The following is a 51,659-nucleotide window of genomic DNA, read 5'->3' on the forward strand; positions in this document are numbered from 1 at the left end:
TAGGACACAGCTAGGATAGTAAGAAATCCAGGGTTATACTGCCACCTACAGGAGAAATGGCCACCCCGCCTGACCCTATAAACCTTAGTTCCAACTGTTGAGAGTTATTTAGTGTCCGTTAGTGGCTCCCCTCTTTCTCCTCTTCCTCTTTCTCCTCCTCCTTTTCCTCTTCTTCTTCCTCCCTTTCTTCTTCATTGTTTCTTTCCTCCTCCTTCCTTCTTTCTTTCTTTCTTTCTTTCTTTCTTTCTTTCTTTCTTTCTTTCTTTCTTTCTTTCTTTCTTACTTTCTTTTTCTTTCTTTCTTTCTCCTTTTTCTTTCTTTCTTTCTTTCTTTCTTTCTTTCTTTCTTTCTTTCTTTCTTTCTTTCTTTCTTTCTTTTTCTTTCTTTTTCTTTCTTTTTCTTTCTTTCTTTTTCTTTCTTTCTCTCTCTCTCTCTTTCTTTCTTTTTCTTTCTCTCTCTTTCTTTCTTTTTCTTTTTCTCTTTCCTTTTTTTCTCTTTCCTTTTTTACTCTCTCTCTTTTTTTCGTTCTTTCTTTTTTTCTCTCGTTCTTTCTCTCTCTCTCTCTTTCTTTCTTTTTCTTTCTTTCTTTTTCTTTCTTTCTTTCTTTCTTTCTTTTTCTTTCTTTTTCTTACTTTCTTTCTTTTTCTTACTTTCTTTCTTTTTCTTTCTTTTTCTTTCTTTTTCTTTCTTTTTCTTTCTTTCTCTTTCTTTCTTTTTCTTTCTTTTTCTTTCTTTTTCTTTCTTTTTCTTTCTTTCTCTTTCTTTCTCTTTCTTTCTTTTTCTTTCTTTTTCTTTCTTTTTCTTTCTTTTTCTTTCTTTCTCTTTCTTTCTTTTTCTTTCTTTTTCTTTCTTTTTCTTTCTTTTTCTTTCTTTTTCTTACTTTCTCTTTCTTACTCTCTTTCTTACTCTCTTTCTTACTCTCTTTCTTACTCTCTTTCTTACTCTCTTTCTTACTCTCTTTCTTTCTTTCTTTCTTTTTTTCTCTTTCTTGTCAGGCAAGTACACCTGGGGATTCCTAGCGGGTTATCAGTGGGGGGTCAGAGCTGTGGCAGTTGGTCTGTCCTCATCTTTGAAGACTTATTTGTGAAGATTTCTCTATTGTCCTTTTAAAGGACACAGCATGATATGTATGAAACCTATGGTTATACTGCCACCTAAAGGAGAAATGTAGAGAAATTGGATCTGAAGTCCCCAAACCAAAGAGCCAAAGGAAAGGGGGCGGGGCCATGGTTGGACTATCGCGGTACTGGTAACATAGATATAAAATGTACAAATATAAGAAACATTTTTATTAAATACAGCATCAATAGGACACAACAGGGGGTACAGAATTAAAAAAAATAACGACCAACACAACACCAGTATAATAATCCCCAAAAGGGGGAGAAGAACAGTGGGTTGAGAGTCATGACAATCATCTTGACTAGTTTCGCGGCTTCAGCCGCTTCTTCAGAAGCATGTCTAGAAAACCCCACAGGCGAGTGAGGCGGGTGCCACCTCACAGGGTCCCGTACGGCGACCAGGGGGCACGCATATGTATGGATGGACCTTGAATACAAAGAAATGTGTTACGTGTAGGGGGCCCCGGGAACGGGAGCCCAAACTGGGACATGTATGCAAAGCCACATGTAACCTCCACAGGGAGTGTCCATGATGATGAACCAAGGAGGGAGGGGGACCGCATTGGATCCTAAGGTGGCGTCAGGATAGTGAAGCCTACCAGTGGCACTGTGGGCTGGGTGAGACCACAGGGATCCCAAGATCACCAACTACAAGAAACGTCTGACCTCTGTGCTTCCCAACAAGGGACCTCCCCCAACTACTAAGGAACCTCCCCCAACTACTAAGGAACCTCCCCCAACTACAAGAAACGTCTGACCTCTGTGCTTCCCAACAAGGGACCTCCACCAACTACTAAGGGGGTCAAATACTTATTTTACTCACTGAACTGCAACTCCATTTATAACATTTGTATTGTGTGATTTTTCTGGATTTTTGGTTGATCTTCTGTCTCCATCATATAAAATACACCTATGATAAAAATTATAGACCCTTCATTTCTATGTAAGTGGGAGAACTTACACAATCTGCAGGGGAGCGAATTATTATTTCCCCCCCTCTGTAATTTCTTACCCGACCTTTTTATAATATATACATTTCCACCTGACAGATTGAATATCGGACAGTCTGATTTGTTCTTACATTTTTGTATTTACATTTTTAGTTTTGTATTTTTATTGCTGTTTTATATATTTCTTTCGGCTGCAGGAGCTGTGGGCGGAAGTGTCGCCGATGAAGTTCGCCCGGGCCGGCGTATCGGTGGTCAGCGTGAACGGACTGCTCTACGCGGCCGGCGGCAGGGCCATCCTCCACAATTTCTCCGCCCCGGTGACTTCGGACTCCGTTGAAGTTTACAACCCGCACACGGACACCTGGACTGAGATCGGCGGCATGATCACCAGCCGCTGCGAGGGCAGCCTGGCCGTTTTGTGACGCGCAACCCGCGCAGGTTTACCGATCGGGGGACGTGGCTGCGATCGGGGCCGGAGGACGCCAACTGCGGATGTATAACAAGATGGAGGTAGCTGCTGATTGGGGAAAGTTCTGGTCATGTGATCCCCCAACGGATACAGAGGTAGCTGCTGATTGGGGCAAGCTCTGGTCATGTGACCCCAGGGGGTACCAAGGACTGAAGTGAAAGGACTTTTTTTTTTATAAGAACTTCTTAATGGATTGCTGGAAGGCCAATGTCTACGGATAGAACAATAAGCTGAGTGTACAGTGGAACCTTGGTTAACGAGCAACTTTTATTTTTTTTATTTTTTATTCTGACTCGGTTTGCGAGTGTTGTCTCGCAAAACCAGCAGAATTCAAACTAATGGGGCGTGCAGTACCGCATTTGGCCAGAGGTGGGGGGGTGCTGGAGCTGTTCCGAAAAACAGGGAAATACTCCGTTCCCCAGCCTTTCCAAGTTTTTCCGAGTTCAGCTGAGCTGTCCCCCAAGCCTTTCCGAGGCTCTCCGGCACCCCTCCCCCCGACCCCTCTGGCCACATGTGGTATTGCACGCCATAGAAGTCAATGCAGAACAAATTATCTTAGTTTTCATTGACTTCTATGGGGAAACTCGCTTTGATATATGAGGGCTTTGGATTACAAGCATTTTCTTGGAACGGATTATGCTCGTAATCCAAGGTTCCACTGTATTTCCGAGGCTCTCCGGCGCCCCCCCCCACGCCTCTGGCCACATGTGGTATTGCATGCCATAGAAGTCAATGCGGAACAAATTATCTTCGTTTCCATTTACTTCTATGGGGAAACTTGCTTTGATATACGAGTGCTTTGGATTACAAGCATTCTTCTGGAACGAATTATGCTCGTAATCCGAGGTTCCACTGTATTTCCGAGGCTCTCCGGCGCCCCCCCCACCTCTAGCCACATGCGGTATTGCATGACCTAGAAGTCGATGCAGAACCAATTATCTTTATTTCCATTGACTTCTATGGGGAAACTCACTTTGATATACGAGTGCTTTGGATTGGGAGCATTCTCCTGGAACGAATTATGCCCGTAATCCGAGGTTCCACTGTATTTCCGAGGCTCTCCGGCGCCCCCCCCCCCCACCTCTGGCCACATGCGGTATTGCATGCCATAAAAGTCAATGCGGAACAAATTATCTTCGTTTCCATTGACTTCTATGGGGAAACTCGCTTTGATATGCGAGTGCTTTGGATTACAAGCATTCTCCTGGAACGGATTATCCTCGTAATCCGAGGTTCCGCTGTATATGGGTTGCCCTGTTGAGTAGCTCAGCCATTGGCTGCCCAGCAAAGTCCCAAACATGTAGACCACCATACAGAACATTTGACATCTCTACTAATTGCATCAGTCGCTACTTCACACAATGTAGCTTTTTACACTTTAATAGTCCTTTTAATGTAAACCTTTTTTTTAGGAAAGTATAAAGGCTGCCATTGCTGATTTTTTGGAAAATACTACTTGCCTGGCTGTCGGGCTTGTCCAACCGCTTTAGTAATTAGAGTCGCGATTAGGAACAAGCCTGCAGATCAGGAGATCTGACCTCCGTTTGCATTTTCTCATCGGCGCGCTTCTTCTACATTAGTGACCGAGAAAGCTTTGCAACCTGAAAACAGCCAGGGAACCAGCATTTTCAAGTGGAGGTCAGCAATGGTGTCCCCCCTCCTATAGATCTCAAAGGATAGGTTTTCATGAGCTGCCATAAGCTTCAAGTGTGCCTAGAATTCTGGGTTACCCGTATATATACGCTAGTATAAGCCGACCCGAATATAAGCCGAGGCGCTAATTTTACCACAAAAAAAAAAAGGGAAAACGTATTGACTTGAGTATAAGCCGAGGGTGTCCATGTGCATGCCTCACTGTGCCCATGCCTCACTGTGCCCATGCCTCACTGTGCCCATGACTAGACTGACGTTTAACATGGGAGTCTATGGAAGGGGTGCCCGGGTTTGAAAAATCGGTGCTCCCCAACTGTGGGTCCCCCAGACAGCAAACATTGTACACTTGTAGAAGAGAAATGGGGCTACATGTGTGCCAAGTTTGGGGTCCAGGGGATTTACGGCCGGCCGGTACTGGGTCCCCAAAATCACTGGAGAAATTACCGTTTAACATTGGAGTCTATGGAAGAAGTGCCCGGGTTTGAAAAATCGGTGCTCCCCGGCCGTAGGTCTGGTGGACAACAAGCTTTGCACACTTGTAGGGGAAAAGTGGGGCTACATGTGCGCCAAGTTTGGGGTCCAGGGGACCTACGGCCGGCCGGTTCCGGGTCCCCAAAATCACTGGAGAAATTACCATTTAACATTGGAGTCTATGGAAGGGGTGCCCGGGTTTGAAAAATCGGTGCTCCCTGGCTGTAGGTGCCCTGGACAACAGGCTTTGCACACTTGTAGAAGATAAATGGGGCTACATGTGTGCCAAGTTTTGGGTCCAGGGGACCTACGGCCGGCCAGTACCGGGTCCCCAAAGTCACTGGAGAAATTACCATTTAACATAGGAGTCTATGGAAGGGGTGCCCGGGTTTGAAAAATCGGTGCTCCCCGGCCGTAGGTCCCCCGGACAACAAACTTTGCACACTTGTAGAGGAAACGTGGGGCTATATGTGTGCCAAGTTTGGGGTCCAGGGGACCTATGACCAGCCGGTACCGGGTCCCCAAGATCCGGGAGATCAGGCGCAAAAAGGTGACTCGAGTATAAGCCGAGGGGGGCATTTGGTGCCCCACCAAAAGAAAGCTCCCATAACGCCCCACCCATTATGGCTTCCCCCCCGTGTTGGGCACCGCAGTGATTCTGTCTTCCCCCCGTGTTGGGCCCCGCAGTAATTCTGGCTTCCCCCCGTGTTGGGCCCCGCAGTGATTCTGTCTTCCCCCCGTGTTGGGCCCCGCAGTGATTCTGGCTTCCCCCCTGTGTTGGGCCCCGCAGTGATTCTGGCTTCCCCCCCTGTGTTGGGCCCCGCAGTGATTCTGGCTTCCCCCCGTGTTGGGCCCCGCAGTGATTCTGGCTTCCCCCCGTGTTGGGCCCCGCAGTGATTCTGGCTTCCCCCCGTGTTGGGCCCCGCAGTGATTCTGGCTTCCCCCCGTGTTGGGCCCCGCAGTGATTCTGGCTTCCCTCCGTGTTGGGCCCCGCAGTGATTCTGGCTTCTCCTCCGTGTTGGGCCCCGCAGTGATTCTGGCTTCCCCCCGTGTTGGGCCCCGCAGTGATTCTGGCTTCTCTCCGTGTTGGGCCCCGCAGTGATTCTGACTCCCCCCCCCCCCGTGTTGGGCCCGCAGTGATTCTGGCTTCCCCCCGTGTTGGGCCCCGCAGTGATTCTGGCTTCCCCCCCGTGTTGGGCTCCGCAGTGATTCTGGCTTCTCTCCGTGTTGGGCCCCGCAGTGATTCTGGCTTCCCCCCGTGTTGGGCTCCGCAGTGATTCTGGCTTCTCTCCGTGTTGGGCCCCGCAGTGATTCTGACTCCCCCCCCCCCCCCCCCCCCGTGTTGGGCCCCGCAGTGATTCTGGCTTCCCCCCGTGTTGGGCTCCGCAGTGATTCTGGCTTCCCCCCGTGTTGGGCCCCGCAGTGATTCTGGCTTCACCCCGTGTTGGGCCCCGCCGTGATCATGTCTTCCCCCCCTGTTGGGCCCCGCAGTGATTCTGGCTTCCCCCCGTGTTGGGCCTCGCAGTGATTCTGGCTTCCCCCCGTGTTGGGCCCCGCAGTGATTCTGGCTACCCCCCGTGTTGGGCCCCGCAGTGATTCTGGCTTCCCCCCGTGTTGGGCCCCGCAGTGATTCTGGCTTCCCCCTGTGTTGGGCCCCGCAGTGATTCTGGCTTCCCCCCGTGTTGGGCCCCGCAGTGATTCTGGCTTCCGCCAGTGTTGGGTCCCGCAGTGATCATGGCTTCCCCCCCTGTGTTGGGCCCCGCAGTGATTCTGGCTTCCCCCCCGTGTTGGGCCCCGCAGTGATTCTGGCTTCCCCCAGTGTTGGGCCCCGCAGTGATTCTGGCTTCCCCCCGTGTTGGGCCCCGCAGTGATTCTGGCTTCCCCCCGTGTTGGGCCCCGCAGTGATTCTGGCTTCCCCCCGTGTTGGGCCCCGCAGTGATTCTGGCTTCCCCCCGTGTTGGGCCCCGCAGTGATTCTGGCTTCCCCCCGTGTTGGGCTCCGCAGTGATTCTGGCTTCCCTCCCTATGTTGGGCCCTGCAGTGATTCTGGCTTCCCTCCGTGTTGGGCCCCGCAGTGATTCTGGCTTCCCCCCGTGTTGGGCCCCGCAGTGATTCTGGCTTCCCCCCCGTGTTGGGCCCCGCAGTGATTCTGGCTTCCCCCCATGTTGGCCCCCGCAGTGATTCTGACTTCCCCCCTGTGTTGGGCCCCGCAGTGATCATGGCTTCCCCCCCTGTGTTGGGCCCCGCAGTGATTCTGCCTTCCCCCCCCTGTGTTGGGCCCCGCAGTGATCATGGCTTCCCCCCCTGTGTTGGGCCCCGCAGTGATTCTGGCTTCCCTCCTCTCCCCTGGCTGCTGCGGGGATGTTTCAGGATGGAGAGCAGGGGAAGGAGATAGTAAATATAACATTTACCGGCCTCTTCATTTTTTAAATGCATACTTGCTCACTGTGTCCATTCATAACTGAAGCATAGTATACATAGTTTACTATGCTTCAGTTGGTGAATGAACGGGAAGCCACTCGGCACAGAGCACTTCCCATTCATTCACTACCCCGTGCAGCTGAGGCTGTAGAGAAAGGAATACGCGTTGGAGCTTTTGGGGGCCACACCCTAATGCAATGGGCTGCGCACACCTTATGGCGGCGCCTAAATGATGTGGAATATTTCTGCATGGATTTTATTGGTAGAAGTGGGCCTCCTGCAGGATAATGGGGGCTTGCTCCTCCCTCCGGCTCTTTGGGGGCGGGGTCTGACACTTCCTATATCATCTGCTGGAAGATTGACGGTCATTTAACTCACAGCGTGACCCCAAAAAACAGATAAGGATCACTTCCTGTCTCCGGAGACCGGCTCGGCTGTCGCGGGACTTCCAGGGAAATGTTACACGACAACGATCGACGATCCAATTATCAGATTTCCTTTTATTTATTGGAATTGGAGATGTAAAAATATCTCTTTTTAGAAAAGCCGGACACTTTATATTGTGATGAGATTTTGTAATAAAGATTTATATGGAAGAGATATGATAAGGACTCCGGACTGGTGTATGTGGGGGGGGCGGGGCATCGATCGATGACAAACTCCTCCCCCATCATGGAAAGGTGTGAATGGGCCCTGAATGTTTTAATGAATGGATCTCATACTGTACAGTATATCTGTCTGTAGTTCTGTTTTAACACTGACATTTGTGAGCTCAGGCACTGATGTTGGATGAGAAGGCCTGGCTCTCAGTCTCCGCTCTAATTCATCCCAAAGGTGTTCTATCGGGTTTGAGGTCAGGACTCTGTGCAGGCCAGTCAAGTTCCTCCACCCCAAACTCGCTCCTCCGTGTCTTTATGGACCTTGCTTTGTCCACTGGTGGGCAGTCATGTTGGAACAGGAAGGGGCCGTCCCCAAACTCCTCCCACAAAGTTGGGACCATCAAATTGTCTAAAATGTCTTGGTATGCCGACGCCTTAAGAGATCCCTTCACTGGAAAACATCCCCCGCCCCTCCACCCCCCACATCATAATCCCCCCCCCTCCACCAAATGGTTTGGACCAGAGCACAAAGCAAGCTCCATAAAGACATGGAGGAGCGAGTTTGGGGTGGAGGAACTTGACTGGCCTGCGCAGAGTCCTGACCTCAACCCGATAGAACACCTTTGGGATGAATTAGAGGGGAGACTGCGAGCCAGGCCTTTCTTTGGCTAATGGGCACTTCTGGATCCGGGGGGGGGGGGGGGGCTCTGATGGGTGCTTCTGGATCCGGGGGGGGGGGGGGGCCTCTGATGGGCGCTTCTGGATCCGGGGGGGGGGGCTCTGTTGGGCGCTTCTGGATCCAGGGGGGGCTCTGATGGGCGCTTCTGGATTCATGGGGGGCTCTGATGGGTGCTTCTGGATCGGGGGGGGGGCTCTTATGGATCCAGGGGGGGCTCTGATGGGCGCTTCTGGATCCGGGGGGGCTCTGATGGGTGCTTCTGGATCCGGGGGGGCTCTGATGGGCGCTTCTGGATCCGGGGGGGCTCGGATGGGCGCTTCTGGATTCAGGGGGGGCTCTGATGGGCGCTTCTGGATTCAGGGGGGGCTCTGATGGGCACTTCTGGATCTGGGGGGGGTTCTGATGGGTGCTTCTGGATCCGGGGGGGGGGGGGGCTCTGATGGGTGCTTCTGGATCCGGGGGGGGGGGGGCTCTGATGGGTGCTTCTGGATCCAAGGGGGGGGGAAACTCTGGGCGCTTCTTGATCCAGGGGGGGCTCTGTTGGGCGCTTCTGGATAGGGGGGGGGCTCTGATGGGCACTTCTGGATCCAGGGGGGGGCTCTGATGGGCACTTATCCTCAACCTGATAGAACACCTTTGGGATGAATTGGAGACTGTGAGTCAGGCCTTCTCATCCAACATCAGTGCCTGACCTCACAAATGCTCTTCTGGAAGAATGGTCACACATTCCCATAGACACTCCTAAACCTTGTGGACAGCCTTCCCAGAAGAGGTGAAGCTCTTATAACTCAATATCGAACCCTACGGACTAAAGCCTCGTACACACGATGGGACTAAGATCCGATGTACAAACACGCATGCTCGGAACCAATGTTAAACACCAGACAACAATAGCAGAAGTTGCCCAAAGGGTGGCGGTAAAGAGCTGACAAAACCACGTGGTTTGGTGAATGTTGGCTGAAAATGTTGTGCCGTCTGTATGCGGAACAAGTTCACGGCCAACGCGCTTCGGACCCAAATCCCCGGAAATCTTGGTTGGAAGTCCGATCGTGTGTGGGAGGCTTTAGACTGGGATGCCGTTAACCACTTAAGGACCCCTTCACGTCGATATACGCCGGCAGAATGGCAGGGCTGGGCACAATCGCGTACCTGTATGTGTCTCTTTAAGCCCAGCCTTGGGGCCGTGAGCGCGGCGGCAGGGTCCTAAGCTCCGGGACCCGATCGTCACCAGAAGTCCCGCGATCGCTCACCGGAGCTGAAGAACGGGGAGAGGTGTGTGTAAACACAGCTTCCCTGTTCTTCACTGTGGCGCTGTCATCGATCGTATGTTCCCTGATATAGGGAAAGACGATCCCTGAAGTCACACGTCCAGCCCCGCCCCCCTACAGTTAGAAACACATATGAGGTCACACTTAACCCCTACAGCGCCCCCTTGTGGTTAACTCCCAAACTGCCATTGTCATTTTCACAGTAATCAGTGCATTTTTATAGCACTTTTTGCTGTGAAAATGACAATGGCCTAGATTCAAGAAGCAATTGCGTCTGCGTAACCATAGTTACGCAGCGCAATTGCTTACTTGCGCCGGCGTTACGAATGCTCCTGATTCAGGAACATCGTTACACCGACGGCAGCCTAAGATATGACTAGCATAAGGCTCTTATGCCCGCATATCTTAGGCTGCATTCTTGCGATGGCCGCTAGGTGGCGTTCCCGTTGTGCTCAGCGTATAGTATGCAAATTGCATACTAAAGCCGATTCACAACCCTACGCGAGCCCTGCGTACGCAGTTTACGTCGTTTGCGTATGTCGGGTTTCGCGTAAGGCTGCTCCTGCTAATAGCAGGGGCAGCCAATGCTACGAATACCCGTCGTTCCCGCGTCGCAAAATTTTAAATTTACGTTGTTTGCGTAAGTGAATCGTGAATGGCGCTGGACGCCATTCACGTTGACTTTGAAGCAAATGACGTCCTTGCGACGTCATTTGCCGCAATGCACGTCGGGAAAGTTTCCCGACGGAGCATGCGTGCTACGCTCGGCGTGGGAACGCGCCTAATTTAAATGATTCCCGCCCCCTACGGGATCATTTACATTAGGCCCGGGCATTTTTGAGGAGCGCCCACGCAAATTACGTGGCTACTGCTTCGTGAATGAAGCGTAGCGCAGTTAATTTGCGGGGGCGCAGGGCAAAAACGGGACGCTGCGCCTCCATAAGGAGTGCGCAGCGGTACCTGAATCTACCCCAAAGGTCCCAAAAATGTGTCAACATTGTCTGAAGTGTCCGCCATAATGTCGCAGTCACGATAAAAATCGCTGATCGCCGCCATTAGTAGTAAAAAAAAAAGGAAATATTAATAAAAATGCAATAAAACTATCCCCCTATTTTGTAAACACTATAACTTTTGCGCAAACCAATCGATAAACGCTTATTGCGCTTTTTACCAAAAATAGGTAGAAGAATACGTATCGGCCTAAACTGAGGAAAAAAAATTATATGTTTTTGGGGGATATTTATTATAGCAAAAAGTAAAGAAATATTGCATTTTTTTTCAAAATGGTCGCTCTATTTTTGTTTATAGCGCAAAAAATAAAAACCGCAGAGGTGATCAAATACCAGCAAAAGAAAGCTCTATTTGTGGGGATAAAAGGACGCCAATTTTGTTTGGGAGCCACGTCGCACGACCGCGCAATTGTCAGTTAAATCGACGCAGTGCCGAATCGCAAAAAAGGGGCACGGTCCTTAACCTGCAAAATGGTCCGGGTCTTAAAGAGGGGGTTCTCCCATAAATGTTTTTTTACCCTTAGATTGAGGCTCATTTTGTGAAGGGGAATCGGCTAGTTGTTTTAAAATCGAAGCAGTACTTACCGTTTTAGAGAGCGATCTTCTCCGCCGCTTCCGGGTATGGGCTGCGGGACTGGGCGTTCCTATTTGATTGACAGGCTTCCGACGGTCGCATCTATCGCGTCACGAGTAGCCGAAAGAAATCGTGACGCGATGGATGCGATCGTCGGAAGACTGTCAATCAAGAAGGAACGCCCAGTCCCGCAGCCCATACCCGGAAGCGGCGGAGAAGATCGCTCTCTAAAACGGTAAGTACAGCTTCGATTGTAAAAGAAAAACACCCGATTCCCCTTCACAAAATGAGCCTCAATCTAAGGGTAAAAATAGCAATTTCCGGGTGAACCTCCGCTTTAAGTGGTTAAAGTTCATGGGCTAGATTCACATAGATTAGCGGAGCTTTAGATCCGCGTAATCTATCTGATTTACGATCCGCCGGCGCAATTTTGCGAGGCTAGTGCATGATTCACAAAGCACTTACCTTCGAAAATTGCACCGTCGGATCGTAACTCCCCTGGGGGAATTCAAATTCCGCGGCTAGGGGGAGTGTACAATTTAAATCAGGCGCGTTCCCGCGCCGATTTAACTGCGCATGCGCCGCCGGCGAAATTACCCAGTGCGCATGCTCCAAATGACGTCGCTAGGACGTCATTGTTTTCGGCGGCTACGTCAATTCCGGGCCATCCGTATTCCCGATCGACTTACGCAAACGACGTAAAAATGTGAATCTCGGCGCGGGAACGACGGCCATACTTAACATTAGCTACCCCTCATATAGCAGGGGTAACTATCCGCCGGGAAAAGCCGAACGCGAACGACGTAAAAAAAAAAAAGCGACGGGCGGGCGTTCGGACTTGAATCGGCGGTTCTCCTCATTTGCATATCCGACGCGTAAAAAAAAACACGACGACACCTAGCGGCCGGCGGGAGATTGCAGCCTAAGATACGACTGATGTAAGTCACTTACACCAGTCGGATCTAAGGGAGATCTATGCGGAACCTGATTCTTATGAATCAGTCGCATAGATCCGACCGTCGGATCTCAGAGATACGACGGCGGATCAGGAAATCCGCCGTCGTATCTCTTCATGAATCTGGCCCACGTGTGTGTAAAGGCAGGTGTCCCAATACTTTTGGTAATGGAGGGTATATAATATAATAGTTAAATTGCCCCAGCAGGCAGCAAGTGGTTAAAATGTTACAAGCAGGATTGAATGAGGTCCCCTTTGTTGGCTTTGGATCTGAGCTAGAAGCTCCACACCACAGGAGAACGGTTCTATCCTTTTATTAGGTCAAAGGAGGAAACCAACGTGTTTTTTCAGGGCCCCAACATAGCCGGCTGCATCAGAGTTTCCAGAGAGATGACACTACTGGCCCGGATTCAAAGAGATTTGCACTTTTTTTGCGGAGGCGCAGGGCAACGATTTTGCCCTGCGCCCCCGCAAATTTTCTCTGCTGCCCTTGATTCACGGAGCAGAAGCTCCGTGAATTGCGCCGACAAAATTGCCCGGCGCTAGAGCACGCAATTTAAATGATCCCGTAGGGGGCGGGGAATCATTTAAATAAGGCGCGCTCCCGCGCCGAGCGTAGAGCGCATGCTCCGTCGGGAAACTTTCCCGACGTGCATTGCGGCAAATGACGTCGCAAGGACGTCATTTGCTTCCAAGTGAACGGCGTCCAGCGCCATTCACGAATCACTTTTACGCAAACGACGTGAAATTCAAATTTCGCGACGCGGGAACGACGGGTATACTTTAGCATTGGCTGCCCCTACTATTAGAAGGGGCAGCCTTACGCTAAACACGCCGTACGGAAACGACGTAAATTGCGTATGCAGGGCCCGCGCAACATTGTGAATCGGTGTTAGTATGCAATTTGCATACTATACACTGAGCACAATGGGAGCGCCCCCTAGCGGTCATCGCAAGAATGCAGCCTAAAATATGCGTGGCATAAGAGCCTTATGCCACGCAGATTTTAGGCTGCAGTCGGCGTTACGATGTTCCTGAATCGGGAGCATTCGCTACGCCGGAGCAAGTCAGCAATTGCGCTGTGTAACCTATGGTTACGCAGGCGCAATTGCTTCTTGAATCTGGGCCACTGTCTATGGACAAAGTTGGACAGTTGGTGGTATTTTTTTTTAACAGAAAAGTTTTTATTTGTCTCCAGAAGGAGAATCATAAAGACATACAACAAACAACCTGGTATAGATCCATGGCGGGGGCCTCAGGAGGGGCATCAAAGAGGAGGACAGCTGGGGGTATTTAGACCAGTCCAGTCGCGGGCACGGGGCCCCTCCGTTGGTTCGGTGGTCTTTGCCGTCTGGTTTCTGAGGACTAAACCCGAATTTTTTATCTTTTCCTTCGACGTCTTCTTGGTGCGTTGGCATACCAACCGGCGCATCCCAACGTGGCGACCAAGGAAGCCAAAACGATGAACGTCAGCAGACCTCTTAACCATTTATACCAGAGGGGGCCGACGGGGGCCAGGTTTAGGTTTTTAATCCCGAAAGCATCAACCACCCAGGAAAGGCCGAATCCTATTCCCAACGCTACCGTGGCCAGACTGGTGAACGCCGTGTACGGGAAGACCGCGCCCGTCGCCAGGTTGCTCCAGTTGGGTCCGGCGGGGCTGTTGTCTGGAAAGGTGTAACCCCAGCGGACCCCACCGAGGAAGGACAGGATGCAGGCCCCGTACAGCACCTGTGACGAGGCCAGCCCCCAGTGGTAAACCTGCATAGAGCACATCATGAGCGGCACCGCCATAAAGGGCGTGGCTCCGAGGACCCCTAGAATGAACGCCGGCCTCGGGGTCTTCTTTATTTCCTGCCAGCGGTGCTGCACTGCGGTGATCGGGGTTCTTTCCTTGGCCGCCTCCTGCCGCTGGCTGGAAGTGTGGAGGCCCAGCCTCGTTCTGAGGTTAAACGCGGAAAGAGGCTCCATGGGGAGGGGCCTGGAGTTCGGAGGCCTTTGGTAAAGCCCGACGGCGGCGGCTGGAGAAAACAACCATCGTCTGCATCCCGGGGAAGTGTCCTTCAATAACTGGAAGAGAAACAGAAGGTCAGGTATTCAGAAAGAGATTTCTGCAGTCTCTGACCATCTCCTGTACTATGTCTGCAGTCTCTGACCATCTCCTGTACTATGTCTGCAGTCTCTGATCGTCTCCTGTACTGTGTCTGCAGTCTCTGATCATCTCCTGTAGTATGTCTGCAGTCTCTGACCATCTCCTGTACTGTGTCTGCAGTCTCTGACCATCTCCTGTAGTATGTCTGCAGTCTCTGACCATCTCCTGTACTGTGTCTGCAGTCTCTGATCATCTCCTGTAGTATGTCTGCAGTCTCTGACCATCTCCTGTACTATGCAGTCTCTGACCATCTCCTGTACTATGCAGTCTCTGACCATCTCCTGTACTATGTCTGCAGTCTCTGACCATCTCCTGTACTGTTTCTGCAGTCTCTGATCATCTCCTGTAGTATGTCTGCAGTCTCTGACCATCTCCTGTACTGTTTCTGCAGTCTCTGACCATCTCCTGTACTGTGTCTGCAGTCTCTGATCATCTCCTGTAGTATGTCTGCAGTCTCTGACCATCTCCTGTACTATGCAGTCTCTGACCATCTCCTGTACTATGCAGTCTCTGACCATCTCCTGTACTGTGTCTGCAGTCTCTGATCGTCTCCTGTACTATGTCTGCAGTCTCTGACCATCTCCTGTACTGTGTCTGCAGTCTCTGATCATCTCCTGTAGTATGTCTGCAGTCTCTGACCATCTCCTGTACTGTGTCTGCAGTCTCTGACCATCTCCTGTAGTATGTCTGCAGTCTCTGACCATCTCCTGTACTGTGTCTGCAGTCTCTGATCATCTCCTGTAGTATGTCTGCAGTCTCTGACCATCTCCTGTACTATGCAGTCTCTGACCATCTCCTGTACTATGCAGTCTCTGACCATCTCCTGTACTATGTCTGCAGTCTCTGACCATCTCCTGTACTGTTTCTGCAGTCTCTGATCATCTCCTGTAGTATGTCTGCAGTCTCTGACCATCTCCTGTACTGTGTCTGCAGTCTCTGATCATCTCCTGTAGTATGTCTGCAGTCTCTGACCATCTCCTGTACTATGCAGTCTCTGACCATCTCCTGTACTATGCAGTCTCTGACCATCTCCTGTACTATGTCTGCAGTCTCTGACCATCTCCTGTACTATGTCTGCAGTCTCTGACCATCTCCTGTACTGTGTCTGCAGTCTCTGATCATCTCCTGTAGTATGTCTGCAGTCTCTGACCATCTCCTGTACTATGCAGTCTCTGACCATCTCCTGTACTATGTCTGCAGTCTCTGACCATCTCCTGTACTATGTCTGCAGTCTCTGACCATCTCCTGTACTGTGTCTGCAGTCTCTGACCATCTCCTGTACTATGTCTGCAGTCTCTGACCATCTCCTGTACTGTGTCTGCAGTCTCTGACCATCTCCTGTACTGTGTCTGCAGTCTCTGATCATCTCCTGTACTGTGTCTGCAGTCTCTGACCATCTCCTGTACTGTGTCTGCAGTCTCTGACCGTCTCCTGTAGTATGTCTGCAGTCTCTGACCGTCTCCTGTAGTATGTCTGCAGTCTCTGACCGTCTCCTGTATTATGTCTGCAGTCTCTGACCGTCTCCTGTAGTATGTCTGCAGTCTCTGACCGTCTCCTGTAGTATGTCTGCAGTCTCTGACCGTCTCCTGTATTATGTCTGCAGTCTCTGACCGTCTCCTGTAGTATGTCTGCAGTCTCTGACCGTCTCCTGTAGTATGTCTGCAGTCTCTGACCATCTCCTGTATTATGTCTGCAGTCTCTGACCGTCTCCTGTACTATGTCTGCAGTCTCTGACCATCTCCTGTATTATGTCTGCAGTCTCTGACCGTCTCCTGTAGTATGTCTGCAGTCTCTGACCATCTCTTGTACTATGTCTGCAGTCTCTGACTGTCTCCTGTACTATGTCTGCAGTCTCTGACCATCTCTTGTACTATGTCTGCAGTCTCTGACCATCTCTTGTAGTATGTCTGCAGTCTCTGACCGTCTCTTGTACTATGTCTGCAGTCTCTGACCACAAAGACTAGAAGGATCTTCCACTTACCCGTCCGGCCAGGGGCAGAGACCTCCCTCGTAGATACAGCAGCATCTCGGCAAAACCTGAAAAACAAAACTTTATTAAACACACAAATGAACAAACACAGCTTCCATGTGACCATATGGAACAGGCTCCGCCCAGAACTGTCAGCTGCTGTGGAAAATGCTATGTGACCGGCATCTCTTTAACACTTTCAGGGGCGCTAACCCCCCAAATAAGTGTGCGGCCAGCAAAGGTCGGACGTTTCCGGTGCACTTGCTCGTTTGGCTTTAGTATTTCAGGTCTCTGAGGATCAGCATGACAGCCAGGTAATGAGCATTTCCAGAGTGGTGAGAAATGGCAGCATACACCCCCAGGGGAACTACAAGTCCCAGCACACCCAGCTGACATTGTGACTGCCCCCCCCCCCCCCACCATAGATGAAGAATTCCCCCCTGGCTCTCGCAGAGACCTCAGCACAGGCGCAGCGTCTGCGGGACAGGAAGTGACATCCCTTCCTGTGGGCAATGAAGCCAGAACAAGTGTGGGCAAGACTTCCTGAGCATGCTCAGACTGAACTCTGCCGGGAATCCATTGCACCGTTACTTTGATGGGCAAGACACGGCTGAAGCTGACCATTCACTATACAATCTGATTGTACAATCTCCTTTATATATGTCACTTATACAATGTATCACTCTGGTTTCCTGAAATGATACAATCTATTGGCCCCATACACTATACAATCTACACAACTAGACAGGCTCTTCCACTAAATACTTGTACAATCAGATTGTATCGTGTATGGCCAAATTAGAAACAGCCTAATAACAATTGTGTTCTTACACATTTGCACAGAACTGATGGGCACTTCTGGACCTGGGGGGGTCTGATGGGTACTTCTGGATCTGGGGGCTCTGATGGGCACTTCTGGATCGGGGGGGTCTGATGGGCACTTCTGGATCGGGGGGCTCTGATGGGCACTTCTGGATCGGGGGGCTCTGATGGGCACTTCTGGACCTGGGGGGGGGGCTCTGATGGGCACTTCTGGATCGGGGGGGGGGGGGCTCTGATAGGCACTTATGGACCTGGGGGGGCTCTGATAGGCACTTATGGATCTGGGGGGGGGGGCTGATGGGCACTTCTGGATCGGGGGGGGGCTCTGATGGGCACTTCTGGATCGGGTGGCTCTGATGGGCACTTCTGGATCGGGTGGCTCTGATGGGCACTTCTGGATCGGGGGGGGGGCTCTGATAGGCACTACTGGATCGGGGGGGGGGGGAATCTGATGGGCACTTCTGGATCGGGGGGGGCTCTGATAGGCACTACTGGATCGGGGGGGGGGGGAATCTGATGGGCACTACTGGATCGGGGGGGGGGGGAATCTGATGGGCACTTCTGGATTGAGGGGGGCTGATGGGCACTTCCGGATCCGGGGGGGGGGGGGGGGTTCTGATGGGCACTTTAGGATCCAGGGAGGGGGCTCTGATGGGCACTTCTGGATTAGGGGAAGCTGATGGGCACTTCTGTATCCAGGGGGGCTCTGATGGGCACTTCTAGATGGGGGGGGGGGCTGTGGTGGGCACTTCTAGATCGGGGGGGCTGTGATGGGCACTTCTGGATCCAGGGGGGGGGGGACTCTGATGGGCACTTCTGAATCCGAGGGGGGCTCTGATGGGCGCTTATCCTCAACCCGATAGAACAGCTTTGGGATGAATTAGAGCGGAGACTGTGAGCCAGGCCTTCTCCTCCAACATCCATGCCTGACCTCACAGATGCTCTTCTGGAAGAATGGTCAAACATTCCCATATTCACCCTCCTAAACCTTGTGGACGGCCTTCCCAGAAGAGGTGAAGCTGTTATAGCCGCAAAGGGCGGAGCCAACTCAATATTGAACCCTCCGGACTAAGACTGGGATGCCAATAAAGTTCATGTGCGTGTAAAGGCCGGCGTCCCAATACTTTTGGTAGTATAGTGTACTTTTTATAATATCATTTTTTTTTGTGTGTTAGGTTTAGGGTGTTTAGTTATTTATTATTATTAGTAGTATTTTCTTTTATTCTTTTAAGGGTTGGGGGGGTTAATTATTTATTTATTATTACTTTGTATCCATTTATTGACTTTATTGATTTTTATGTATTTGTGTATTTATTTATTTATTATTAGTAGTAAAAGTAGTAGTAGAAGTATTAACATCCTAACAATTAATAAATAAATAATATATATAAATAAATATAATTTTTTTTCCTTTTTTTTTTCATTAGGGTAAGGGGTTAGAGTTAGGTTTAGGGGTTAGGGATATTTATTTATTGTTATTAGTAAAAGTAGTAGTAGAAGTATTAACATCCTAACAATAAATAAATAAATATCCCTAACCCCTAAACCTAACTCTAACCCCTTACCCTAATGAAAAAAAAAATGAAAAAAAAATAATAAATAATAAAAATAATAATAAATGAAAAAAAAATGAAAAAAAATAATACATGAAAAAAAAATGTAAAACATAAAATAAATAAAAAAAATGTATTTACATGTATTTATTTATTTATTATTAGTAAAAGTAGTAGTAGAAGTATTAACATCCTAAAAAAAAAAAAAAAATAATATCCCTAACCCCTAAACCTAACTCTAACCCCTTACTCTAATGAAAAAAAAAAAAAATGAAAAAAAAATTATAAATGAAAAAAAAAAGAAAAGGAAAAAAATAAATGAAAAAACATAATAAATGAAAAAACATAATAAATGAAAAAAAAAAGAAAAAAAAATAATAAATGGGAAAAAAATGAAAAAAATAATAAATGAATAATAAAAAATAAAAATAAAAAAAGCTAATGGAAAAGCTGAAATACCGAGCAACAAATGATACAACCGATGATCGTTTTCTCTATTGGCTGATTAATAAAAAACACCAAAGTTTAAAAACGCTGCATAAAAACGCACCGGTCACACATAAAAACATTCAAAATCACCCATAAAAACGAGGAAATAAACAACGGGAAAAAACGCTCAAAGACGCTGCGCTCAGATGTGAGGGTCGGTTCACGCCACAAAAACACGCTCCAGATCCGTTCCGTATGCGTTCCTGCATGCGCGTTTTTGGCGCATTCCACTGCATTTTTTTATGTTTTTTTTTTATGCATTCCAGATGCTTTTTTTTTTTTTTTTTTTTTCTTCTTCTTCTTTTTTCAATTTTTTTTTAATCTAAGGGCCAGTTCACACCACATGCACTCTAGTGCATGGAAAGTGGGTTATATGGTCTCCAATGACATCGTTCAGAACGGTGCTTGCAGTTCCAGGAAAATAAAATAGAAAGTGCTGCATTTTTTCCTGCACTGGATCTGGACTTTTTTTTTTTTTTGTGTTAGGTTTAGGGTGTTTAGTTATTTATTATTATTATTATTAGTATTTTATTTTATTCTTTTAAGGGTTGGGGGTTAATTAATTATTTATTTATTATTACTTCGTATCCATTTATTGACTTTATTTATTATTTGTTTATGATGTATTTATTTTTTACATGTATGTATTTTATTTATTATTAGTAGTAAAAGTAGAAGTATTAACATCCTAACAATAAAATAAATAAATATCCCTAACCCCTAAACCTGGATCCCCTTACCCTAATGAAATTTTTTTTTATAATAAATGAAATAAAAAATAATAAATGAAAAAAAAAATAATAATAAATGAAAAAAAATTATAAATGGAAAAAAAAAATAATAATAAATGAAAAAAAAAATGAAAAAAAAATAAATAAATGGAAAAAAAATAATAATAAATGTAAAATGCATCAAAAATGCGCTGGAAATCACCTAAACGCACCAAAGACGCACAGGAACACCACGTGTCCTTATTTAGGGCCGGTTCACACCATAGAAACGCAGTCCGGATGCGTTCCAGGTGCTTTTCTGCATGCGGGTTTTTGATGTTTTCCAGTGCGGTTTTGATGCAGAAAAACAAAAACGCACTGGACTGCATGTGGTGTGAACTGACCCTTAGGGTTAAGAAAAAAGAGGGGGGAAAAATGCACCGGACTGCATCAAAAACGCATCAAAATTGCACTAGAACGGATCAAAAACACACGTACAGAAAAGCATGTGGACTGCGTTTCTATGGTGTTACCTGGCACTCGCTGTACTAGGATCCAGTGCATTTTCCATGCGTTTTACCGCGTTCCAGTACAGTCCCACGCAGGAAAAATGCAGCATGTTCTGGAAAGCCCTGGGAACTGACTGCACCGGTGTGAACGATGCCGTTGAAAACCATATAACCTGCTTTCCATGCGTTTTTGATGCAGAAAAAAAAAACTGCACTGGACTGCATGTGTTGTGAACTGGTCCCAATGCAGCCTCAGGGTCACTTCACACCACAGCAATGCAGTCTGTATGCGTCCCGGATGCTTTTCTGCATGCGCATTTTTACGTGTCTTTGATGCATTCCAGTGCGTTTTTGGTGCATTTTTCATGCATTCCAGTGCATTTTTGATGCAGTCTAGTGCATTCCCCCCCCCCTCTTTTTTTCTTAACCTTAAATAAGGACATGTGTTGTTCCAGGACATTATTGGTGCGTTCCAGTGTGTTTTTAATGTATTTTACAGCGTTCCAGGAAAGTCCAGTGCAGGAAAAATGCAGCATGTTCTATTTTTCTTTCTGGAACTGGGACACACTGGAACAACACGCGCTGGTGTGATCAATGCTATTGAAAACCATAAAACCTACTTTCCATGCATTTTTGATGCATGCAAAAAAAACGCACTGGACCGCATGTGGTGTGAATCGGCCCTCGGACTTCAGCAATGTATAAATAATAATAACACATTTGCGATTCAAAATAGCGGCAAATCGCGGTACGCCTGTGCATTTTCCGGCCTCATCTGTGCAATACATATCACCTGCCAATGCCCACAAGTGCCACCTATCAATGCCTACCAATGGTGCCAATCAGTGCCACCTATCAATGCCTACCAATGGTGCCAATCAGTGCCACCTATCAATGCCTACCAATGGTGCCAATCAGTGCCACCTAGCAATGATGCCTAACCCATCAGTGCCCATCACTGCCACCTAACTTTGCTGCGTGTCCTGTGGGGTGTCGGTGTAACTTTGCTGCGTGTCCTGTGGGGTGTCGGTGTAACATTGCTGCGTGTCCTGTGGGGTGTCGGTGTAACATTGCTGCGTGTCCTGTGGGGTGTCGGTGTAACTTTGCTGCGTGTCCTGTGGGGTGTCGGTGTAACATTGCTGCGTGTCCTGTGGGGTGTCGGTGTAACTTTGCTGCGTGTCCTGTGGGGTGTCGGTGTAACATTGCTGCGTGTCCTGTGGGGTGTCGGTGTAACATTGCTGCGTGTCCTGTGGGGTGTCGGTGTAACTTTGCTGCGTGTCCTGTGGGGTGTCGGTGTGACTTTGCTGCGTGTCCTGTGGGGTGTCGGTGTAACATTGCTGCGTGTCCTGTGGGGTGTCGGTGTAACTTTGCTGCGTGTCCTGTGGGGTGTCGGTGTGACTTTGCTGCGTGTCCTGTGGGGTGTCGGTGTAACATTGCTGCGTGTCCTGTGGGGTGTCGGTGTGACTTTGCTGCGTGTCCTGTGGGGTGTCGGTGTAACTTTGCTGCGTGTCCTGTGGGGTGTCGGTGTGACTTTGCTGCGTGTCGGTGTGACTTTGCTGCGTGTCCTGTGGGGTGTCGGTGTAACTTTGCTGCGTGTCCTGTGGGGTGTCGGTGTGACTTTGCTGCGTGTCGGTGTAACATTGCTGCGTGTCCTGTGGGGTGTCGGTGTAACTTTGCTGCGTGTCCTGTGGGGTGTCGGTGTGACTTTGCTGCGTGTCGGTGTGACTTTGCTGCGTGTCCTGTGGGGTGTCGGTGTAACTTTGCTGCGTGTCGGTGTAACATTGCTGCGTGTCCTGTGGGGTGTCGGTGTAACTTTGCTGCGTGTCCTGTGGGGTGTCGGTGTAACATTGCTGCGTGTCCTGTGGGGTGTCGGTGTGACTTTGCTGCGTGTCCTGTGGGGTGTCGGTGTAACATTGCTGCGTGTCCTGTGGGGTGTCGGTGTGACTTTGCTGCGTGTCCTGTGGGGTGTCGGTGTAACTTTGCTGCGTGTCCTGTGGGGTGTCGGTGTGACTTTGCTGCGTGTCGGTGTGACTTTGCTGCGTGTCCTGTGGGGTGTCGGTGTAACTTTGCTGCGTGTCCTGTGGGGTGTCGGTGTGACTTTGCTGCGTGTCGGTGTAACATTGCTGCGTGTCCTGTGTGGTGTCGGTGTTACATTGCTGCGTGTCCTGTGGGGTGTCGGTGTGACTTTGCTGCGTGTCCTGTGGGGTGTCGGTGTGACTTTGCTGCGTGTCGGTGTAACATTGCTGCGTGTCCTGTGGGGTGTCGGTGTAACATTGCTGCGTGTCCTGTGGGGTGTCGGTGTAACTTTGCTGCGTGTCCTGTGGGGTGTCGGTGTGACTTTGCTGCATGTCGGTGTTACATTGCTGTGTGTCCTGTGTGGTGTCGGTGTTACATTGCTGCGTGTCCTGTGGGGTGTCGGTGTTACATTGCTGCGTGTCCTGTGGGGTGTCGGTGTTACATTGCTGCGTGTCCTGTGGGGTGTCGGTGTGACTTTGCTGCATGTCGGTGTTACATTGCTGCGTGTCCTGTGGGGTGTCGGTGTGACTTTGCTGCGTGTCCTGTGGGGTGTTGGTGTAGCATTGCTGCGTGTCGGTGTAACTTTGCTGCGTGTCGGTGTAACATTGCTGCGTGTCCTGTGGGGTGTCGGTGTAACTTTGCTGCGTGTCCTGTGGGGTGTCGGTGTGACTTTGCTGCATGTCGGTGTTACATTGCTGCGTGTCCTGTGGGGTGTCGGTGTGACTTTGCTGCGTGTCCTGTGGGGTGGTTTCCGAGGTAACACAACGTCATGATGAAATCTTACAAGGATTTCACCAGAGATCCGGATGGCGTGCCGCAGAGCCGACTCCTCCCCCCATCTGGCACCTCGCCAGGTAAGCCCCTCCAAGCCCCTCCCTCCCAGCACGTCGTATTTATCTCTGTAAACAGCCAGAGACTGAGGACGTTCCCGAGCCAGGTCCTCTGAGGAAGCCGCAGTCACAGCGCAGGTACCGGCGTTCCTGTTTATTCCTCATGGTGGAGGGGGGGCTGTGTGCGCCGATCGTAGGACTGCGCCGGGCGTTGCCGCTTCCTCAGCGTCTTCCTAGCCCCTGCAGCTGCTTCTCTCGGCCCGTTACACTAAAACTAAAGGCAAAGCTTTTTTCTTAGTGTTGGACGGAGTGGAGAGGGACTAGAACCCCTGTCAGTTTTTATTACTGTCCCCGTTAGAAAGACCCCCCCCCCTCCTCGGCTCCTCCTCTTTCTATTTGCCTGTTCACCGTTATCTCTGAAAGTGAAAGTCCCACATTTTGGGTTGTCTCCGGAAAAGTGATAGAAGGGAAATCTTCCTACGGGGACACGGTTCTGGTGACCCGGGGCGAGGCTCTCCCCCTGGCAGTGTTGCCAACCTACCAGATTGAAATTTACTGGCGCAGCCACGTTTTTCCTGGCATTTCACAAAAGTTACTAAATTACATTTTTAGCAAATTTCAGTATTTAGGCTACAAACAGGCTGCCCCCCTGCCTCCATCCCCCTCTGCCACCAATACCCCCCGCCTCCACCCCCCTCTGCCACCAACACCCCCTGCCTCCACCCCCCCCTCCCCCCACACCCCCCGCCTCCATCCCCCTCTGCCACCAACACCCCCTGCCTCCACCCCCCTCTGCCACCAACACCCCCTGCCTCCACCCCCCTCTGCCACCAACACTCCCTGCCTCCATCCCCCTCTGCCATCAACACCCCCTGCCTCCACCCCCCTCTGCCACCAACACCCCCTGCCTCCACCCCCCTCTGCCACCAACACCCCCTGCCTCCATCCCCCTCTGCCACCAACACCCCCTGCCACCACCCCCCTCTGCCACCAACTCCCCCTCCTCCACCCCCCTCTGCCACCAACACCCCCTGCCTCCACCCCCCTCTGCCACCAACACCCCCCGCCTCCACCCCCCTCTGCCACCAACACCCCCCGCCTCCATCCCCCTCTGCCACCAACACCCCCTGCCTCCACCCCCCCTCTGCCACCAACACCCCCTGCCTCCACCCCCCTCTGCCACCAACACTCCCTGCCTCCATCCCCCTCTGCCATCAATACCCCCCGCCTCCACCCCCCTCTGCCACCAACACCCCCTGCCTCCATCCCCCTCTGCCATCAATACCCCCCGCCTCCACCCCCCTCTGCCACCAACACCCCCTGCCTCCACCCCCCTCTGCCACCAACACCCCCTGCCTCCATCCCCCTCTGCCACCAACACCCCCTGCCTCCACCCCCCTCTGCCACCAACACCCCTCCTCCACCCCCCTCTGCCACCAACACCCCCTGCCTCCACCCCCCTCTGCCACCAACACCCCCCGCCTCCACCCCCCCTCTGCCACCAACACCCCCGCCTCCATCCCCCTCTGCCACCAACACCCCCTGCCTCCACCCCCCTCTGCCACCAACACTCCCTGCCTCCATCCCCCTCTGCCATCAATACCCCCCGCCTCCACCCCCCTCTGCCACCAACACCCCCTGCCTCCACCCCCCTCTGCCACCAACACCCCCTGCCTCCACCCCCTCCTCCACCCCCCTCTGCCACCACCAACCCCCTCTGCCTCCACCCCCCTCTGCCACCAACACCCCCTGCCTCCACCCCCCTCTGCCACCAACACCACCTGCCTTCACCCACCTCTGCGGTGCCACAATCTCCCTCCGCCTCTAATCTCCCCCAGGCCCCCTGCCTCCATCACCCTCTGCCTCCATCCCCCTCTGCGCTGCCACCATCCCCCTCTGCGGTGCCACTAACACCCCCCTGCCTCCCATCACCCCCTGCCTCCATCCCCCTCTGCCACCAACACCCCCTGCCTCCACCCCCCTCTGCCACCAACACCCCCTGCCTCCACCCCCCTCTGCCACCAACACTCCCTGCCTCCATCCCCCTCTGCCATCAATACCCCCCGCCTCCACCCCCCTCTGCCACCAACACCCCCTGCCTCCACCCCCCTCTGCCACCAACACTCCCTGCCTCCATCCCCCTCTGCCATCAATACCCCCCGCCTCCACCCCCCTCTGCCACCAACACCCCCTGCCTCCACCCCCCTCTGCCACCAACACCCCCTCCTCCACCCCCCTCTGCCACCACCAACCCCCTCTGCCTCCACCCCCCTCTGCCACCAACACCCCCTGCCTCCACCCCCCTCTGCCACCAACACCACCTGCCTTCACCCACCTCTGCGGTGCCACAATCTCCCTCCGCCTCTAATCTCCCCCAGGCCCCCTGCCTCCATCACCCTCTGCCTCCATCCCCCTCTGTGCTGCCACCATCCCCCTCTGCGGTGCCACTAACACCCCCCTGCCTCCCATCACCCCCTGCCTCCATCCCCCTCTGCCACCAACACCCCCTGCCTCCACCCCCCTCTGCCACCAACACCCCCTGCCTCCAACCCCCTCTGCCATCAATACCCCCCGCCTCCACCCCCCTCTGCCACCAACACCCCCTGCCTCCACCCCCCTCTGCCACCAACACCCCCTCCTCCACCCCCCTCTGCCACCACCAACCCCCTCTGCCTCCACCCCCCTCTGCCACCAACACCCCCTGCCTCCACCCCCCTCTGCCACCAACACCACCTGCCTTCACCCACCTCTGCGGTGCCACAATCTCCCTCCGCCTCTAATCTCCCCCAGGCCCCCTGCCTCCATCACCCTCTGCCTCCATCCCCCTCTGCGCTGCCACCATCCCCCTCTGCGGTGCCACTAACACCCCCCTGCCTCCCATCACCCCCTGCCTCCATCCCCCTCTGCCACCAACACCCCCTGCCTCCACCCCCCTCTGCCACCAACACTCCCTGCCTCAATCCCCCTCTGCCATCAATACCCCCCGCCTCCACCCCCCTCTGCCACCAACACCCCCTGCCTCCACCCCCCTCTGCCACCAACACTCCCTGCCTCCATCCCCCTCTGCCATCAATACCCCCCGCCTCCACCCCCCCTCTGCCACCAACACCCCCTGCCTCCACCCCCCTCTGCCACCAACACCCCCTCCTCCACCCCCCTCTGCCACCACCAACCCCCTCTGCCTCCACCCCCCTCTGCCACCAACACCCCCTGCCTCCACCCCCCTCTGCCACCAACACCACCTGCCTTCACCCACCTCTGCGGTGCCACAATCTCCCTCCGCCTCTAATCTCCCCCAGGCCCCCTGCCTCCATCACCCTCTGCCTCCATCCCCCTCTGCGCTGCCACCATCCCCCTCTGCGGTGCCACTAACACCCCCCTGCCTCCCATCACCCCCTGCCTCCATCCCCCTCTGCGGTGCCACCAACAACCCCTGTCTCCATCCCCCACCCTCTGCGGTGCCACCATCCCCCTCTGTGGTGCCACCAACACCCCCTGCCTCCAATCACCCCCTGCCACTAACACCCCCTGCCTCCAATCTCCATTGCCCCCTGCCTCCATCCCCCTCTGCCATGCCACCGCAGCCACCATCACCCCCTGCCTCCAAGCTCCATGCGCAGTTCCAAGCCAAACCAATCTCGGCTATTTTTACTGGCACATTTCCGCAACCACGGACATTTACGAACGAGGGGAAAAAGTGCCCATTTTTACGAACTGTCCATAAAAATACGGACGGTTGGCAACACTGCTCCCTGGTGTGGAGAAAGCCTCTTGAGGGGGGAGGGGGCGAGCAGGAGTGTCAGGACGCTCACTAACACACTGCTCCTTTCTCTATCTGCAAAGTAGAGAGTGTCCTAACTCTCCTGCTCGCCCCTCCCCCTCAAGAGGCTTTCTCCACACCAGGGAGAAAGCCTTGCATTACTGTGTGAAGTTACAGACAGAAGAACAGAAAGTGAGGATTTCTCAGAAGAAATAAAGCAAAATGGAAGGATGAGGTAAGTGGAGGACTGCACTAAGGTAAAGGAAGATATTTAGGGGAAAAAAATATACTGATTATCAGTGCAGTCCCAACAGTGCCCACCAATGCCGCCCATCAGTGCTGCTAATCAATGCCTCCTCATCAATGTCACCTATCAGTGCCCACCACTATTCACAGTAAATCGGTGCATTTTTATAGCACTGTTCGCTGTATAAAATGTGAATGGTCCAAAAATAGCACCAAAAGTGTCCGATGTGTCCGCCGTAATGTCACAGTCACGATAAAAATCGCTGACTGCCGCCGTTACTAGTAAAAAAAAAAAAAATATTAATAAAAATGCCATAAATCTATCCCCCTTATTTTGTAGACGCTATAACTTTTTGCGCAAACCAATCAATAAACGCTTATTGCGATTTTTTTTTTTTAACCAAAAATATGTAGAAGAATACAGATCGCCCTAAACCGAGGGGGGGGGGAAACGTATTTTTTTAGATTTTTTGGGGGATATTTATTATCGCAAAAAGAAAATGATCAATGATTAAAAATCAGACAAATAGATACAGCTTAGCGCAGTGAGGCCGCCATCTCTGGAATAATCCGCACCATAGAGGACTGTGAATGTGGCGTTCACCAAACATTCACTACAGGTGAATTCATCGCTGTCATGTTGATCCCCCAGTAGATTCACCTACAGGGAATGTTTGGTGGTGACATTTCCCCCCTACACTTTATAACGAACTTCTCCTTGTGACCGTTTCAGAGTCATGTCTACCACCAGCCCAGACGCAGAAAGCTTTGTCACATTCAATCAAGTCCAATCTCGTCAGATAATGGAGGGCCAACCGCTTCCCCCAGGGGTGATGACCCCCATCCCGAAACCCCTTGTGACCTTCTATAAAGGAGAACCCGAGGCTCTGGGGGTAAGTCCAATTTTATAGAGGAGAACCTGAGGCTCTGGGGGTAAGTCCAATTCTATAAAGGAAAACCTGAGGGTAAGTCCAATTCTATAGAGGAGAACCCGAAGCTCTGGGGGTAAGTCCACTTCTATAGAGGAGAACCCAAAGTTCTGGGGGTAAGTCCACTTCTATAGAGGAGAACCCGAAGCTCTGGGGGTAAGTCCACTTCTATAGAGGAGAACCTGAGGCTCTGGGGGTAAGTCCAATTCTATAAAGGAGAACCTGAGGCTCTGGGGGTAAGTCCAATTCTATAAAGGAGAACCTGAGGCTCTGGGGGTAAGTCCAATTCTATAAAGGAGAACCAGAGGCTCTGGGGGTAAGTCCAATTCTATAAAGGAGATCCCGAGGCTCTGGGGGTAAGTCCAATTCTATAGAGGAGAACCTGAGGCTCTGGGGGTAAGTCCAATTCTATAAAGGAGAACCTGAGGCTCTGGGGGTAAGTCCAATTCTATAGAGGAGAACCTGAGGCTCTGGGGGTTAGTCCAATTCTATAGAGGAGAACCTGAGGCTCTGGGGGTAAGTCCAATTCTATAAAGGAAAACCTGAGGGTAAGTCCAATTCTATAGAGGAAATCCCGAAGCTCTGGGGGTAAGTCCAATTCTATAGAGGAAATCCCGAAGCTCTGGGGGTAAGTCCAATTCTATAAAGGAGAACCTGAGGCTCTGTGGGTAAGTCCAATTCTATAAAGGAGTACCCGAGGCTCTGGGGGTAAGTCCAATTCTATAGAGGAGAACCAGAGGCTCTCTGGGTAAGTCCAATTCTATAAAGGAGAACCCGAAGCTCTGGGGGTAAGTCTACTTCTATAGAGGAGAACCCGAAGCTCTGGGGGTAAGTCCAATTCTATAAAGGAGAACCCAAGGCTCTGGGGGTAAGTCCACTTCTATAGAGGAGAATCCGAAGCTCTGGGGGTAAGTCCAATTCTATAAAGGAGAACCTGAGGCTTTGGGGGTAAGTCCAATTCTATAAAGGAGAACCCAAGGCTTTAGGGTAAGTCCAATTCTATAGAGGAGAACCCGAAGTCCACTTCTTCTATAGAGGAGAATCTTAGTCTCTGGGGGTGAGTCCATTTCTATAAAGGAGAACCCGATGCTCTGGGGGTAAGTTTACTTCTTCTATAGAGGAGAACACAAGGCTCTGGGGGTAAGTCCACTTTTATAGAGGAGAATCTAAGGCTCTGGGGGTAAATCCACTTCTTCTATAGAGGACAACCCGAGTCTCTGGGGATAAGTCCACTTCTATAAGAGGAGAACCTGAGGCTCTGGGGGTAAATCCACTTTTATAGAGAAGAACCCAAGGGTCCTGTGGTAAATTTACTTCTTCTATAGGGGAAATCCCGAGGTTCTGGGGGTAAGTCTACTTCTATAGAGGAGAACCCGAGGCTCTGGGTGTAAGTCCATTTCTATGGAGGAGAACATAAGACTCTGGGGGTAAGTCCACTTTTTCTATAGAGTAAAACCAGAGGCTCCGGGGATAAGTTCACTTCCTCTACATAGGAAAACCGGAGGCTCTGGGGGTAGGTTCACTTCTATAACGAAGACCCAAAGGTCCTTGGGGTAAGTCCATTTCTATATAGGAGAACCCGAGGCTCTGGGGGTAAGTCCATTTATTCTATAGAGGAGAACCTGATGCTCTGGGGGTTAGCCCACTTCTATATAGGAGAACCCTAGGCTTGGGGGGGCGGGGGGGCGGGGGGTAGGTTCACTTCTATAGAGGAGAAACCAAGGCTTTGGGGGTAAGTCCTCTTCTTCTATAAAGGAGAACCTGAGGCTCTGGGAGTAGGTCCACTTCTATAGAGGAGAACCCAAGGCTTTAGGGGTAAATCCAATTCTATAGAGGAGAACCTGAGGCTCAGGGGGTAAGTCCACTTCTTCTATAGAGGAGAATCTTAGTCTCTGGGGGTGAGTCCATTTCTATAAAGGAGAACACGATGCTCTGAGGGTAAGTTTACTTCTTTTATAGATGAGTACACAAGGCTCTGGGGGTAAGTCCACTTTTATAGAGGAGAATCTAAGGCTCTGGGGGTAAATCCACTTCTTCTATAGAGGACAACCCGAGGCTCTGGGGATAAGTCCACTTCTATAAGAGGAGAACCTGAGGCTCTGGGGGTAAATCCACTTTTATAGAGAAGAACCCAAGGGTCCTGTGGTAAATTTACTTCTTCTATAGGGGAAATCCCGAGGTTCTGGGGGTAAGCCTACTTCTATAGAGGAGAACCCGAGGCTCTGGGTGTAAGTCCATTTCTATGGAGGAGAACATAAGACTCTGGGGGTAAGTCCACTTTTTCTATAGAGTAAAACCAGAGGCTCCGGGGATAAGTTCACTTCCTCTACATAGGAAAACCGGAGGCTCTGGGGGTAGGTTCACTTCTATAAAGAAGACCCAAAGGTCCTTGGGGTAAGTCCATTTCTATATAGGAGAACCCGAGGCTCTGGGGGTAAGTCCATTTATTCTATAGAGGAGAACCTGATGCTCTGGGGGTTAGCCCACTTCTATATAGGAGAACCCTAGGCTCGGGGGGGGGCGGGGGGTAGGTTCACTTCTATAGAGGAGAAACCAAGGCTCAGGGGGTAAGTCCTCTTCTTCTTCTATAGAGGAGAACCTGAGGCTCTGGGAGTAGGTCCACTTCTATAGAGGACAATCCGAGGCTCTGGGGGTTAGCCCACTTCTATATAGGAGAACCCTAGGCTTGGGGGGGGGGGCGGGGGGTAGGTTCACTTCTATAGAGGAGAAACCAAGGCTTTGGGGGTAAGTCCTCTTCTTCTATAAAGGAGAACCTGAGGCTCTGGGAGTAGGTCCACTTCTATAGAGGAGAACCCAAGGCTTTAGGGGTAAATCCAATTCTATAGAGGAGAACCTGAGGCTCAGGGGGTAAGTCCACTTCTTCTATAGAGGAGAATCTTAGTCTCTGGGGGTGAGTCCATTTCTATAAAGGAGAACACGATGCTCTGAGGGTAAGTTTACTTCTTTTATAGAGGAGAACACAAGGCTCTGGGGGTAAGTCCACTTTTATAGAGGAGAATCTAAGGCTCTGGGGGTAAATCCACTTCTTCTATAGAGGACAACCCGAGGCTCTGGGGATAAGTCCACTTCTATAAGAGGAGAAACTGAGGCTCTGGGGGTAAATCCACTTCTATAGAGAAGAACCCAAGGGACCTGTGGTAAATTTACTTCTTCTATAGGGGAAATCCCGAGGTTCTAGGGGTAAGCCTACTTCAATAGAGGAGAACCCGAGGCTCTGGGTGTAAGTCCATTTCTATGGAGGAGAACATAAGACTCTGGTGGTAAGTCCACTTTTTCTATAGAGGAAAACTCGAGGCTCTGGGGATAAGTTCACTTCCTCTACATAGGAGAACCCGAGGCTCTGGGGATAAGTTCACTTCCTCTACATAGGAGAACCCGAGGCTCTGGGGGTATGTTCACGTCTATAAAGAAGACCCAAAGGTCCTTGGGGTAAGTCCATTTCTATAGAGGAGAACCCAAGGCTCTGGGGGTAAGTCCATTTCTTCTATAGAGGAGAACCTGTTGCTCTGGGGGTTAGCCCACTTCTATATAGGAGAACCCTAGGCTCGGGGGGGGGGGGTAGGCTCACTTCTATAGAGGAGAAACCAAGGCTCTGGGGGTAAGTCCTCTTCTTCTATAGAGGAGAACCTGAGGCTCTGGGAGTAGGTCCACTTCTATAGAGGACAATCCGAGGCTCTGGGGGTAAGTCCACTTCTATAGAGGAGAACCCGAGGCTCTGGGGGGAAGTCCACTTCTATAGAGGAGAACCCGAGGCTCTGGGGGGAAGTCCACTTCTTCTATAGAGGAGAACACAAGGCTCTGGGGTAAGTCCATTTCTACAGAGGAGAACCTGGGGCTCTAGGGGTAAGTCCACTTGCACTTATATATAGGAGACCCCAAGGATCGGGGGGTAAGTCCACTTCTTCTATAGAGGAGAACCCGAGGATCGGGGGGTAAATCCACTTCCTCTATAGAGGAGTACACAAGGCTCTGGAGGTAAGTCCACTTCTTCTATAGAGGAGAACCCGAGGATCGGGGGGTAAATCCACTTCCTCCATAGAGGAGAACACGAGGCTCTGGAGGTAAGTCCACTTCTTCTATAGAGGAGAACCTGAGGCTCTTACTAAATCTCTTGGACTGTCTACTTTCCAAAAGGGGTCATTTGGGGGGTATTTGTACTGTTCTGGTGTTTTTGGGCCTCTAGCTTGTGGTCTCTATAACTTTCCCTACAGACTAAATAATATACACCGATTTGGGTTATTTTCACCCAAGAAATGGAGCAGAATACACTTTCTAATTCTGAATTTTCAGTTTTTCCTATTTTCTAATTTTCCTATTTTTTCAAATTTTCTAATTCCGAATATTTGAATTTCCGAACTTTTGAATTTTCCGATTTTCCTAAATTTTCAAATTCTGAATTTTCGAATTTCCAAAATTTATAATTTCCGAAAATCTAAAATTTTCACATTTCCGAATTTCGAAAATTCGGAATTCGAAAATTTGTAAATTTCAGAACTAATTTGTCGAAATTCGTTAAAAAAACAAATTTGGAACTAAACAAACTGCCCACGTCAGGCCTACGTTGCCCAATTACAGGTGCGGGCGCACTGCAGAGTTTGGGCGCCAATTTGGCAATCGCAGCTTTTTGTATTGTTTGTGGTGAATGTAGCGTGGCCAAGTCTTCCTGGATCTCACAATACATCGTACTAACCCTGATTCTCCATCACGTGACAGGCCACACAGATCTTCGTAGGAGTCGTGTCTATCGTATTCGGGATCTTAATATCTATGACCTCCAAGATTCACACCAGATATTTTGATCCGGTGACGAACAGCGGCGTGATGTTCTGGTCGGGGATGATGGTAAGTGAATGTTTCGTATTACAAAGATGAGGAATAATGAATGTAGAGTATTGGGATCTTCAGGCTGCCTCACCTTAATCATTGCACAGCATTAGACAGATACAAAATCTTCTCGGTTTTATTTGGATACAAAATACTAAAAGTAGAATGCCAGCCGATTCCAAGACATAAGATTTATACGTGAAAATGTGGACTGTACACCAACCTCACATATTACCAGAACCAGTGGCGGCTGGTGCTCAAAAATATTGGGGGGGCGCAAACGAAAATGCAGCCACTGTACCATCAATTGTCACCACTGTGCCATGCCATCAGACGCAGTCACTGTACCATCAATTGTCACCACTGTGCCATGCCATCAGACGCAGTCACTGTGCCATGCCATCAAACGCAGTCACTGTGCCATGCCATCAAACTCAGCCACTGTGCCATGCCATCAAACACAGCCACTGTGCCATCAATTGTCACCACTGTGCCATGCCATCAGACGCAGTCACTGTACCATCAATTGTCACCACTGTGCCATGCCATCAGACGCAGTCACTGTGCCATGCCATCAAACGCAGTCACTGTGCCATGCCATCAAACTCAGCCACTGTGCCATGCCATCAAACACAGCCACTGTGCCATCAATTGTCACCACTGTGCCATGCCATCAAACACAGCCACTGTGCCCCTCAATTGTCGCCACTGTGCCATGCCATCAAACACAGCCACTGTACCATCAATTGTCACCACTGTGCCATGCCATCAGACGCAGTCACTGTGCCATGCCATCAAACGCAGTCACTGTGCCATGCCATCAAACTCAGCCACTGTACCATCAATTGTCACCACTGTGCCATGCCATCAGACGCAGTCACTGTGCCATGCCATCAAACTCAGCCACTGTGCCATGCCATCAAACACAGCCACTGTGCCATCAATTGTCACCACTGTGCCATGCCATCAAACACAGCCACTGTACCATCAATTGTCACCACTGTGCCATGCCATCAGACGCAGTCACTGTGCCATGCCATCAAACGCAGTCACTGTGCCATGCCATCAAACTCAGCCACTGTACCATCAATTGTCACCACTGTGCCATGCCATCAGACGCAGTCACTGTGCCATGCCATCAAACGCAGCCACTATTCCATGCCACCAAACACAGCCACTGTGCCATCAATTGTCACCACTGTGCCATGCCATCAAACACAGCCACTGTGCCCCTCAATTGTCGCCACTGTGCCAATTGTCGCCACTGTGCCAATTGTCACCACTGCGCCCTTTAATTGTCGCCACTGTGGCCATTGTTGCCACTGTGCATGTCACTGTGCCCTTTAATTGTCGCCACTGTGCCCATTGTCACCACTGTGCCCTTTAATTGTCGCCACTGTGCCCATTGTTGCCACTGTGCCCTTTAATTGTTGCCACTGTGCCCTTTGTCACCACTGTGCCCATTGATGCCACTGTGCCCATTGTCACCACTGTACCCATTGATGCCACTGTGCCCTTTGTCGCCGCTGTGCCCTGTAAAATGCACTTACCTTACTCCTTCCACGTCTCTCGATGTCTTCTCCCGCCTTGGTGACGCTTCAGCCAATCAGGTTACCGATAACCAGAATCGGGGAACCTGATTGGCTGAGACGGTCGTCAGTCTTATCTAAGGGACGCACCCCCCGTACGTTCCGAGGATAAGACATCCGGGCGCCGAGGGCTGTACTCAGAAAGCCGCTGGCTCTGATAGGCACTTCCGCACAGCCAACCAGCTGCCGTTATTCAGGTGGTCGGCGCTCTAGGTCCGGCCATCTGAATAGACCAGCGGCAGCGGCAACAATAACATACATTCATGCAATGTATGTATGTTATTAGACTCAGTGGCGGGCGAGAGCCAGAGGGGGCGGCGCTCCAGCGCCCTCTATGGACGAACCGCCACTGACTAGAACCTCATTGGGTCAATATGAGATCACCATCCTGAACACAGACCATATGGTGGGAGTGGTCCCGTTGAACGCGTTTTGCGGCAAAGCTTCTTCAGGAGCCCAGGGGTGTTCTGACACTCAGGGATATTAATTACCATTTTACAATCTTCCTACAAGTACAACCCAAAACATTAATACTTTATACACTATATTCCCAAAAGTATTGGGACACCTGCCTACCTACCCGCACATGAAATTTTTAACCACTTAAAACCCGGACCAATATGCAGGTTAAGGACCTTGCCCCTTTTTGAGATTCAGCACTGCGTCGCTTTAACTGACAATTGCGCGGTCGTGCGACGTGGCTCTCAAACAAAATTGGCATCCTTTTTTTCCCCCCACAAATAGAGCTTTCTTTTGGTGGTATTTGATCACCTCTGCGGTTTCTATTTTTTGCGCTATAAACAAAAATAGAGCCACACTTTTGAAAAAAAAAAACAATATTTTTTACTTTTTGCTATAATAAATATCCCCCAAAAAAGATATAAAAAAACATTTTTTTTCCCTCAGTTTAGGCCGATACGTATTCTTCTACATATTTTTGGTAAAAAAAATCGCAATAAGCGTTTATCGGTTGGTTTGCGCAAAATTTATAGCGTTTACAAAATAGGGGATAGTTTTTATGGCATTTTTATTAATAATTTTTTTTTTGTACTACTAATGGTGACGATCATCGATTTTTTTCGTGACTGCGGCATTATGGCGGACACTTCGGACAATTTTGGCACATTTTTGGGACCATCGTCATTTTCACAGAAAAAAGTGCTATAAAAATGCATTGATTGTGAAAATGACAATTGCAGTTTAGGAGTTAACCACAGGGGGCGCTGAATGGGGTTAAGTGTGACCTCATATGTGTTTCTAACTGTAGGGGGGCGGGGGCTGGACGTGTGACGTCATTGATCGTCTTTCCCTATATCAGGGAACAGACGAATAATGCTACTGCGACTGTGAAGAACGGGGAAGCTGTGTTTACACACACCCCTCCCCGTTCTTCAGCTCCGGTGACCGATCACGGGACACCGACAGCGTTCGGGTGCGCGGGTCCCGGGGCCACGGTCACGGAGCTTTGGACCGGGTCGCGTGCGCGCCACCCACGGCTAGGCTCTTAAAGGCAACGTACCTGTACGTGCCTGTGCCCAGCTGTGCCATTCTGCCGACGTATATGTGCAGGAGGCGGTCCTTAAGTGGTTAATGGCATCCCAGTCTTAGTCCGGAGGGTTCAATATTGAGTTGGCCCCGCCCTTCGCAGCTATAACAGCTTCAAGTCTTCTGGGAAGGCCGTCCACAAGGTTTAGGGGTGTGTCTATGGGAATGTTTGTCCATTCTTCCAGAAGAGCATTTGTGAGGTCAGGCACTGATGTTGGATGAGAAGGTCTGGCTCACAGTCTCCACTCTATTTCATCCTAAAGGTGTTCAATCGGGTTGAGGTCAGGACTCTGTACAGGCCAGTCAAGTTCCTCCACCTCAAACTTGCTCATCCATGGGGGAAGATTCAGATAGAGATACGACGGCCTATCTCCTGATACGCCGTCGTATCTCTGAATTCCGTCGGTCGGATCTATGCGCCTGGTTCATAGAATCAGGTTTCCGCATAGATCTCCCTAAGATCCGCCAGGTGTAAGTGACTTACACCGTCGGATCTTAGGCTGCAATCTCCTGCTGGGCGCTAGGTGGCGTTTCGTGTTTTACACACAACGAATATACAAATGAGGAGTTACGCCGATTCAGAAACAAACGCCCGCCCGTCGGTTTTTTTTTTACGTCACTTGCGTTCGGCTTTTTCCGGCGTATAGTTACCCCTGCTATATGCGGCGTATCCTATGTTAAGTATGGCCGTCGTTCCCGGGTCTAATTTTTAATTTTTTACGTCGTTTGCATAAGTCGTTCGCGAATACGGATGGCCGTAATTTACGTTCACGCCGAAACCAATGACGTCCTAGCGACGTAATTTGGAGCAATGCACGCTGGGAAATTTAGGGGACGGCGCATGCGCAGTTCGTTCAGCGCGGGGACGCGCCTGATTTAAATTCTACACGCCCCCTAGCCGCGGAATTTGAATTTCCCGCCGCCGCAACTTTAGAGGCAAGTGCTTTTTTGAATACAGCACTTGCCTCAAAAACTTGCGCCAGCGGATCGTAAATCAGATCTAAAGATCCGCTAACCTATCTGAATCTAGCCCCCTGTGTTTACACGTAAATAACCGCCATTCATATGTAAAGCATACAGTAATCTCTAGCATCCAATCAACAAGAAGAAATCATGTGCTGTAACCTCTAGCAACCAATCAGTGAGCCGTAATGTGTGCTGTAACCTCTAGCAACCAATCAGTGAGCCGTAATGTGTGCTGTAACCTCTAGCAACCAATCAGTGAGCCGTAATGTGTGCTGTAACCTCTAGCAACCAATCAGTGAGCCGTAATGTGTGCTGTAACCTCTAGCAACCAATCAGTGAGCCGTAATGTGTGCTGTAACCTCTAACAGCCCACCAGTGAGCAGTATTACTGTACAGTAATCTCTAGTGACCAACCAACAAGAAATCATGTGCTGTAACCTCTAGCAAATAATCAGTGAGGCGTAATGTGTGCTGTAACCTCTAGCAACCAGTCAGTAAGTGGTAATGATATGCTGTAACCTCTGGCAACCAATCGCAATCACTGCCTGATCTGATACAGTAAACTGATTTTAAGTCTAGCTGATATTTATTGTATGTCTCAGAGCAGGTGGAGAGCAAAATTGCATGGGGGGGGGGCAAGATTTTTTTTGCCCAGGGTCCAATCAACATTAAAAACGGCCCTGACTCCCAGACCAGTGAGAGGTCATGTGATCAGAGCAATCCCAGACCAGTGAGAGGTCATGTGATCAGAACAATCCCAGACCAATGGGAAGTCATGTGATCAGAACAATCCCAGACCAATGGGAAGTCATGTGATCAGAACAATCCCAGACCAGTGAGAGGTCATGTGATCAGAGCAATCCCAGACCAGTGAGAGGTCATGTGATCAGAGCAATCCCAGACCAATGAGAAGTCATGTGATCAGAACCATCCCAGACCAATGAGAAGTCATGTGATCAGAACCATCCCAGACCAGTGAGAGGTCACGTGATCAGAGCAATCCCAGACCAGTGAGAGGTCATGTGATCATAACAATCCCTGAGCAATGTGGTGTGAAGTGTGATCAGAGCAATCCCAGACCAGTGAGAGGTCACGTGATCAGAATAATCCCAGACCAATGGGAAGTCATGTGATCAGAACAATCCCAGACCAGTGAGAGGTCATGTGATCATAACAATCCCTGAGCAATGTGATGTGAAGTGTGATTTGTGTCCATCTGCCGGAGAAGAATTCCTGATTTGTTTTTTCCTCTTCTAGTATATCGCATCCGGGTCGGTGACAGTTTCTGCTGCAGCGAAGCCCACTGTGGGGAAGGTAAGAGCCTGTACAAAGCCTATGAAAAGCAATCTGTACACATTGCCATGCAGGGTACACATAACCATTTCATACAAGACAAAGGATCCCCAGAGCACCCAGGACATCTCCGAGCGTCCTGTCTATGTACATGGTGTCACAGAACAGGAAGTGAGGGCACATCTCCCAGCGTCCTGTCTATGTACATGGTGTCACAGAACAGGAAGTGAGGGGAGATCTCCCAGCGTCCTGTCTATGTACATGGTGTCACAGAACAGGAAGTGAGGGCACATCTCCCAGCGTCCTGTCTATGTACATGGTGTCACAGAACAGGAAGTGAGGGCACATCTCCCAGCGTCCTGTCTATGTACATGGTGTCACAGAACACGAAGTGAGGGCAGATCTCCCAGCGTCCTGTCTATGTACAAAGTGTCAGAACAGGAAGTGAGGGGAGATCTCCCAGCGTCCTGTCTATGTGCATGGTGTCACAGAACAGGAAGTGATGGGAGATCTCCCAGCGTCCTGTCTATGTGCATAGTGTCACAGAACAGGAAGTGATGGGAGATCTCCCAGCGTCCTGTCTATGTGCATGGTGTCACAGAACAGGAAGTGAGGGGAGATCTCCCAGCGTCCTGTCTATGTACATGGTGTCACAGAACAGGAAGTGAGGGGGGATCTCCCAGCGTCCTGTCTATATGCATAGTGTCACAGAACAGGAAGTGAGGGCAGATCTCCCAGCGTCCTGTCTATGTACATGGTGTCACAGAACAGGAAGTGAGGGGAGATCTCCCAGCGTCCTGTCTATGTACATGGTGTCACAGAACAGGAAGTGAGGGGAGATCTCCCAGCGTCCTGTCTATGTACATGGTGTCACAGAACAGGAAGTGAGGGGAGATCTCCCAGTGTCCTGTCTATGTACATGGTGTCACAGAACAGGAAGTGAGGGCACATCTCCCAGCGTCCTGTCTATGTACATGGTGTCACAGAACAGGAAGTGAGGGGAGATCTCCCAGCGTCCTGTCTATGTACATGGTGTCACAGAACAGGAAGTGAGGGCACATCTCCCAGCGTCCTGTCTATGTACATGGTGTCACAGAACAGGAAGTGAGGGCACATCTCCCAGCGTCCTGTCTATGTACATGGTGTCACAGAACACGAAGTGAGGGCAGATCTCCCAGCGTCCTGTCTATGTACAAAGTGTCAGAACAGGAAGTGAGGGGAGATCTCCCAGCGTCCTGTCTATGTGCATGGTGTCACAGAACAGGAAGTGATGGGAGATCTCCCAGCGTCCTGTCTATGTGCATAGTGTCACAGAACAGGAAGTGATGGGAGATCTCCCAGCGTCCTGTCTATGTGCATGGTGTCACAGAACAGGAAGTGAGGGGAGATCTCCCAGCGTCCTGTCTATGTACATGGTGTCACAGAACAGGAAGTGAGGGGGGATCTCCCAGCGTCCTGTCTATATGCATAGTGTCACAGAACAGGAAGTGAGGGCAGATCTCCCAGCGTCCTGTCTATGTACATGGTGTCACAGAACAGGAAGTGAGGGGAGATCTCCCAGCGTCCTGTCTATGTACATGGTGTCACAGAACAGGAAGTGAGGGGAGATCTCCCAGCGTCCTGTCTATGTACATGGTGTCACAGAACAGGAAGTGAGGGGAGATCTCCCAGTGTCCTGTCTATGTACATGGTGTCACAGAACAGGAAGTGAGGGGAGATCTCCCAGCGTCCTGTCTATGTGCATAGTGTCACAGAACAGGAAGTGATGGGAGATCTCCCAGCGTCCTGTCTATGTACATAGTGTCACAGAACAGGAAGTGAGGGGAGATCTCCCAGCGTCCTGTCTATGTGCATGGTGTCACAGAACAGGAAGTGATGGGAGATCTCCCAGCGTCCTTTCTATGTACATGGTGTCACAGAACAGGAAGTGAGGGGAGATCTCCCAGCTTCTCTTCTATGTGCATGGTGTCACAGAACAGGAAGTGAGGGGAGATCTCTCAGCGTCCTGTCTATGTGCATGGTGTCACAGAACAGGAAGTGAGGGGAGTTCTCCCAGCGTCCTGTCTATGTGCATGGTGTCACAGAACAGGAAGTGAGGGGAGATCTCCCATCGTCCTGTCTATGTGCATGGTGTCACAGAACAGGAAGTGAGGGGAGATCTCCCATCGTCCTGTCTATGTACATGGTGTCACAGAACAGGAAGTGAGGGGAGATCTCCCAGCGTCCTGTCTATGTACATGGTGTCACAGAACAGGAAGTGAGGGGAGATCTCCCAGCGTCCTGTCTATGTACATGGTGTCACAGAACAGGAAGTGAGGGGAGATCTCCCAGCGTCCTGTCTATGTACATGGTGTCACAGAACAGGAAGTGAGGGGAGATCTCCCAGCGTCCTGTCTATGTACATAGTGTCACAGAACAGGAAGTGAGGGGAGATCTCCCAGCGTCCTGTCTATGTACATGGTGTCACAGAACAAGAAGTGAGGGGAGATCTCCCAGCGTCCTGTCTATGTACATGGTGTCACAGAACAGGAAGTGAGGGGAGATCTCAGAGCGTCCTGTCTATGTACATGGTGTCACAGAACAGGAAGTGAGGGGAGATCTCCCAGCGTCCTGTCTATGTACATGGTGTCACAGAACAGGAAGTGAGGGGAGATCTCCCAGTGTCATGTCTATGTACATGGTGTCACAGAACAGGAAGTGAGGGGAGATCTCCCAGTTTCTTGTCTATGTACATGGTGTCACAGAACAGGAAGTGAGGGGAGATCTCCCAGCTTCTCTTCTATGTACATGGTGTCACAGAACAGGAAGTGAGGGGAGATCTCCCAGCGTCCTGTCTATGTACATGGTGTCACAGAACAGGAAGTGAGGGGAGATCTCCCAGCTTCTCTTCTATGTACATGGTGTCACAGAACAGGAAGTGAGGGGAGATCTCCCAGCTTCTCTTCTATGTACATGGTGTCACAGAACAGGAAGTGAGGGGAGATCTCCCAGCGTCCTGTCTATGTACATGGTGTCACAGAACAGGAAGTGAGGGGAGATCTCCCAGCGTCCTGTCTATGTGCATTGTGTCACAGAACAGGAAGTGAGGGGGGATCTCCCAGCGTCCTATCTATGTACATGGTGTCACAGAACAGGAAGTGAGGGGAGATCTCCTAGCGTCCTGTCTATGTACATGGTGTCACAGAACATGAAGTGAGGGGAGATCTCCCAGCGTCCTGTCTATGTACATGGTGTCACAGAACAGGAAGTGAGGGGAGATCTCCCAGCGTCCTGTCTATGTACATGGTGTCACAGAACAGGAAGTGAGGGGAGATCTCCCAGCGTCCTGTCTATGTACATGGTGTCACAGAACAGGAAGTGAGGGGAGATCTCCCAGCGTCCTGTCTATGTACATGGTGTCACAGAACAGGAAGTGAGGGGAGATCTCCCAGTGTCCTGTCTATGTACATGGTGTCACAGAACAGGAAGTGAGGGGAGATCTCCCAGTTTCTTGTCTATGTACATGGTGTCACAGAACAGGAAGTGAGGGGAGATCTCCCAGCTTCTCTTCTATGTACATGGTGTCACAGAACAGGAAGTGAGGGGAGATCTCCCAGCTTCTCTTCTATGTACATGGTGTCACAGAACAGGAAGTGAGGGGAGATCTCCCAGCGTCCTGTCTATGTACATGGTGTCACAGAACAGGAAGTGAGGGGAGATCTCCCATCGTCCTGTCTATGTGCATGGTGTCACAGAACAGGAAGTGAGGGGAGATCTCCCAGCGTCCTGTCTATGTGCATTGTGTCACAGAACAGGAAGTGAGGGGGGATCTCCCAGCGTCCTATCTATGTACATGGTGTCACAGAACAGGAAGTGAGGGGAGATCTCCTAGCGTCCTGTCTATGTACATGGTGTCACAGAACAGGAAGTGAGGGGAGATCTCCCAGCGTCCTGTCTATGTACATGGTGTCACAGAACAGGAAGTGAGGGGAGATCTCCCAGCGTCCTGTCTATGTACATGGTGTCACAGAACAGGAAGTGAGGGGAGATCTCTTAGCGTCCTGTCTATGTACATGGTGTCACAGAACAGGAAGTGAGGGGAGATCTCTTAGCGTCCTGTCTATGTACATGGTGTCACAGAACAGGAAGTGAGGGGAGATCTCCCAGTGTCCTGTCTATGTACATGGTGTCACAGAACAGGAAGTGAGGGGAGATCTCCCAGCGTCCTGTCTATGTACATGGTGTCACAGAACAGGAAGTGAGGGGAGATCTCCCAGCGTCCTGTCTATGTGCATGGTGTCACAGAGGGGGAAGTGAGAGGAAATCCACCTAATAACACACATCATCCTGTATAGTGAGGAATGTCTAGAACCTCTGTCAGGAGTTTATTGTCGCCCACATGAGACGATTATCTCTCACTTCCTGTCCAGGTGACAGAACAGGAAGTGGAAGGAAATCTCCTCTCTGGGGAGGGCGGAGCCTTTGGTCTATGAGGCAGTGATGGGTTTTCTGTGATATCGTTGCAGGTGAAGTCCAGTCTGGTGATGAACACGATCGCCTCAGTCTTTGCCGGAGTCTCCATTATACTCTTTGCCATCAATTTTATTCCCTCTAGTTTCCTATACAACGAGTTCTGTCTTTACAACGCGCGGGAGACATGCCAGGGCCGCTTTGTCGCCAGTGTAAGATATAAAACCTTCTATACTGGGGGGGCATTGTATTAAAGGGGATCTCTGACTCCAGGATCACTGGGGGGGGAGGGGTGACATTGTATTAAAGGGGATCTCTGACTCCAGGATCACTGGGGGGGGGGGGCATTGTATTAAAGGGGATCTCTGACTCCAGGATCACTGGGGGGGAGGGGGGGTTGACATTGTATTAAAGGGGATCTCTGACTCCAGGATCACTGGGGGGGGGGGGTTGACATTGTATTAAAGGGGATCTCTGACTCCAGGATCACTGGGGGGGGGGGGGGCTTTATTGTATTAAAGGGGATCTCTGACTCCAGGATCACTGGGGGGGGGGGTGATATTGTATTAAAGGGGATCTCTGACTCCAGGATCACTGGGGGGGGGGGGGCGGCATTGTATTAAAGGGGATCTCTGACTCCAGGATCACTGGGGGGGGGGGGGGCATTGTATTAAAGGGGATCTCTGACTCCAGGATCACTGGGGGGGAGGGGGGGTTGACATTGTATTAAAGGGGATCTCTGACTCCAGGATCACTGGGGGGGGGGGGGTTGACATTGTATTAAAGGGGATCTCTGACTCCAGGATCACTGGGGGGGGGGGGGCTTTATTGTATTAAAGGGGATCTCTGACTCCAGGATCACTGGGGGGGGGGTGATATTGTATTAAAGGGGATCTCTGACTCCAGGATCACTGGGGGGGGGGGGGGGGCATTGTATTAAAGGGGATCTCTGACTCCAGGATCACTGGGGGGGGGGGGGGGTTGACATTGTATTAAAGGGGATCTCTGACTCCAGGATCACTGGGGGGGGGGGGGCGGCATTGTATTAAAGGGGATCTCTGACTCCAGGATCACTGGGGGGGGGGTGATATTGTATTAAAGGGGATCTCTGACTCCAGGATCACTGGGGGGGGGGCGGCATTGTATTAAAGGGGATCTCTGACTCCAGGATCACTGGGGGGGGGGGCATTGTATTAAAGGGGATCTCTGACTCCAGGATCACTGGGGGGGGGGCATTGTATTAAAGGGGATCTCTGACTCCAGGATCACTGGGGGGGGGCATTGTATTAAAGGGGATCTCTGACTCCAGGATCACTGGGGGGGGGCATTGTATTAAAGGGGATCTCTGACTCCAGGATCACTGGGGGGCCGGGGGGAGGGGGGGCGTATTGGTATAAAGGAGATCTCTGACTCCAGGATCACTGGGGGGGGAGGGGGGGCATTGTATTAAAGAAGATCTCTGACTCCAGGATCACTGGGGGGGAGGGGTGAATTGTGCTAAAGGAGATCTCTAACTCCAGGATCACTGGGGGGGGGGGGGCATTGTTTCAATTTTTTACATTTATATGATGATATTATGTGATAATTATTTCTACTGATTAGGTGAGAAGCATAACTTCTTACACTTAGTTTACACTTTATATGCTTGTTTGCAGTGGCGTCACTAGGGTTGGTGTCACCTGGTGCGGAAAAACATGGTGTCACCCCCCCCCCCCCTCCACCAAGTATAGTCCCCCCCTCAGTACAGCCCCCCTCTCCACTAAGAGTAGATCCCCCTCCCTCAGTCCAGACCCCCCCCCCTTTAGTGCCACTAGGTACAGACCCCCCCCCCCTTCTCCACTAAGTATAGACCTCCGTCCAGACTCCCCCTCCCTCAGTACAGACCCCCCTCTCCACTAGGAGTAGACCCCCCTCCTTCAGTCCAGACCTTCCCTCTCCACTAGGCACAGGCCCCCCTCCCTCCAGACCCCCCCTCTCCACTAAGTATAGACCCCCCATCCCTCAGTACAGACCCCCTACACTAAGTATAGACCCCCCCCCCTTCAGTCCAGACCCCCCTCCACTAAGTATAGACCCCTGCATCCCTCAGTACAGACCCCCTTCCACTAAGTATAGACTCCCCTCCCTCAGTCAAGACCCCCCTCCACTAGGTATATAGACCCCTGCATCCCTCAGTACAGACCCCCTTCCACTAAGTATAGACCCCTCCTCTCTCAGTACAGACCCCCCTCCACTAAGTATAGACCCCTCCTCCCTCAGTACAGACCCCCCTCCACTAAGTATAGACTCCCCTCCCTCAGTCCAGACCCCCCTCCACTAGGTACATTGGCGCATATTTATGCGGGCGTAGCGTATCTTTTTTAGGCTACGCCGGCGTTGCGCAGAGCGCCAAGCACAGTATTCACAAAGCACTCGCCCCCCAAATCTACGCTGGGTTTCCTCGGCGTAAGCCAGCGTAGGTGGAAGTGGGCGTGAGCCTTGCTAATGAGGCGTGACCCCATGTAAAGGATGTACTGAGCGTCATAAACATACGAATAACGTACGGCGCATGCGCCATCCCGTGGACGCAACCCAGTGCGCATGCGCAGAATCACGTCGAAACTACTCCCTAAGATAAGTCAAATCACTGCCTACGACGTGAACGTAACCTACGCCCAGCCCTATTCACGTCCTACTACGTAAACAACGTACAATGCGACGGCTGTTCCCTGGTCCATACCTTTGCATGAGTTGCTCCTCATAGATGGGGAATAACTATACGCCGGACGTAAGCCTTACGCAAACCGCGTATATTATGCGCGGGGCACAACTACGTTTCCCTCATTTGCATATGTGCAATGAGGAGGCCAGCGTAAATATGCGTAAATATGAGCCCACTATACGCCGACGTAGGAAAGTTACGTCGGTCGGAAGAAGCCTATTTTCAGGCGTATCCAGTTCTGTGGGCACGGTGCACAGATACGACGGCGCATAGTTACACTTACGCGGCGTATCTCGAGATACGTCGGCGTAAGTGCTTTGTGATTCTGGGCCCAAGTCTATAGCTAGATTCAGGTAGCCAGGCGCATTTTTACGGCGGCTTAGCGTATGGTATTTACGATACGCCGCCGTAAATCAGAGAGGCAAGTGCTGTATTCACAAAGCACTTGCCTCCTAAGTTACGGCGGCGTAGCGTAAATGGGGCCGGCGTAAGCGCGCCTAATTCAAATGAGTATGAGGGGGGCGTGTTTTTTGTAAATGGGTGGTGACCCGACGTGATTGACGCATTCGCCGTCCGTGTACATATCCCAGTGTGCATTGCTCCAAAGTACGCCGCAAGGACGTATTGGTTTTCGACGTAAACGTAAATTGCGTCCAGCCCCATTCACGGACGACTTACGCAAACGACGTAAACATTTTGACGCGGGAACGCCGGCCATACTTAACATTGACTAGGCCAGCTATTTGTTCGACTATCTTTACGCCGGAAAAAGCCATACAGGCGCATGTACGTTTCTGAATCGGCGTATCTAGGCATTTGCATATTCTACGCCGAACTCAACGGAAGCGCCACCTAGCGGCCAGCGTAAATATTGCACCCTAAGATACGACGGCGTATCTTAGCCTAATTTAAGCGTATCTGGTTTCCAGAATACGCTTAAATTTAGGACGGCGTAGATTGAGAGTTACGTCGGCGTATCTACTGATACGCCGGCTTAACTCTTTCTGAATCTGGCTATATATATTAGATGCAGTGGGGGAGGGGAACCTTGGCCCATTGAAGTGATAGGTAATGTTGGGTTCTGAATCTCCGCACTCTTCCATGGTCACTAATGGGAGATTCTCCTCTGTTTTTCCTATTTCAGGATTTCGTGACCGGGATTTTAGCCATGCAGTTTTTCTTTGTTGTCCTGATGTTCTCCATCGCCATATCCTCCTCTGCGTTCGCATGCAAATCGGTCTGTAGAGCGTCCTTCCAGGAAGTGGTAAGTGGGCTGTTGGGTCGGCATCAGATCTCCGCCACGCCCAGGTCTTATTGTTTGTAGTTTTGGGATGGATGGATGGGAGGTTATATACAAGAACAAGTCTCCTGCGCTCTGATATTTTAAAAGGAAATGCTATGCAGTGGTGCAGTTCGATTAAAAGTTATCATCTAGAGTCTTGCAGCCCTCCTCAGAATCGTGGGTATTCATAAAACTATAAAAGAGAAGAAAAAGAGCGGAGGGCGCACCGACCTCGTGTGATACTGATAAAAAATATTTATTCAAATAATAAAATCAATGGTTATACTCACACATTAGGAGTTAAAAACAGGCTTTAAAAATGAATACAGCAGGTATCCAGCATCGTCAGTGGAACATGAGTAATCGTTTGGACCAATCAGTAGAAGTAAAATCTGACGCGTTTCGGGGGCGTACCCCTTTCCTCAGAGCTGACGTGGTCTGCAGTGCACTGCAGACCACGTCAGCTCTGAGGAAAGGGGTACGCCCCCGAAACGCGTCAGATTTTACTTCTACTGATTGGTCCAAACGATTACTCATGTTCCACTGACGATGCTGGATACCTGCTGTATTCATTTTTAAAGCCTGTTTTTAACTCCTAATGTGTGAGTATAACCATTGATTTTATTATTTGAATAAATATTTTTTATCAGTATCACACGAGGTCGGTGCGCCCTCCGCTCTTTTTCTTCTCTTGGATGGGAGGTTAACCACAGGAGCAGCTGGTGATGGTGGGTTCTCTGTTCTGCCACAACTTTCTTACCTGCTCACATGGGCATCTGCAGTACTTTTTTTAGGGGGGGGGGGCATAATTTTAGGGTCACCCATGCGCCGCCCCTTTTCAACAATGTCATTATCACATTATCGTGGTCAGAGACTGCAGACATAGTACAGTCCCTGAGATAAGTAATGGATAATGGCCGACAGGCCCTCTTGCCAGATCCAGCGAAACTACAGCAATGGTCCCTCCAGCTGGACGATCACTCACTCTGGCGCTGGGTAATGTGGCTCTCCCTCTGGTGGCTCTGGGTAGTGTGGCTCTCCCTCTGTTGGCTCTGGGTAGTGTGGCTCTCCCTCTGGTGGCGCTGGGTAGTGTGGCTCTCCCTCTGGTGGCTCTGGGTAGTGTGGTTCTCCCTCTGGTGGCTCTCCCTCTGGTGGCTCTGGGTAGTGTGGCTCTCCCTCTGGTGGCTCTGGGTAGTGTGGCTCTCCCTCTGGTGGCTCTGGGTAGTGTGGCTCTCCCTCTGGTGGTGCTGGGTAGTGTGGCTCTCCCTCTGGTGGCTCTGAGTAGTGTGGCTCTCCCTCTGGTGGCTCTCCCTCTGGTGGCTCTGGGTAGTGTGGCTCTCCCTCTGGTGGCTCTGGGTAGTGTGTCTCTCTCTCTGGTGGTGTTGGGTAGTGTGGCTCTCCCTCTGGTGGCTCTGGGTAGTGTGGCTCTCCCTCTGGTGGCTCTGGGTAGTGTGGCTCTCCCTCTGGTGGCGCTGGGTAGTGTGGCTCTCCCTCTGGTGGCTCTGGGTAGTGTGGCTCTCCCTCTGGTGGCTCTGGGTAGTGTGACTCTTTCTCTGGTGGTGCTGGGTAGTGTGGCTCTCCCTCTGTTGGCTCTGGGTAGTGTGGCTCTCCCTCTGGTGGCTCTGGGTAGTGTGGCTCTCCCTCTGGTGGCTCTGGGTAGTGTGGCTCTACCTCTGGTGGCTCTGGGTAATGTGGCTCTCCCTCTGGTGGCTCTGGGTAGTGTGGCTCTCCCTCTGGTGGCTCTGGGTAGTGTGGCTCTCCCTCTGGTGGCTCTGGGTAGTGTGGCTCTCCCTCTGGTGGCGCTGGGTAGTGTGGCTCTCCCTCTCGTGGCGCCGGTCATCGGGCAGCCAAATCCCCTGGGTGTTGAAGCGTATAAGGTAGATAAGCTTCTTAAAGTGGAGGTCCACCCTAAAAATAAAAAAAAAAGGCTAAAAAAAATATATATATATATATTTTTTTTTTTGTGATGTTTCTTGCCCCTCCTCCTCTAGCTTTTCATTGGCTAAAAACAAAAACACTCAAGCCTGGAAAATTCACGTACAAACGCACAAAAAAAATTACTAAATCATCTGAGAACGCCGATCCCGAGGAGTGAACGGGGCTTCTGGCTTTGGGATGGGATGTGCAGAAAGCCCCAATGTAGGCAGGCTGGTCAGGGGAACTTTTGGCCCTGCAGTATAAGGACCTCCTTCATCGTCGTGTTCCCAGATAAACGCATGTGCTGATCTTTTATACTATTATCGGATTATTTTATACATTTTTATTTCAAGCCATTCACTATTAATACCTTTTATTGTTTGTTTTGCAGACTGTAGTCGTCTACCAAACCGCACCGCCTACTACTACCGATCCAATGGCCTTCTCCTCAGTGCCAGCGCCCTCTGGTGGTACTTCTGGGATATAGGAAGGGGTTAAACCGTAGTCTCAGGAGGGTCAGCGCAATGATGAAGCAAAGAGGAGGAGGAAATGCGGAAAGAGAAGCCGAGGACGCAGACGGCATTTCAGATAATGGGCGTTTACTTTGCGCGCAAGCAACGCCTTCTTGTTTCATATAACGAAGGGAAGGGTTTTTCTTGCCACCTGCATCCCACTGAGGAGACTTCCCTTCACTTTCTGTCTTTTAACCACTTGCTTACTGGGCACTTAAACCCCCTTCCTGCCCAATTTTCAGCTTTCACTTTGAATGACAATTACGCGGTCATGCAACGCTGTACCCATATGACATTTTTATCACGTAGAGCTTTCTTTTGGTGGTATTTGATCACCTCTGCGATATTTTATTTTTTTGTTAAAAAAGGACCAAAAAAATTAAATACAAAGCCGTTTTATATTTTGGTATAAAAAAAATTCAAACGGGTAATTTTTCTCCTTTTCTCCTTCATTGATGTACGCTGATGAGGCTGCACTGAAGGGCATTGTAGGTGGCACTGGTGGGCACTGAGAATTGGCACTAATAGGTGGCAGTGATGGGCACTGATGGGTGACAATGATGGGCACTGACCAGCACTGGTAGGTGAGACTGATAGGCAGCAGTGTTAGGTGGCACTGATGAGGCACTGACTGGCACCACTGGTGGGCATTGATAGGTGGCACTCGTGGGCATTGATAGGCTCCATTTATTGCACTGGTGGGCACTGGGGACCGATGTCCCTTACAGCTGTCAGCGTTCGGAGAAAAAAAAACGATCACCGAGCTTTGTTTACATCACGTGATCAGCTGTCATTGGCTGACAGCTGATCACATGGTAAGGGGCCGGGACTGGCCCTTTACTCGGATCTGTGATCACCCGAGTCCAGGGCCATCATCAGGGGGGTACAGGCAGTACACCTGTAAGGGCGCGGAGGTCCCCAGGCCCCCGGATGGTAACCCCCCCTTTTTTTTATAAAACATTTTTTAAATTTTTTTTTTTTATATATATTTTGTTTTATTTATTTTTTATTTTTATTAAAGGGCCCAGAGGTGCCCAGGGCCCCCGGATGGCTACCCCCCTTTTTTTTATAATTTTTTGTTATATATATATTTTTGTAAGGGGCCCAGGGCAACCCCCCCCCCATTCTCAATTCGCGGCGGCAGAACCCCCCCCGATTCTCAATTTGCGGTAGCCCCCCCCCGGTTCTCTCCTCCAGGGGGCCCATGCCTGAAGCTGTGTAAGGGGCCCCATAATTCCTGATGGCGGCCCTGCCCGAGTCTCAGTGACTCGGTGATCACAGGAGGCGCGTGCAAAGGGGAGGACTTCTATTGATGGCCTCCCGGCCAGTGTTGTAAATAACGGCGTTTAAATAAACGCCGTTACGTAACGATTGGCCTTCAAGGGGTAACTAGTAATCTACCTGATTACTATTACCCCATCGGCAACGCCGTTGCCATTACATTGGCGGCGTTACCGAGTTACTATGAGCGCGCGCGGGGGGGGCAATCCGGGCAGTGAGGGGCGTCATGTCTGTGACACGTCACTGTCACTCTGTCAGGGCAGGATGGGGCTGGCCTGTGATTGGGTCACAGACCAGCTCCGGGTCATGTGTCTTCGACGTCGTGACGCTGGTGCGTACACGCGCCTGAAGTCTCCCGCCCGCACCAGTGTAATGTGACGGGTCGGGAGGGAGTGAGTCTGGCTCACCTCCTCACCGTCACCTCATCCGCCGACATCTCCCCCGGCCACCGCGGAGGCTCCACTCCACCACCAACGGTCCGGACTCCGGGGACACTCACCGTGCCAGCAGTGCACCGACCGACCGACCGACCGTGGGCCGTGGCCCTGCGCAGGTGAGGAGCCGAGGCGAGCGGCATCGGATTGGGAGTGGGGGGGCCGGGGGAGGGGGGGGACAGATGACAGGACACTCCACCGGACCGCTCCACATGCCCAGGCAGGCCCAGCATCATCACACTTCACCTGCCCAGCAATACTGTACAATATAGATTCAGTGTGCAGTGTGAGTGACACTGCTGCAGTGCACACTGAATCTATATTGTACAGTATTGCTGCCTGGGCAGGTGGAGTGTGATGATGATATTAATAATTGTACACAGTACGAAATGTTCTAAAATACTGTATATAGTGTTTTTATTCTTCAATCAGTGAATATAAACATCTTTGATATTAAAGATGTTATAGAACGTAATTGCATTGTAGAATATAAAAAAAAAAATCTCAGTTACTTTTCCGAGTAACTAGTTACTTTGCCAATAAAGTAACTGAGTCACTAATTCAGAAGGCAGAAGGCAGATGAGGGGAAGAACAAGGCAGAAGCATAGACCGGGGGGGGGGGGGGTGGCAAGCCAGGGGGGTCAATGTAGGCAGAGTCAGATTGGCAATGGGTGAGCAATACAGGAATGGA

At 50.7% G+C, this 51,659-nt stretch overlaps 3 protein-coding genes across 4 annotated transcripts in view; 2 read left to right on the plus strand and 1 right to left on the minus strand.

Moving 5' to 3' along the window:
• The window catches only part of LOC120946131 (intracisternal A particle-promoted polypeptide), a 20,265-nt gene extending 17,220 nt beyond the window's left edge, over positions 1–3,045 (plus strand). Inside the window, exon 9 of the mRNA XM_040360925.1 lies at positions 2,269–3,045. Within this exon, the coding sequence (XP_040216859.1) occupies positions 2,269–2,493 (225 nt within the window). The 3' untranslated portion in view covers positions 2,494–3,045. The remainder of the gene's footprint in view (positions 1–2,268) is intronic.
• A 10,286-nt stretch (positions 3,046–13,331) lies between these two features.
• On the minus strand, positions 13,332–16,776 carry LOC120944886 (transmembrane protein 69-like). 2 transcript variants are annotated; one of them, XM_040358635.1, is made up of 3 exons: positions 16,748–16,776; positions 16,303–16,358; positions 13,332–14,239 (listed from the first exon to the last, which is right to left on the minus strand). In XM_040358635.1, the coding sequence occupies exons 2-3, from the start codon at positions 16,345–16,347 to the stop codon at positions 13,550–13,552; spliced, it is 735 nt and encodes a 244-aa protein (XP_040214569.1). In that variant the 5' UTR covers positions 16,348–16,358; positions 16,748–16,776; the 3' UTR covers positions 13,332–13,549. The 2 variants fall into 2 exon arrangements, with proteins under 2 accessions (XP_040214569.1, XP_040214570.1); XM_040358636.1 differs by lacking the exon at positions 16,748–16,776 and having other exon boundaries at positions 16,303–16,706.
• Positions 16,777–23,248: 6,472 nt separating this feature from the next.
• LOC120946133 (membrane-spanning 4-domains subfamily A member 4D-like) lies at positions 23,249–49,499 on the plus strand. The gene is made up of 7 exons (XM_040360929.1): positions 23,249–23,357; positions 27,959–28,118; positions 32,889–33,017; positions 38,357–38,413; positions 42,898–43,053; positions 46,687–46,806; positions 49,133–49,499. The coding sequence occupies exons 2-7, from the start codon at positions 27,963–27,965 to the stop codon at positions 49,226–49,228; spliced, it is 714 nt and encodes a 237-aa protein (XP_040216863.1). The 5' UTR covers positions 23,249–23,357; positions 27,959–27,962; the 3' UTR covers positions 49,229–49,499.
• The last annotated feature ends 2,160 nt before the right edge of the window (positions 49,500–51,659 follow it).

This window comes from Rana temporaria, chromosome 7 (genome assembly GCF_905171775.1).
Source record: "Rana temporaria chromosome 7, aRanTem1.1, whole genome shotgun sequence".
Lineage (NCBI taxonomy): Eukaryota > Metazoa > Chordata > Amphibia > Anura > Ranidae > Rana > Rana temporaria.

Coding starts and splice junctions, on each gene's coding strand:
- LOC120946133 (XM_040360929.1), top strand. CDS start 27,963: ATGTCTACCACCAGCCCAGACGCAGAAAGCTTTGTCACATTCAATCAA. Junction 28,119..32,888: donor GAGAACCCGAGGCTCTGGGG/GTAAGTCCAATT, acceptor ATCACGTGACAG/GCCACACAGATCTTCGTAGG. Junction 38,414..42,897: donor CGAAGCCCACTGTGGGGAAG/GTAAGAGCCTGT, acceptor ATATCGTTGCAG/GTGAAGTCCAGTCTGGTGAT.
- LOC120944886 (XM_040358635.1), bottom strand. CDS start 16,347: ATGCTGCTGTATCTACGAGGGAGGTCTCTGCCCCTGGCCGGACGG. Junction 14,240..16,302: donor CTCTGCCCCTGGCCGGACGG/GTAAGTGGAAGA, acceptor TTTCTCTTCCAG/TTATTGAAGGACACTTCCCC.